General features: G+C 37.0%; 2 protein-coding genes across 6 annotated transcripts; both read right to left on the minus strand.

The window, feature by feature from the left end:
- Positions 1 to 1,686: 1,686 nt before the first annotated feature.
- Positions 1,687 to 39,562, minus strand: LOC146542323 (uncharacterized). The gene is made up of 12 exons (XM_085213855.1): positions 39,505 to 39,562; positions 35,997 to 38,465; positions 33,216 to 33,398; positions 29,057 to 29,224; positions 27,325 to 27,426; positions 25,215 to 25,325; positions 23,569 to 23,747; positions 9,479 to 9,636; positions 8,163 to 8,205; positions 4,737 to 4,923; positions 2,510 to 2,645; positions 1,687 to 1,786 (listed from the first exon to the last, which is right to left on the minus strand). The coding sequence occupies exons 1-12, from the start codon at positions 39,560 to 39,562 to the stop codon at positions 1,687 to 1,689; spliced, it is 3,894 nt and encodes a 1,297-aa protein (XP_085069981.1).
- An 8,536-nt stretch (positions 39,563 to 48,098) lies between these two features.
- On the minus strand, positions 48,099 to 60,187 carry NUDT12 (nudix hydrolase 12). 5 transcript variants are annotated; one of them, XM_085213355.1, is made up of 7 exons: positions 60,084 to 60,187; positions 59,074 to 59,287; positions 55,570 to 56,165; positions 54,481 to 54,648; positions 52,926 to 53,039; positions 50,785 to 50,984; positions 48,099 to 49,482 (listed from the first exon to the last, which is right to left on the minus strand). In XM_085213355.1, exons 2-7 carry the CDS (start codon positions 59,277 to 59,279, stop codon positions 49,372 to 49,374), a joined length of 1,395 nt encoding a protein of 464 aa, XP_085069481.1. In that variant the 5' UTR covers positions 59,280 to 59,287; positions 60,084 to 60,187; the 3' UTR covers positions 48,099 to 49,371. The 5 variants fall into 5 exon arrangements, with proteins under 5 accessions (XP_085069481.1, XP_085069479.1, XP_085069478.1 ...); XM_085213353.1 differs by having other exon boundaries at positions 59,074 to 59,316; positions 60,084 to 60,157; XM_085213352.1 differs by having other exon boundaries at positions 59,892 to 60,134.
- Positions 60,188 to 72,089: the final 11,902 nt, after the last annotated feature.

A 72,089-nucleotide genomic window follows, 5' to 3' on the forward strand; every position in this document is an offset into this window, starting at 1 on the left:
TTCTACTTGAAATGTTGTAAATTTAAAGATAATAATATTTTATTGACTTTACTGGAATAATTTGAAGACTGGAAAAAGTAGCGCTTGACTAAATATTCTTTAAAACTATGAATGTGGTTCTTTTGTCCCATGGGAAGACAAAAAAAGACCTGCATGTCTCAGGATAGAAGTAGGGTTTTTCCTACACTCACACATATATTTTCCCTATGAAGATAAAAGTAAAGCCGTCAGCAGTTGCTTAAACAATACCAAATGGTTTTGCATTAGAGAAAATGAGAAATTATCATGCAGCCTTTTCTCCTGGCTTATAAAATGTGACAGTTTAGCATTTATTCCTTAAGTAAGGTTGGCAACAGGCACCTAAGGGTAAAAATAGCTAAGCTGCCTCTGCTTTTTTTTTCCAGCTTTCACTGCAACTGGAAGCAGAATGCTTCATTAGTAAGCTGAAGTTGTAAATTGAAATAGTAATTTCAATTGCAATATCTGTGAAGGTGTGTATTTAGATACATTTTTTATAGCAAGATAAACAATGATTCTTAATCATAGAATCAGAGATTGGCTTGCATTTGAAAGGACCTTAAAGATCATTTAGTTCCAACCCACTGCCATAGGCAGGCTTGCCACCCACCAGATCAGGCTCCCAGGGCTCCATCCAACCTGGCCTTGAGGGCCTCCAGGGATGGGACACCACAGCTTCTCTGGGGAACTTGTTCAAAGTTGCCTCATTATGGGGTCACTTATCAAACTTGTCCAGGTCCGTTTGGATGGCATCCCTTCCTTCTTTTGTATCAACTGCACCAATCAGCTTGGTGTCGTCAGGAAAGTTGCTGAGGGTGCATTTGATGCCACTGTCCATGTCATTTATAAAGATGCACTGGATTCCTGAGGGACACAACTAGTCACAAGCCTCTGGGTGGACATAGATCTGTCAACTGTAACACTTCGACCAGATTTATTGATGGGAAGAATGACTTCAATGTTAGAGAATAATGTAGAACATTATTTATATGACCAGCTGGCAAAGACCATAGATGTCTGTGCACTTATAGTGCTGGTTTTTTTTACTAATTTTGGAGAAAATCATGTCTTTGAATATTGGTTTCTCTCAGTAAACACGCTGTGTTGTAATGGCAAATAGTCATATTAAGACCACTTTTAAATTAAAATTTATGTTGACATGGAATGTACAAGAAACAAAGGTATTTATCTATATCATTAAAAAAAATTATTCCATTCCTCTAGGCATACTTTGGTAGTATGCATGTGTTAGTGTCTCAGTTAACACTGAGCCTCACACTGCCTTGAAACTTAGAGGCAAATCCATATAAGAGGCTTTGGGATGGAAAGAGCAGGAGTATTTGCAAAAGATGCTTTTTCAAATAAAATGTGACGCAGATATAAGACATCAGGTACTACCAAACAATTAAAATATGGTGTTCTCTCTTTTGGTAGCATTAGATAAATATTTTTTATTATCTGTTCAGTACTTCATTGCCAAAGTAACTTCACACATGGCCTATGGACCCTGAAATTGAGCAGACACATAAAATAAAGATAGACACAAAGAAGACAAAATTGCTTTAATTTTATTTGTTAATGATTGAATACTAATACTAAAATTTGCCTACTGCTAGAACATTTTCTAGATGAACCGAATGACACAGCATGAAACAAAATTCTTTCTTCTCACATCCTTGTCTCCTCCAGTGGCCTGTTCATGAAATCTTGGATTGCCTGGTGTAGGGGTAACCATTTATTAATTGAAGCCTTCAGAGCTGTAATCCATCTAAAAGAAAGACCAACAACTATATATACTTGGGTGTTATGAATGCACTTCAACACCCTTTAGAATATTCTATGAACGGTGTTTGTTCAAATGTGTTACTGCGTATACTGCTTGGAGAAGAGTAGAATGGGAAGGAGTTGACTGCAATAGCTATATATCTTAAATCCAGTTTCCATCATACCCAATAGCTTTGTCCTCTGTTCATTAAATTAGAATCCAAATCCTGATTAGAAGGTTTATACAATCAGAACTCCCACAGACAGCCATGGAATTTGATGAATTGCTATGACAGGATTCACCTTTGGAACACGATTTCATAGGTTAATTTTCATTTTTACTACTAATGATCATTGTTGGAAGTTAACTACCTCGGGAATGCTGAGAATGAGGAGGATATGCATTCTGCTAGTTTGGGCTCCTCTAATGAGAAAGTACCATAGGTTTTCTGTTCAGTGTAATAACCCACTGTGAAAGGCACCTTATCCAGATTCCCTTCTGAAACTCTGCAGTCCATAATTGCTGCAGTTCCAGCACTGAGAGTAACAGATGACTCACATGGTCCAACATGTTGTGCTACAGTGTGACTAAAGCTAGAACTGAAAGGAAGTCTAGAGAAACAAGTGAAAACAAAATGAAAAGCTGTCACCAGATCTTCCTCAAGCCATATTGTTTCCAATTTTCTTAACTCTGGCAAATAAAATAGAAGCAAGAATCTTGGTTTACCTTTTGTTTTCATTTACATTTTCAGCACATAGGTAGAAAGTTTTAAATTCTTCAGATGGAGGCTTGAGTTCAATTACTGATCTCTTGGATCCCAGAGACTGTTCACTCACAGTATATCCTTGAAGGTAGAGGCCACCTTGATGGAAAAAAATTAGTATGCATCATGTATATTGAAGATACTATTTAGGAAATGACTTCTTGCTAGCTGCATAGTGATTTTTTTTTTAAAAAAAAAAAAAAAACAATTTCCATATGACTTGTGTTGAGCTTTTGCACAATTATGCAGAAATTACATATAGAATATGAAAAATACAGAATATCAGTTTTCTTCTGAAAATTAATATGAACAGAGCTCCTTACTTGCTCTTTCTACAAGATTTCAGATTTCTTCGTCCTTTTCCTCTCAGTTACTTAGTGCAGAACTCAGTGGGAATTTTACCATGTCAGCTTTCATCGCTGCCTCTTCACTGCATCAGAAAAGAACTACACTTCTTTGGATGAAAAGCAGTGTACAGGAGGTAAACATTTCTATTGTTAGAGATTGAATTTTCCCTCAATTAATGCTCATGCTCCCACATGTTTTGGCATAAATGTGTCTGTCCAGGTACTGGACCTTTCTATTCTATTGCATTATGAAAGCTCACTCTAACTTGACAGATAAAGGGAATACAAAGGCAGAATAAGCTGTGAATAGTAAGTGTGAATATGATCACACAAAATGTGAGATTAGTTCAGTGATAAAGTAACCTAATAAGATGAATAAACATACTCAAAACTGTACTAAAATTAAACCATATTAAAAGTTAGAACTGAAAAGAAGTATGGATTTGAAATTGGAGAATAGATTTTTTTTTTGTGCTGTGGTTAGTTTCTTGTAATAAACTCTTGTCTTGAAAACTATATGAACAACCAAGATTCAGGAGTTTGTTTTCAGTCAATTAAGGCTGCTTCAAGTTAAACTTGCAAATTTTGTTTTACCTGTCTAGTGTGGGTTTTTTTGTTTGTTTGTTTGTTTTTGTTCTTTTTTTTTTTCTTTTAAAAAATAATGGGATATGAATTTCAGAATTAAAAAAAAAAAATGCTGGAACCAGCATTTGTTCTTCTTACTTGACATACTGCCATCAGTAATTGGAGCTCCGTTGCAAGCCACACTAGTTAGCTCTAAAGAAAGGAATTACACAGCATTTGATCTTCATAATATTTTTGTTTTATTTGCTCTTTTGTTTTTAAACTGTCACTAGAATGCCATAAAAACAAAATGCTGCTTTTTTTTTTTCTTTACTCCTAATTCACTGCTTAACTTTGGGCAAGTCTTAGATTCAGTTTACTGTGGAACTCGCCATTTCACACATGCATATGGCCTTTTACAGGTGAAAAAAAGTTTTCTCTCTCAATCTGAAAGCTGGTTAGCTAGCAAAAGTACAACATTTCCTTTCTGATTCTTCTGGCTGCCAGTTTCCTTAGGATAAGGAATCAACCCTTCCTCCTTGAGCTCCTTTTTTTTTTTTTTTTTTTTTTTTAAATACAAAGTCCCAGGAAGTTGTTCTGAGTGCTTGAAATTTACCTCCCCTACCACAAAGTCCGCTGTAATGGATGCGTGGTAACCTCACCTTCCAGCCTTCATGAAGTAGCCAGACATCCTCCTACTTTGTTACAAGGAGAACTGCTACACAGCACCATGGATTTTTTAGCCTAGATGAAAGCACCTGGCCAGACCCTGCTGCACCCACCTCTGCTGCAGAAAGGGAGTGTGGCCTGCTGCTGTTCTGCCTTTGCCAAGACTGTATGGAAGCCTAGTAATGGTGGAGAAACCAACCAGAGCTTATGATGTTCCTCCCTCTAAGGCTATTTATCACAGAGTAGTCTGACAGCTTTCAAAAGACTTTCAGCCACCAATGGCAAAGAATCAAGTCTCTAGGAAGTGCTTTAGGAAGGTGATGCCTCTTGCTGATGTGATCTTCTGAACATCTTTATCAGCTGTGTTCCAGAAACAAAAATTCAGACCACTGGACATTTAAATAATAATAATAGTAATAATATGGGGAGAATGAGGAGTATACTTTATGAAAAGAAATTGAGTTTATTCTTCTCACGGAACACCTTATTCTTCTCACAGAACACTTAGAATTTGCCAATAAGAGAATTTCATTAGTGGTCAAAGTTCTATTTGGAAACTGCAATGAAATGTTTCATTAATAACTGTTTGCAATCCCCCAGCCAGCTCTACCTTGGGCAGGTGTGGAGCGGAGAGTGGCATAGAAGTACAAGCAACCATCCTTCAGAATGCAGTAGTGCTGAATCCAGGCATCTTTGCTTCTGTCCAGCTGGTGGAGGAGCCCCAGGCATTCTGGGTTTTTGATGGCTAAGGGTGGCAATGCGGTGTTATGCAGTGTGACATCTACCCACACGTGGTTCTGTAAAGTAAGCATGAAACGAACAGTTATGTTAAGAAATTAAAGATGGCCTGCTAGTACGAAATGACACTGTCTCTAGTCATGTGCAGGCTTTGGTTGTGAAAACAGTTCGTGAGGTCAATCTGGAAACACAATTGAAAAACTTGTATTTGATGTAAAAAAAATGGCCAACTTCTACTTCCTTCTTACAATAACAACTTGCATTTTCTGCAACTCTTTTGTTTTCCAAAATTGTTTTTTGTCAGTAGGAACAGGTTGTGTGGTCTAAGCTGACAGCTCAGGACCATACCATCGTTCATTCACTCCTTTCCCTCCCAGTGGGACGGGGGACAGAATTAGTGGGTTGAGAAAAAACTATTTACTAAGACCGAAAAGAAAGTGGAAAAAAGGATAGTAGTATTAGTAGGTAGTAGATATAGAAAGTTATTTTTATTTATAAGTATATACAAAACAAGTGATGCACAAGCAATTACTCACCACTCACCAACCAATGCCCAGACAGTTCCCAAGCAGCAGCTGTCCACCTGGCCAACTTCTGACTGTTTTTCAAGCTTTCCCTTTAAACAGTGTGGGTCAGCTGTCCTGATTCTGTCCCTTCCCAACTCCTTGTGCCCCTACAGTTCCCCTCACTGGCAGAACGGTATGAGAAGCTGAGAAACTGAAATGTCCTTGGGTCTGTATGGAACTGCTCAACAACTGTGTTGACAATCACTGTGTTGTCAGCATTGCTTTTCCCCAAAAGCCAGAACATAGCATCATATAAGACACTATGAAGGAAAAATCAACTCTGTCCCAGCTGAAACCAGGACAGATGAAGATTTCAAAACCAAAAGGAAAACATTTTTTTCTACTGGTGCAATTCCTGTACTTCGTCAGTCTTTATTTCACATAGTAAGGCAAGATAAAATTCACCTCCTAACCTTTGTGTTACAGAGGAAGTGTGGTGATGTCTAAGATAAGAATACAACATTCAAACATGGATGAAGTATTATACTCTACATGGTTATGAATGGTTTTCCAGCGCCTTCTGGGAAAGCAGTCTTTTCCATTACTCTAATGATCCCATTGCTATTTCTGGGTCAAAATTCTTCTTTTTCCTCTCCTCTCCTCTCCTCTCCTCTCCTCTCCTCTCCTCTCCTCTCCTCTCCTCTCCTCTCCTCTCCTCTCCTCTCCTCTCCTCTCCTCTCCTCTCCTCTCCTCTCCTCTCCTCTCCTCTCCTCTCCTCTCCTCTCCTCTCCTCTCCTCTCCTCTCCTCTCCTCTCCTCTCCTCTCTCTGTCCTCCTTGGCAAGTAAATGAAGGAAATAAACACTTAACAAAAAATAGATAACTGTGTTTTGTTATGAGCAGGAAATCTGCTGGGGCTTACACTGTAGAATATGGCTTCAGAAATACTAAGTGTATTCATAAAATAGTTACACCTTTAGATTCATTAGGAGGATTTTATATAATTGGTGTTATGATTCTTATTATAATGCAATGGATGTTCTAAAAGTAATAAATAGTATAGCAAAAAAAAAACAAAAACAAAAAACAAAAACAAAAAAAAACCCAAAGCTTAAAAAAACCTCTATTTAACTGAATGAAAAGTCTATTTTGAGAGAAGGAACTAGTTGGATATATAACATTCACTGAAGTAGAAATTAGGCAATGAAAGCAACATAGTAAATCAAACATTTATTTCAGAAAGGGATATTGTTTCCTCAAAGACAAAACTGAAAAAGATGTACTGATCAAAAATAAGACACAGTAGCACAGAAAGGAGCCAACTGATTGTGTTATTAGTGGGTGAATACATGAAATATTTTTATGTATATCAAGTTTGATCTCTTTTTCTGACAAATTATTTTTACATGTTACACTAAAGAATGACTTCTGTTGCATTTTCTTTAGTATATACATACTGTTCTCCTCACTCCTCACATAGTGAAGCCATGTATTGTTTCCTTTGGGTTGGGTACATTGTGTTGTGAATATTTAAATAGCATGATTTATTTCTGCTGTTTAAATTCTTTAGATCCTTTGCATTCTTCTAAGAAAAACTACAAGGTAGAATATACTTAGACACAAATTTGTATCTCATCTAGAAATGAAGTCAAAAGAAATGCATCTCTGATTGGTTTTATTTTAGAGACACAAGGATTAAAGATAAAGGCTTTCTTTCACTGACTGGAAACCAATCACTATAACATACTGCTGAAGAGTCACGCCTATGCCTTAGGTTAAGAGGAAAAATGAAATAAGTATTTTAAAATACTTTTATTTCTGCACCGTGTTAAGGCAGTTTAGGATTTGTAACATCACTTAATTGTGTTGAAGACTTTATTTCATTTGCAAAAGAAAGAGGTATTTATCCTAGGTTTCAGCCTCAGTTTCTTTTTGCTAAAAAACCAAATTGGTTCAGTAACTACATCCATTTAAAAGTGATTTTACAGATCAACAGCACATTTTTATAAAAAGAGTGGAATCAGGGAGCAAGGAAAGGCGAGGCTTTAACTCCTATGCTTCTAACCCTGGAATTACCAGAACTGGCTTTGCAGCTCCCGATTTGGGACCAGTCAGGGATTATTTGTACTAAATTATATCGGACAGCACAAGATCTCCCTTTTGCAGCTCAAGATCACTTATAGCTATGTTTCTCCCAGCCACAGAAGCCAGCATTGAGCAGAGCTAAAGAGATGGAGAGATAAATTCAAATCCATCAGCTACCTCATCTCTCTTCATCTCTTAAAATACAGAAAAGTCAAAAATACCCCCAACAACTCTCTTTCTAATAGTCTGTCTGAACTGACACTAGATAGCCTCAAAAAACTAGCAATCAAGGCAGGCTTATGGGGAATATCTAAGAAGATAAAGCCCTTCTCTCCTTTTATTCTAAATAGTATTACATTGTGCAGCACATGTCATAGTGAGAGTCTTCTCAACTGTGCTCATTCTTTTTCCTACCTTCCCACTAGTCTCATTTTAGGTTACATTTCTGTATGAGCTTAAAGCTGCTGATATCTGGAGAGGGAACATTTTGATTCATACCACCATATGGCAGCAAAACATATTTGCTGAAACAAAATAATGTGTGTATATGGCTTTCAGACTGGAGCTGATTCACAACTCAGCTGCCTTGAACAAATGTTTGCAGCTTCCATGTTGTTATCTGCACTGGGCCATGCACAAAAATATCTATGGTCTCTCAGTCTTCTGCACAGTATACTATACTGTACTTCTCACATAAATAAAGCATTACCTGATGGACAGGATGCACTGCTTTCTCCATAGCCTCCAGCCACCTATAAAATGATCAATAATGAGAATATCTTAGTTTTATAAGGCAGAATAAGTGTGCAACACCACCTCTTTTAATTCTTACTGATATAGGCAGCTTTCAAAGGGATGTGCAATTTTCAGGACACATTCAGGGCTTCAGTATAGAAAACTAGTGGATTAAGTCTGAATAAATACTTCTAACTTGCAGAAAGGTAACTTTCAGCTTGCTGTACAGTACTGTAATAAATTAGAGCAATACTGACTATAGGATGAAGCTGAACATTTTGTACATAATTCACCATGTCAATCTAAATGATCGTTCTTCTGTCGTTTTATAATGTAGATAATGAACTTGCAGAAAATGTAAAGCATCCTGAAACTGGAGATTTACCAAATAAAGCATGAAGTTTGTTGGCAATGTTATTCTTTTTGTGCCATGAATGGTATAAAGTAGAAAGTGAAAAATACAATATGATAGCAGTGGATATCTAAAATACTAAGATACTATAAAAACATGGGTAGAGAAGTCAACCTTACAAAATGCCATCCTACTTCATAGCTTTAGGTTTCAAATAATGCACACTAAAACAAAAAAGGAAAAAAGATTAGGTTTCACTACATTTTCAAACTAAGGCCTCAAAGTAGACTGTTTAGACTTTTGAATGATTTTAGTCAGTTTGTCTCCTATAGTATTTGGGAAATGAAGAAATAACATTTTTTGGAGTCTGAAAAAAGCCCAAACTCATTATCTCTTGTCTCATCCAACATGTTTTCATGGCATATTTAGAATTTAAAATGAAAACATAATGATGTGACAGAATGACAGAAAGGAAAATGGAAGAGGGGATTGTGTTTGTGACTTGCACTGTCCTTATTGGGCAGAGGAGAGATGAGTGGTGAGAAATGAACAATAAGAAAGTTTACATCCACAAGAAGATTTAAGTTTCCATTTGTAATGGTGGAGAATGTATGAGAATATGTGTAACTTTTTTTTCCTGGAGATAACTCAATCATGGGAATTCAGGAAGATCTTGAGGAGAGCATGAATGTTAAAAACTTGTAGAAAAAACTACTTTCTCAGACTAACAAAAAGGTAAATTCTGAAAATGAAAAATATTCTTGAAAATTCTGCAGATGAAAACCAGAAAAACAGAAACACCAATCTTCCTATAAATATCTTTCTTTTCTTTTTCCTATTGATTAAGAAAAGTCTTGTAAACATTCTCCAAAAATCCAGTTGTCCTCTCTCCAAATCAGAATAACAAAACTGACTCTGTAAAATGAAAGATCACTTACCTCTTCATTTCTTGGTTAGAAGTTGCACAGAAGTAGAAAATCCTGTTTCCACTTTGAGGTATGCATTTAAAAACAAAGGGTTTACCCAGACTCGTGTCAACACCAATTTCCGCTCCTTCCAACTTTGTTACTTCCAAGGGTCTGCACTTCCCTTCATCCTGTAATCAAAGAGAAGAAAATACTGTGCCAAAGTTCAAAGCAGAGATGGAATCAACTCAGGGAACATTCAAAGGTGTAGAAGTTTGTGACAGGCTTTTTTGCCTTACAAACTATCCTAATAATCATTTGCTTTAATGACCAGTAGCCTCTGTTTGTTTATTTATTTATTTATGCTTTATCAGTTGTCATATCTGTGTGCAGAATCCTCATTAGCTGTAAATATTCCAACTTTTGAGCATGGATTTTTCAAATATTCTGAGCCTCTTAGGAACATCGTCGAGTCATTATAGAATCCTAGAATGCCTTGGATTAGAAGTGACCTCACAGATCATCAGTTTCCAGTCACCCTCCACAGGCAGGATTGACAGCCTCTACATCAAGTATTAGATCACATTGATCCAAGCTGGCCTTAAACACCTCGAAAGACAGGGAACCATGACCTCTCTAGGCAACCTGTTTCAGCACATCACTCTCTCAGTAAAAAACTTTCCCCAACATCCAATCTAAATCTCCTGTCCTTTAGTTTAGGACATTCCTCCTTGTACTACCACTACCTACTTGTGTAAAAAGTTGATTTCCCTCATGTTCATATACTCCCTTTAAAAATTGGAAGACACAATGATGTCTCCCCACAGCCTTCTCTTCTTCTGGTGGACCAAGCCCAGTTCCTTCAGCCTCCTTCACAGGAGAGGTATTCCAGCCGTTAGATCATCTTCATGGCTCTCCTCCAGACCCTCTCCAAAAGCTCCACCTCTTTCCTGTGCTGGGGGCCCCAGACATGGATGCAGTACTTCAGAGAGGGCCTTGTGAAGGCAGAATAGAGGGGGACAATCAATCACTCCTCTCACCCTCTTGGCTACCATGATGCCATGGCTACCAGGATGCCACTGGCCTGGACTATTGGAAAACCTGGAAAACATGAGGCTATTCACAAAAAAGTGCTACTTGCAGTTTGGGTTTATACTGAAAACCTTGCTTATATATACAGCCAAGGAGAACAAAGGCTTATATTCAGAAAATGATGTCTGTATTTTAAAAGTCTGGATTTCAGTTCCTTTGTAAATTTGGCCTAAATATAGAACTATAGAATCATAGAATCACCAAGGTTGGAAAAGACCTCCAAGATCATCCAGTCCAGTTGTCCACCTATGACCATTATTTCCCACTAAACCATGTCCCTCAGTACAACATCTAAAGTTTCTTGAACACCCTCAGGGACAGTGACTCCACCACCTCCCCAGGCAGCCAGTTCCAGCATTTGAACTCTCTCTTGGAGAAGAAGTATTTCCTAATGTCCAATCTGAATTTCACCTGGCACAATTTGAGGCCATTCCTTCTAGTCCTATTGACAACTACATGGGAAAGAGGGTGAACCTCATATCAACAAAACTTCACTTAGATAGTTGTAGAGAGCTATAAGATCTCCCTTGAGCCTCCTCTTCTCCAGACTGAACAATCCCAGCCTCTCCTCACAAGACTTGTGCTTCAGAGCCCTCACCAGCTTCACTGCCCTTCTCTGGACATGCTCCAAGGCCTCAATGTCTTTCTTGTAGTGAAGGACCCAAAACTGAGCACAGTACTTGAGACGAGGCCTCAACTGTGCTGACTGCATAGGAATGGCCACTTCCCTGCTCCTGGTGGCAACACTATTTCTGATACAATCCACAATGCCATTGGCCTTCTTGGCCACCTGGGCTGTGGTGGCCAACAGTGCTGGTTCATGTTCAGCCGAACGTCGACCAACATCCCCTCTGTTTGTCTGTTTCCTCTTTACAGTCTTCCAGCCACTCTACCCCAAGTCTGCAGTGTTGCCTGGGGTTGCCATGGACAAGGTGCAGGACCAAGTACTTGGTCTTGCTGAACTTCATCCCACTGGCCTCAGCCTATTAATCCAACCTGTCCAGATTGCTCTGAAGGGCCTTCCTACCGCAGTCAGATCCACACTTTCTCCCATCTTGCTGTCTACAAACTCACAGAGGGTGCACTCAATGCCCTAATCCAGGTGATCAATAAAGGTATTGAACAGGACAGCCTTCAATACCATACCTTGGGGAACACCACTCATGACCAATCAGCAGCTGGATTTTACTCCACTCACCACCACTCTCTGATGGCCTGGCCATACAGCCAGTTCTTTATTCACCGAAGAGTAAATTTGTCCAAGACACGAGCTGCCACCTTGTCCAGGAAACTGCTGGAAACAGTGTTGAAAGCTTTGCTGAAGTCTAGGCAGACTATATCAACAGCTTTTCCCTCATCCACCAAGTGGTCACTTGATCATAGAAGGAGATCAGGTTGGTCAAGCACTACCTGCCTTTCATGAATACATACTAGCTGGGCCTGCTCCCCTGGTTGTCCTGCCCATGCCATGTGATCTGCCTCAAGATGATCTGCTCCATAACCTTACCTGGCACCAAAGAAAGTTTATATCAGTATATTCGTAACCATTCATAACCATTTCAGACAGCTTTCATTAGAAAATTTTTCAAAATATTTTGTACAGTATCGTTGTGGATTGATTTGGAGCTCTTAGAGACTGACGACTATTGCTAGTCCTTCCATGGTTAGTTCCAAGCGCTTTAGCTTGGAACTTAGCCCTTTAGCTCCTTAATGTAAGTGGGTAGGTGAAACAGTTTGTTCTCCCAGTCTCCCACCACAACTCTCATCAAGTACATCATAACTAAAGGCAGAGTTGCATATATTTGGACAATGAATTCTGGCTGTGTTTTAAAGAGTGTTCTTAGCCTGCTTGATTTCCACAGCTATGACTACTGCTCTTACAGTCACATTTAGTTACTAGTGTTAGAGCATACGAAGACTAGTAGAGCTTTATCCCGAATATGCAGATGGATTCTAGACCTATACAAATCAATTGATTATTTGGAATAAATTTAATGCTGTCCATAGGAGATGAATAACTAATGCCCCATGTAATCTTTTTTATTAGCTTCAAAATAAGCATACATATATTTCCACAAAAAACACACAAGCCACCCACCTATTACATTTTCACATGCTTATTTGTATTTTCATTGGTAAATGTAATTATTCCTTTGTTCTTAAAATATTCTGTAGGAACAAAATAACCCCTAGTACTGAAAAACAGTGCAAATAAACTTTCATGAACATATTTCTTAGATTCTTCTGCTTTCTTCCTTTTTTTCATTTTTAAAATGAAAAGCTAAAGTCAATACAATAGATGAAGACAATCCAGAAAGTCATCTGTGCTATGTGACCTACTTTACTTACAATATCTTCAGACACAAAATCACATTGCAAATATAGCATAAGCAAAAAACATATTTAGACTCCAAATCTCACTTATAGTGCAGGGAATAATACATGCTAGGACAATGAAGCATTACCCATCAGGATCCTTTCCATCTTCTCTTTTCTGCTGACTGTCCTAGCTTGTGGCCAGAAGGCAAAGGTATTGTAGATGCTAAAAAGACTGTGTGACTGCTGTAATTACATATCCCCATAAACTACTTTTCTAAATACTTTCTATGCTGTCTAGAATTAATACAACTAGAGTTCTGTCATATCAAGAATGATTAATGCCCACTATTTTCCCAATTAACATATCAGGGAAAAAAATAAGAAGGATCTGAAGCATTCATTGCAAAGAGGACAAAATGTTCTTCATTGACTGAAAAGCAAACTCTCACCTCTAATTCTGAAATGCCAGAGGTAAAGGGCATTTCTTTTTACTAATGTGTCTTTCAAGAACTATATCTTGTGAGCATTCCTATGTCAACACTCCCGTTCTTACAAAAAGTGCCAAAGCTATACAGCTGAAAAAACATCATAAAAGTTATTTAGTATTACTGTGACTGTAGTGTAACCCACTGATGATACTACCTCTTGGGAACTTAATATAAGTACAAGATTTCAGAATTGATGGTATGTGCTGTGAAGATTTGAAATGAACTAGCTCAAATTGTAGCTACTACAACACTGTTCTGACTTAAGAAAACAGATTTTTTGTTCTCTCAAGGTTGGTATGAGCTATTTCATAGATACTTGGCAATTCAAAAGATCTAACATGGATGGAGTCCTTTGGGTAGAGGGCAGAAAGCAAATGCTATGTTGATAAATGCTATTCTAAGAATAATAGAAACACCTGAAGTAACTCTTCCCTTGCAGCTAGTATTTCTTCAGGTGGTCTGAGTTTTAGGGGATATCTTTCCTGAAAAAAAAAAAAAGATTAATATACATGAGGCTGAACTAAAGGAGACATAATATGGAAATAGACATCTCCTTACTTTAATGTATGAAAAGCTCATAAAGGTAGAGTATGTAGAGTGAGGTGTGTGGGAGTGTGGTCACAGATTTAGTTAAATATTTCCAGAAAATAAATGACATTCATAGCATTTGCCAGATAATTCACTGCAATCGAAGGATTTTGTTTGAGCAGTGTCGTATTTACTATTCTAGTTAAGCTGCTTTGTCCAATAGAAAGGGAAAACTGAAAAGATATATGAAGATTTCCTGCTATTTGCAGTGAAATAAATAAAAATCAACAGGAATAACTCAGAAAAAAGATTAAAATTAAGCTTAACGGTACTGCAAGTACTAGTAAAATGGAATAGAAATAATTGTACAGAAAACAATCCTAAAAAAATAATATAAAAAATGTAAAATATAAACTTAAAGTGAACGCTGTCAGAAAGCAGAAATGGAAGATTGGCTAGCCCAAGAGATTGTCAGTGGAATATGCAAGGCAGTCACTCTCAGCAAACTGGCTCAAACTGGTCGGTAATTATTTGAGAATTGTTTTAATGTCTGGAAATCCTTTTCTGACTTGTAAAATGTTTTTTGGATGCACCCTACTTTTCTTAAAGATGACATATCTGCAATGAGATGGGAAAATGACCTATTCTTCTTTCGCTTATTTCCCATTTGCCCAACTTTCTTCATGAAAGCTGACATGGTTAAAACTCTCCCTGGCACTCAGGCTTACAGTCTGAGGTGACTATCTATTACTCTCTGTTTTTCTCTGCCCAACCTCTTCTTTACTCACAGTGTTACTTTCTCAGTAGTTTCTCTAAAATCTTGCCCTCCCTATCTCTTTTTTCTAATCAGTATTCTTTAAGATAGGCTTATTTTTCCAGATATTGGTTAAATTACTGCTAGAGTCTGTCTGCATTTCTTCTTTGAGCTGAGCACATGGGATAAACTAAAGTAGAGGAGTAGGCCAGCACACATCAGGGAACAGAGATCTCTGGACTACAGATCTGCATGTATGGCTTTTTTTTTTTTTTGTTAAATAGAGCTATATCATGTTTTTAATTTTGTTTTGCTTTAAGCCTTTCATATCCACATTAGAGAGAATAGCAGCATACTGAGAAGCAAGACAATAGAGGAAAAAATATGCAAATGTTCCTCTGATTTGAAGGACTTAATTATTGTACACCTAACTACACTGTCAGATGGCGGTCAATGTGGTGGGCTTGTTATGTGATTAATCTTCAAATCTCTTTTGCTGAGTTCTAGTCATTTACTGCAATTCATTGCACAATAGGTAATTAAGAGTTTTCAGGACCAAGTAATAGGAAGAACATAGGAAGACTGGGTTATAGTTTTGAATAATTTGAATCAAGTCAAATAATACATCTGATTATGACTCTTTGTCTGGGGTACAGTATGCAATCTGCTGGTAGTCCAAAATTAACTTATATCATCATATCAGCCAGAAGTATTTAAAATTTATCAATAGAAAGAATACTGCAGAAGTAGTGGAAACATTGGAGTCAGCATCTAAATTGAAAAATATATCCTGGAGTCATGGAAATTGTAGAGAAGAAATCAGTTTGCATACCAGCTCTAAATAACGTGGCAGCTCCCAGACTGTGATGATAAAGCTCCAAGCAAGACCAAAGAACAAACAGAAGTGGTATCTTTACGAGCAATGGCTCAGGCCTAAATCTATTTATAGCTAAGCCTTTTATATAAAGTGATTAGGCTTAGCGATGAGCCTGTACAGCAGAACTAAGGTCTGAATGTTTATCTAAGATTGAAACCGTGAAGGGTCCACACGTGGCAGGCATGGATTTCTTTCTTGTTATAATAATCAGACCCTGTATCTCTCACAGAAAAAAAGACAATTTAAAAGCATCTTTTCTTCTTTCTATTCTATTCTGCTGGGGAAAGTAGAATAGAGCACCTACAAGAAACCAGCAGCATGTACTGTAGATTCTGTGTTTCGTTTTTTTTTTTTTGTAAGTACATTTTCTTTAAAGTGACCCCAGTCTGAGATATAGAAAAACAACTGTGGAAAGAAAAGGGAACATTTAAGTCTGTGTTTAAATTTTGTCTCTGTATCTAGGGAGGGCTTTCACTTGTTCTGTAAGGCAGGTCTAAAGTGATGTGTTTTTATGTAAATTAAGGCAAAACAGAGGAATGGCATCCAGTTGATTAAACATATTGTGTATAAGTTGAATATTACTTAGAATAAAACAGACTAGCAAACTGTAATACACCTTCCAGGTGTTCTGAATGAGAAAGAGGGTGAGAAGGGAACAATTTACAGCACAAACATAACCTTCTTGAGACAACTAAGGAGCACAATTTCTTTTATAGCATCTCTACTAGTTAAAGACTACTCAATGAGAAAAGCATTTTTCCAGTGAAAAAAGTTTGCACTCCTTTGAGTGAGAACAGCACTGTATAATTATCTGAGAAATATTTAATTGCCACTGTGCTGTCGTTAAATTGTGATAAACAGAAGAGGCTAAGTTCTGCTGAGATATTAATGGAACTAGGATTGCAACTTTCTAGCTGAACATCTAGATGATATTTAGTTGCTTATTAGGCTGGGATCTTTCTTTTTCTTTCTTTTTTTTTTTTTTTTTGTGAAGACATTTTAAGAAATGTTATAAAATTTTCATTCTTTCCATTCTTTCTTCAGCTTTTGCCTTGTTACTCACAGTATGACTGAGGGCTTCCTAGAAGCATTAAATTTTAAAGACTAAGAAATGCAAATTAAAGTTCGTTTTTAAACTGACAGACATTATTAGATATTATCACCACAAAGTCCAACAGATAGCACATCCTTCCACTTCACTGCTTCCACTGTGATCAAGGAGACTGCTTCTCACTGATTATGTGTTCTCACAAGAGTATATATTGCATTTTTCTTGCAGAAAGAAAAACCATGATGAACTGTAATGAAGGCCATTTATCTGGGGGTTAAACTAACTTAAGGATGAATTTGCTTCTTTTTTTTTCTCTCACAGTTCAGTTTGTTGCTACATCTGAAGCTCTAAAACAAGCACTTTCTTACTGACAGGACAGCAATTTTCACCTTAACTACTTTCAACTTAACTGCTCCTACTTGTCCTTATGATATTTCTTCTTTTTACTTCCCTACTTTTAGTTTGTTCAAAATGCTGGCAGCAAAACTATAGTCTCTATATATTTGTTTTTAATTACTTTTGTTCTATATTATTCTTAGCTGAGGAAATCAAAGAGTGAAATGGGATAGCTGACAAATGTAACATAAGCACCCAATAGACAACTGGTATGACTAGAATACATTAGTGCAGGATTTCTGGAAAATATCATATCTACAAGGGAGATACTTTAAAACCATACTCTCCTGTTTGGAACCAGTCATCTTTATAGCTTTTCTTAGACCATAACATCAGTAATATTTAACTCATATTTTCCTTTTCAGGTACTAGATTGGTCCTCAATCTTACTCTCCTGTTTCCCAGAGTTTATTTATAGCATAGGGAGAGGAAATATTTCCTAGGAACATACTAAGTCATAAAACAGAGAGGAGTTGGGACATTGTTGCAGACACGACCTTTTGGTGATTCTTCTAATTTTGTCAACTCTTTTTTTTTTTTTTAAATCCACAGTGCCACTTAATGATTTATTTTTTAATCAGACTGTTAATCAAATTTAATACAAGAAGTATTGAAACTAGGAAATTCTGTCTTTGGATGATAGTTTTAGTGGTTTTGTAAATCCCAGTACATAATTAACTTCTTCCATGATTGACATTTACATTGAAAAATTTGGGAAATATGTTATTGGCTATGATGCTTTCTTTGTCCTTGTGCTTCCCTATTAAAGGTAAAACACTGTTATCTCTGTTATCTGCAGGAGCATCTTCATGATAGAGAAATGTGTGTTCCATAACTTTCAAATCCCTTATTGACCCATTTGCTCCTAGGTCCCAAGAATTCTCTTCTTTATTTTTAACAAGTTTGATGTCTGAAACTTTTTATCCTGAAGTCTGTAGCATGTTGCTAATTTTTCAAGTTATCTGTCAGGTTCTAAAAGATTCTTGATGAGGCAGCTCAGAGCTCTGTGTGAAACCTATTTAACTTGTTGAGCTGATGCTATGCTGCTGTGGCTAGATTGCGTTTGATATCTTTCTGGTCTAATGTAAAGTTGATTAATGTTTCTTCATCCTATACAGCAATATTCACTAAATCACAGTACAGAATCACAGAATCAAGTAATGGTTCAGTTTGGAAGGGAACTTTTGGAGATCAGCTAGTCCAACTTTTCTACTCAAGCATGTTTTTCACGATTATGTCCAAATGGCTTCTGAGTATCTTCTGGAAAGGAAACTCTGCAAAATTTCTGGGCAAGCTGTACTGGTGCCCAATAGTATTCAGCACAGACATTTTCTGGTGACTTTGCAGTTACTTTATTGTACTGTGCATGAAATGCTAGGGTTAGAGCAGGAGACATCGCTATCTTTAAAGAAAGCATTAACGTGGCTGTACTGGTGTGATTCCTGTCCTTGAAGAAATGCATAAGCTTAAACTGAAGATAATGGCTTATCTTAGCCTCAGAGTAGGACCAGAGTATACCTTATTTTCTCTCTTCTCACCGTGTTCAGATATCTTTCCTTTAGGTGAAAACTTTGGCACAAAGAGAGAAATTTCATGCTTGAGAAGAAATACACTATGAAATGTATAGTGGACCTCCACTGCTGCTCAGTGTAGGCAAAACTGCTATAAATTGTCACAGCTTCACTGATCACAGTAATTTACAAAAATAAGTGTCTAATCCTAATGTGATCACGTTCCTGCTTTAGGGTGGTAAACAGAGCTGCATCTAGTGTGGTGACATAGCTATGTTTTACTTGTTTAAATAAGTACTTCAAGAATCAAGGCCAGTGACAGCATCTACTTGAGGGAAAACAAAATGACCTTGTAGGAAAAGTGACTGAATCTAATGCAATAGCTATCACTTCACCAGTGTGTGATTGAATAGAGATGAAGCTGAAATAGCAGAAATTACATAGGTGAATCAATATGTAAAGTGTTCCAGAAACATCAATCACTTTTTTTAATGTATGTGGGAAAAGAAAAGTTCAGGCTGGATAATTTCTACCTGTAAATAGCAATGATGAGGAAATATAGCTCTTTGTGTTTGTTGGTATGAAATAAAACAGAAGATGGAACATCCTGTCCCTTCTCAATAATATAGAAGTATATACAAATACTTAGTTCAGGCATAAATAAAAAGACTGGTTGTGGTCTTACATAGATGTGAATCAGGCATGATCTTCTTGGAATCCCTGAAATTACACCAGTGTAAGCTATTCTTGTCATTAGCATGAAGCCCTAGTTATACCTCAAAACAGAGGAAACTGGTTAGCTTGCTTGATACTGATCTACAGGTTATACTGAACTACTATTGCACTCTGAGTTATTCTTGCCCTCAATGCACTATTTTAAAGAACATCGTATATCCACTAAGTGGAAACATTTGATCTTCTAAGTGAGGTAAGGCCTAGAACATATTGTTTCTAATATAATTGCATAGCTGACGTTACATAAATGTGTTACACTAAGAACATTATTTGTAATTTTCTTAGAAAAGCCATGGAATGAGCAGCATCTGCACATGTTGCTCTTCTTATGTCCAGACAGAAATCACACCAAAAGAAAGGAAAAATGCTAAAGAATCCATTTGAGCTGCCTTAACTCATTCGAACATTGAATCTCTCAGTAGCGAAGAAATGAATTTATACATAAGCACCTTTCTTTCTCTTTTACTAAAGGCATTTTTGGAGTCCTTTGTGAGGAAAGAAAGTCCTCATGCTTTCAGGAGCTTATTTCAGTGTATTCTGTGGCATCTGGAGAGAGAGGAAGAGCAGCTGGCTAAAACAATAGCATGAAAGAATTCAAAAGGTCTTTGAATAGCAATAGTCTTTCGTAATGCAAGAAAATACGTGGTAATTATGATTAAATATATTATGTGGTGCTTTAAATTTATTTGTTCTTTTTAAGCAAAAAGCTTTTTAGTGTGCTTTCAGTGTTAAAAAGCCCACTATCAAAACATGACATTGTGATTATCTATCTATTTTTTCAATGTTATTTTTTCAAAGTTCAAGACAAGGATTGCTGGGTTAGAAAAAAAAAAAAGAAGAAAGAAAAGTAGGCTTAGAAAGAAATGTGTTAGTTGAAAGACATAAACTGACAATGTAATTAAATACAAATGAGTATAAGATTATGAGGTACCTTATAATTCTTAATCCAATTTATATTATGTTCACTGTCTTCAGAAGTAATTAATTGATTGAGAATGGAGAGTATTTAAAAGGCATAACTAGATTTTTTTTACATCTCAGGAATTCCCTCAAACAAGTGTTCCTAAATGTTTGTATCCTTTTCAGTGTATAATTTTGTTTGTTTGTTTGTTTGTTTGATACCAGAATAGTTAATATTGAAATAACAATGACTGAAAGCCAGACTATGTTGTAATATAGAGGAGTTCTGCTGCATAACCTGGGTTAGATAGCTACTACTCATATTATGGCATTTGCAGAAAAAAAAAAACCCTACCAGACTCTGTGCTGAAAATGTCAAGTGGATAAAGAACTGCAGAAGAAAAATCTCTTTCTGTAATTTTTAATTACTTTTCCCAAAATGACTTTTAGCCACAGAAGCGACTGATTTTGATCAAGAAGCTTAAACGTCTGAAAGCCTGTATAATTTCAGTTTGGTTATGAAGCTGCACAGGATCGTGTGAATCCTTGTCTTCATCTTAGTGGTACTGCCCATGAAAATCTATGCTTAGAATCACTAAGAGACCAGAATTCATTGGGGGAAAGAAGGAGGTGAGCAGAGATCCTGAATAAGAGAAGGATTTTTCTCATTAAGTCTTCAAAGCACAGGCTTTGGGAAGCATTGCATCAGCATCTTTCAGGTAAAAAAAAATTTTGTGCCTAGGTTTTTACTAAGAGGGAAAATATTTCCAGTTAGAATTTTATAGGATGGCTCTAGTAAGCATGTAAAAGGGACTAAAAAGACTCATATATACACAGATATATAAGCAGCAAAATGAAATACACAGGTGGCTTAGAGAAGGATGATGTAGGAGAAAAAATGTAATGTAACGGTAGATTTATGATCAGGAGTGAAGAATGTTGTATTATCTTCCCCTTTATTATCTACTCGGTGAAGTACCCTAAAACAGTCTTACTTCTAGAATATATTCATGTTTATTGTAAATTCGCATTGGTATTTCTACACATGTATATCTGTATGTGTAAGTCCTTCATACAGTGAATTGGCCAAGAGGTTCTGTGGTCACATGAAGAGCTCCAAGCTATTTTCAGGGCAAGAACTTTGTGCCCTTCTAAGGTTCTCATATGGCTTTTGATTAAGAGTGGACATTTCAGCACAGTGCAGATGTCAGCAAGGCATTTGATACTGTCTCCCACGACATCCTTATAACAAAGCTGAGGAAGTGTGGGATAGACGAGTGGACAGTGAGGTGGGTTGAGAACTGGATGACTGGCAGAGCGCAGAGGGTCGTCGTTGGTGGTGCAGAGTCTGGCTGGAGACCTGTAACCAGTGGTGTCCCCCAGGGGTCTGTGCTGGGTCCGGTCTTGTTCAACATCTTCATCAATGACCTTGATGAGGGGATAGTGGCCACCCTCAGCAAGTTTGCTGATGATACGAAGTTGGGAGGATTGGCTGACACGCCTGAAGGCTGTGCTGCCATTCAGCGAGACCTGGACGGGCTGGAGAGCTGGGCAGTAAGAAACCGGATGAGGTTCAACAAAAGCAAGTGTAAAGTCTTGCATCTAGGGAGGAATAATTGCATGCACCAGTACAGGTTGGGGGATGAGCTGCTGGAGAGGAGCTCTGCAGAGAGGGACCTGGGCGTCCTGGTGGACGACAGGTTGGCCATGAGCCAGCAGTGTGCCCTCGTGGCCAAAAAGGCCAATGGCATTCTGGGGTGCATTAAGAAGAGCGTGTCCAGCATGTCGAGGGAGGTGATCCTCTCCCTCTACTCTGCCCTGGTAAGGCCTCATCTGGAGTACTGTGTCCAGTTCTGGGCTCCCCAGTACAAAAAAGACAGGGATCTCTTGGAAAGAGGCCAGCGGAGGGCCACAAAGATGGTGAAGGGCCTGGAGCATCTCCCCTATGAAGAAAGGCTAAGTGAACTGGGTCTGTTTAGCCTTGAGAAAAGAAGACTGAGAGGGGACCTGATCCACATCTATAAATATCTAAGGTGTGGGGGACAGAGTGGCGAGGCCAGACTCTTTTCAGCAGTGTGTGGAGACAGGACGAGGGGAAATGGCCAGAAACTGGAGCATAGGAAGTTCTGCACAAATGTGCGCAAGAACTTCTTTACGGTGAGGGTGACGGAGCACTGGAACTGGCTGCCCAGGGAGGCTGTGGGGAGATATTGAAGACCGGCCTGGATGCCTACTTGTGTGACCTGGTGCTTTGGCAGGGGGGTTGGACTCAATGATCTCTGGAGGTCCCTTCCAACCCCTACAATTCTCTGATTCTGTGATTCTATCAGTGTGTTTTACAGATCTTTTCAAATCGTTGGAGACAATTGTGTTTCTACCTGTTTCTAATCAGGAGATGTCCTTACATTTCACTAGTAGATTTTCTGGATGTTACTTGGGCTTCATCTAGTAATAAATTCCTTACTAGAGCAGATTTTCTCAGCTTCACCAAATTTTCTCAAAACTAATTAAGAATTAATTCCCTATAATATAATAATCTTGAATCATTTTTGCAAGCTCTAAAGGGCCTTAACACATAAAGTCCTAAATAGAACACCGGCTTTGAAACCAATTTATTTAGTTGTATCGATGTAACTTTCTCGATGAGTAACTTCACCACAAAGCAGCACAAGGGAACGGATTAGCAACTGGAACTGTACCTACACGTGGGCCTGCTTAGCCCCTCAAGAACGGCAGTACGCAGTGCCGAGCAGCACCTGTGTGCGATCCGAGCCCCCCACCTGCTGGACGCCGGCTGCAAGCGATGGCTGCAGCCCTGGAGCTGTCCAGCCGCTGCTTGAAAACCTGGTGAAGCCCCTAGCGGTAAATACTCCTAAGGGAAACAGCTTCTTTTTCTGTTGTTTTGTTTTGTTCTGTGTTCTTTTGATTATTTCGTTTTGCTCCCCTCCCCTCCCCTCCCTCCCTCCCCTCCCCTCCCCTCCCCTCCCCTCCCCTCCCCTCCCCTCCCCTCCCCTCCCCTCCCCTCCCCTCCCCTCCCCTCCCCTCCCCTCCCCTCCCCTCCCCTCCCCTCCCCTCCCCTTCTTCCATCACTGATGAAAAACTATGTAGAATGTTGAAGTGTTTGTAGATAACAGAACAGGAGAAAGTGATTTAAGGCATTAAGACTCACTGTACCTCTGGAAGATAGCAAATTATGCCACAGCTCAATCGTAGATTTTGAGAATCACAGCCATGAGACTAAATATGAATCTACAAAATCCTAAGAGTTTGTATGTATGTCTCTAACTAGGGTGAAAGAAGACAGAACTGGTCAAACAACCTGCTCTATAAGCCATATACAAAAACATCACTAGTGCTGATGATACTTGGTAAATATGACAAGTCAAGATAACCAGCTGTAAATCTGAGTACAATGCTGATGTGCTTTATAGTTCAGAACACAGGTTCCTCTGTCACCAGCCCATCTCCTTACCTTCTTGTGTTTGTAATAGTGGAGATAGCCATTATGCTTCAGCACAAACCACCTCTTCCTCCATCCCTTCAATATTGCTGACTGTGTTCGTTTGTGCAAATATCCTCGGCAGGTAGGCCTGGGAGTGTTAGGGTAACGGCTGATATCTGATCCCACCACCATAGTTAGGATATCAGGGCCTAAAATATTACAAGAAAAATGTGAAAACACAGGTAACAGTCTGTTTGAATTCCCCTGTAGGATACAGAGCAGAAAGAAGTATTCTACCTCTTGCCTTTCTTCTCCTGGTGTAGCTTTTAGAAGCAGCAAAGAGCAAAGCAACCTATGAAGGAAACTAAATCATTCCAAAATTTCATTTTCCTTTTGTAGAAATCCAGGAATTTAACTCATTTTGTCTAGAGGAACTAGTAACAGAACCAGCTATTCAAAGACACTTCCAGAAATGGTTTTTGTGCTATACCTTTACAAGTCACAGCTTAGGCACTTGCTTATTTTATTAGTTCAGAGGAGTGGCTGGATTTCATTACCCAAATGTGGGGCATAATTTGAAGTTTATTAAAAAATTAATGATAATCTGAGAATTCTTGAATATTCTTACTCTGTAATGTCCTAGATTCCATTTCTGCTATCTGTGCGCTGCTGTAAGGAGGCTAGCTCTTGGAGATTAACTTGTGCTAATCTGTCCACTTATCAGCTGGAGAAGGTAAATGCTCAAGAGAGATGATAGGTCACCAAGTTGTCTGAAAATGTGGTACTGTTATCAGCAGTGAGGTACCATTTTATCATATTAGCTGATATTATCAACACAGCTATGGCTTTTACCCTAGAGAACGAAATTCTGACTGTATCAGATACTACTTCACAGCATGCTGCAATGCATTAAAAAGGTTTGAGAACTGTGACTATGACATATTTTCATTTGCCAAATATTTGCTGGACTTATATTTTGGGGACATTTGACTTAGGAAATGCTGCATGTGTGCCAAGATTCAGGCCAGGAGCTTTATCTTGAACGAGTTAAAAATACCATGTAATTAGAGATTTATCTACAGAAAGACTTGACAGGTTCTTCTTAAATGTAACAGCGTGAATGGCACTTCTAGAATTAAAGAACTTGGTATGTGTCAAGATAAATTTGTCCCTGTCTTGTAAAAGCATTTTAACGTATTGAATTTCCCAAGAGCCTTTGTCAACACCGTATCTGGGATAAATAAAAGAAGTACAGTGTACTTACTTTCAGCATTAAAACATGAGTATCTCTGGGCTTTGTCAACTCGGCTTGAAGAAGAATATGCAAGTTCAATATCACTGAAACTTTGTTTCTTTGATGTTCCAAAACAAAAAAAATGCCTCAATGAAATAACTCCTGACTGTCTATAGGTGTAAGTTACACTGAAATACCATTGAACCAAGCTGTGAGTTCTCTCCCTGAGGAGGCATAAGGCATAAATAGAGTATCGGTATCTCTGCAGTCACTTTCATGACTTTCTCAGTCACCTTCTCTAAGGCAGGAGAATTAAAAACATTACTGCCAAATGCACTCTGGGGAATATTTTGTCAGTATGCCCATTTTCTGTTGTATTTCTAGCAAGGTCTAGATAAAGAGGAGTCTTAGATAATGTTATTTACAATGATCTCAAACTTACCTTTCCTTGCCAGATTGGCAGCTTCTGAATGTGGCATGCTAGTGACATCGGTTCCGTTGACTGCTATCAGAATATCCCCAACCTGGAGCCCTGCTTCTTCAGCTGCACTGTCTGGAGTCAAAAGAAGTATTTTATTTAGACTTAATATATGAAGCAAGCAATCAGTCTTTTATAGCAAAACAGTATCTGTGAGATCAGTCAAGAATTATGCCTAGTGGCCTTCATGACTTAATTTGGAAGTAAGTTTTCCTGAGTAACATGCTAGTGGTCTGTAAATGAAATCTCAGGATTTAGGTATGGATTCAGAACTAAAAAATGACTAACAGAGGAGAGATGTCCTTTAAAAGTTCCATTAGGACACAGATGCTTTTAGAGGAAAAAATAATTCAAAAAATTGTACTGGAGTAAAATTATCTACTTGTTTCAGGATGAAACAGTCACTATTTAATCTCAATTTGTCTTTTGCATAGTATTCTGTAGGCAAAGATTTTTTTTTTACGTTTTTTGCAAGACTTCAACTGATAATGGAAACTAATAATTGCATTCATACAGATAAAAACAGAATGGTCTCTAAGATACGTTGGCAAAATCCTGTTTATTTTCATGTAGGTTGCAGTAAAAGATTAAGAGATTCCTATACAAAAAATAGACACAACCATAAAGAAAGTAAGAGAACCACTTCCTAAATTTCCTTTTCCCTTTTTTTATTTTTATTTTTTATTTTTTTTTAATTTAATTGATTTCTCCTTCATGAGTTCTCTTCTGGACTGAAGACTGAATTTTTAGTATTTAATAAGCAGAACAGTGCAAAAAATTGGAATGACTTTTAGAACTGAGCAGGAACGTCTTGCAGAATATATGGTTAAGGTATAAATATAAAAATGTTCAGATCTTAAGGGAGTGCATAGGTTTCTAATACATATCTTAAAAATTATTAAGTGTTAGTAACCTACTGACCTTTTCAGATGTCTTTTTTTTCTCTCTACATGTAGTTCCCTTGTTTAGACTTTTGACTTCTCTGATTTTCTCTACTGAAATTTAATAGTTCAGGATTAAGTTTTTGCATGTTAAGCTAATGTGTTCATAGGCCTCTGATGTTCTACCATCATTTATTACTACCTCATTTATTACCATCATGGCCAGGAAGCTGGACAGCATGTGAAGTAGCAGAGCTGTTAGTAGGTATCTGACTTGCTAGAGGGCATTTTTGGTTGTAGAAATTTTCAGAATCTCCTATGCTTTCTGATTCTTCTTCAATTCTACTTTATCCATCCTGATGTGCAGAGAGCAGCAGAGCAAACAGTACTCCAGAGTGAATCAAGGGTATAGCAGCAATACGAGGCCTCGTCTTTTATTCTCATTGCTGTTACAGATGGGAGCAACATTCAGTTTTCTTTCTAAACTGCCATTACATACGGAGCTGAAGATTTCAGAGATCTTGCAGTGGTGAGTTCCATGACCTCAATTTTGAGTGTAACTGCCAATGTTATGTTCTGCATCATTCCTATCTAGGGATATTTATCTTCGTTAAAACTCATTTGCCACTTTTTTGTGTTCATTCACACAGTTTTCTGAGCTCTTTCTAGAGTTCCTCACCATGACCTGACAACAGTACAGAGCTTTACATGCCACCTTGTCAAGGTTTGTAGATGGCTTATTAGAAACCCATCCAAGCATAACTGTCCCCAGCTAATGACACTTTTGAAAGTGTTAGGAGGGTTACTGTATTCTGTATTTCATTCTAAAGGGTTAGTTGTCATTAAAAGATGTCTGTCCCAAAATGCTGTAGATCGGGTCTTGAGAGAGGTTAGGTGCAGACACTTGTATGAGGTATAAACTGGCACTGAATGTCAACAAACAACATAGTCCTATTTGTCTGTAGACAAACTGGGTCTCTAAGATAGCATGTCATGTCTTCAAGTGTTCAAGTATGTTGCATTAAACACCTTACATCCACCAATTATGGAAATGATTTACATACATATATACAATGCACTATTATACAACAAATGCTTTCATTTATGTATACTGTAATACTATGAATATTATATCCTTAAATATCATAAATGTATTTTTGTAGCAGAATTTAACTGGTATAAGGACAACTTACTTGTGTCAACTTCAGTCACAAGAATAGGCTTTGAGAACTGGATCCGGAATCCCCATGGGTAGTTTCCAGTTCCTTTAGCAATCTTCACTGTTCTTTCACGAACTGCAGAAATTTGAAAAAGAGATCCCTTTTTCTCTGCAAATCAAGTTCAATTTAAATACCAGCAGTCTATTTTTAAATCTTGTAATCATGAGCACTAAAAGTTACCGATTCTGCAGATGACTCGGATGTCCTGGCATCACTCGTAGCTGTTTGGTACTGCTTCTCTGCCAGTATGTACATCCTCACACCATGACAAATAGAATACAATATAACTTAAGGCAAAGACAAACAGCACAGATAAAATCTGCTTTCATCTGAAGTTCAAGTTATGTGGCTGAACTTAGTACTTAAGATGCAGAGAAGCCGTCACATGTTCCACTCTACTGACCACAATTTGGGAGAAAAAAGTACTCTTGCTCTTTGTTAAATGAGTGTGTCAGACCTCTAAGCTGCAAACAGAAAATACACTATATATTCTCAAATCTATTTATTGTAGGATCACTCTTTTTTCCATTTAAGAAGGTCTGTATCTTTTGGTTATCAGTTGTTTACTTTTCTTTCACCCTCTCTTCTCTGTGCTCTACTCTCACTGCCCCTTAGTACTAATCTTAATCTTTCCATTCTACCATCAATGGCTGTATTATATTGTGTTATTTTGCATTCCGATATCATAGTTAGTAAAATAAGTTTTCCTCCATAGATCATTGCTGCTGTTTTTTTTTCCCTTCCTTGAGCCCAGCTCCCATCTCCCTATCCCTTTTCCCTTTCCCTTTCCATTTTGTGAAGCTGGGGGGTGGGGGGGGAGGGGAGGGGTAGGGCCCTACTGCCCCCCCGTCACAGGCATAGATTGATCTAGTTAACTCCGTGACAGATGTTTGTTTCATCTTCAACTTCTGTGATGTTTGTAAGATATAACTACTTTGAAGATTAATTTACTAGCTGGCCAGTTGATGTTATGTATCTGAAAGAGCACAGATACTTCACCATATAGTTTTAAGTATTGTTTTGAACTTCTGAGCTCTCCATTGGGACTAAAGGCAATCAAAATATTCTCCAGTATATTCTCAAACAGTCTATGGAAAATTTTTTCATATCTGGAGATTTATAGAAGGCATTTGTTTTCTCTCATGTTGAGAATGATTTATTATTTCCAACAAAGGTCTATCTCATGGAAAGACGAGTGTTTCACTTTGTTCTTAGTTGATCTTTGGACTACACTGCTTTTCAGTAATTCAGCATTTGAAAAGTGAAGGAAAATGTCCCAATGCCCCACAGAATTATTGACAATATCTGTTTGCATGATTGGGTTTAAATTGCAAATAGAACAAGTAGGGTCCTTCACATCCATAAAAAACTCGCTACATTTCTTTCTGGGCTGTTTGAAAATTTGATGGCAAACAGATTTTATGACCATCACATACTTTTATACTTATCTTGTGGCAAGAGATGATGTTTAGTTTTGCTTATCACCAGTATCAATTTTGTCAAGTAATCCTGAAATGTTGCGAGACAGTATCTAAATAAGAACTATTGTTTAGTTTTGTATACCCTTCTAGCTTCTTGTATTCCTCTAGTTTCCATCTTCCTTATAAGCATCCAGCATTCAGCTGTTATCCTTACATTAACCTCAGAGTGCACAAATCACATCAATTTTTACAATATTTATTACCTGTTGTTTTAGACAACTTACTTGCCACTGGTCTAGGTCTTTTGCTGAGACATCTAGGGCTATTATCTGGAGACACATCGTCTCCTCTGAAAACCCATGCAGCAGAATGAAAGTTTTCTGTATAGAAACCTCTGTCATCATTTTCAGAATGTAGTCCCAGATCTACTGACCGAGCATCCTCTGAATTCACTGTCATAAGTATAAGACAAATAAAGGTAATGTTAGTAGTCAAAATGCATAAAGAATAAAATATTTCAATCAAAAAACAATCAAGAAATATGATGAGGTTCTGTATTTCTAATGTTTTTGGTTAGTTATACAATTTCTCTACTGTTAAAGGAGCAGCAAGCAAAGATATCAGAATATAAAAGTATTGGATATTATTGTATATTGAACTTGATTACCAAGGGCAAATTATATAAACAGGAGCTGCAGCTGCATGAAGGGAATCTGCATTTAGCCCACCTCCTAGGCTTTCTTATTTGTTCCATTTGATTGTGAAACTAAACATGATTTTTTTCTGGAATTTAATATAAGTTCAATGCACATGGGAAGACAAGAAGCTAAGAAGTAGTTGATTAGGATAAGAATTACTTCGTTTGTTGTTTTCTTAACCTTAACTCTTCCAGATGTATTTAGCTTTATTAAAAAGGAGGTGGGGAAAGATTAGTCTTTTTTTGAACATAGATCTTCTGTTTAGTCCTAGGCTGTTGAACATTTATCTGAACTTATGCACATTGTCATGAGTATTTCAGTTTAATAATTTGGAGAAAAAGGTTGTACATTGATATAAGAATTTCCCAAGGAACTTGGAAATTTGAATTGGAAGACTAAAACCAGACAGTCTTTTCAGTACAAATACCTGGTATAATGATCTAGATTTAAATGCGGTCTATGTTTGCTTTGTTTATTCTGTGTTTTATATGACAATTAAGTGAGAGGACAAGGGAGAATGGTTTTAAACTAAAAGGGGAAATTTAGATTAGATTTTAGGAAGAAATTCTTTACTCAGAGGATGGTGAGGCATGGGAATGGAGAAGCTGTGGATTCCCCACACCACGAGGTCTTCAAGGCTAAGGTGGATGTTGCTCTGGGAAACCTAATCTAGTGGATGGCTAGGCTTTAGGGAGTTGTACTATGATCATTAAGATGCCTTCCAAACCAAGATATTCTATAACTTTAAGATTCTATGACTAACTTATGTGTATCCAGTTTCTCCTAGTGTTCTTTGACATGATCATCTTCCACCAAAGTTGCATCTTCATTGCTCCAACCTTTTCCCCTGTCCACTGGGACCTGCAGCTTCTGAAGGCCAGCCTTGCTTGAAAATACTGAGTCAGCCCCCACCTCAGCCTTTTCCATGTTCCATGTAACCACGTCACTCATTTTGTTCAGCACTGGACCCTTAATTTCCTTGGTCTTTGTATGTCACCTATGTAGTTACTGAAGCCCTTTTTGTTGTCTTTAATGTCTCTGGCTATCTTAAATTCTGTTTGGGCTTTGGCTTTCCTAACTTCATCCCTGGATGCTCTGTATTCCTCTCAGATCATTTGTTGTTACTTTTATCCTCTGATTTTGTGTTTGAGTTTGGCAGAGAAGATCCTTGTTTATCCACACAGGATTCCTGGCAATTTTGTCTGACTTCCATTGCAATGGTTATTTCCGGAGCTTGGAGGTGATTCTTGAAAATTAAAAAAGTTTTGTTGGGCTCCTTTTCACCCCTGGGAATTTATCCCTAAGAATTCTTCCAAGAAGTTCTCTGAAGAAGCCAAAGTCTGCTTTCCTGAAGTTCAGGGCTGTGATCTTTCTTTTCAACCTACTTCCTGCCCTCAGGATCCTGAACCACCACCTCAGTGTCACTGCAGAGAAGGCTGCCTCTGACCTTCACATTCCCAACAATCCCTTCATTGTGGGGGAGTATGAGGTTCAGCAGAGCACCTCTTCTCATTGTCTTTTCTATCACTTTGAGGAGTAAGATATCTGCAGTGCACTCCAAGAATCTCCTGGATTGCTTTTGTCCTGCTGTATTGCTCCTCCAACAGATATTGGAGTGGTTGAAGTTCCCCATGAGAACCAGGGTCTGCAAATGTTGGATTGCTTCTATCTATCTGTCAAGGGCCTCACCCATTTGTTCTACCTGTTGACGTAGCTTGTAGCAGACACTCAGAATTTGCCAGCTTTACTTGCAACCTCTTTAATCCTAACCCTTGAATGCTCAGCTTGGTCCTCATCAGTCTCAGGGCATGGCTCCATGCACACTAGCTGCTGTCTTAAACAAATGACAACTCATCCCCCTCATCTTCTGAGCATGTTGTCCTTAAAAAGCCCAAATCCTTCCATTGCATCACTTGGGAGCCAACACACCGCATCTCTATGACCCCCAGAAGATCACAGTCTTGCAGAGGCATACAGGTCCTATTTCATCTTATTTTACATAAGGCATTTAGGAGAGGCACTTCAGCATGCTGAATTCCCAGACAAAATTTGGGGGATTTCTTCATAGTAGTGCCTTGTGAAAACTTTCTGAATGGCCGTACTCAGTGGTCAGTGATCAGTGGAGCACTGTCTAGTTGGAGGTAACTAGTGATGGACCTCAGGGGTCAATTTTGGGTCCTCTGCTGTTCAACATCTTCACTAATGCTCTGGATGTTTGATCAGATGATACTAAACTGGGAGAAGTTGCTGATATATCAGAGACTCATGATGCCATTCATAGGGGCTTGGACAAGCTAGAGAAATGGGCTGATAGGAATTCCATGAAGTTCAACAAGGAGAATTTCAAATAAGCCTTTGCAGCAAAGAAGGCTATTGTTATCCTGGCCTGCCATGGGCCAAGTCTTGCCTGCAGGTCAGTCCTCTCTGTTCAGCACATGAGATCACATCTGGAGTACTGTGTCTAGTTCTGGACTCTTCAGAACAAAAGAGACTAGACATACCGCAGAGAGTTCAGAAAAGGACCACAAAAATGGTTAAGGGATTGGAGCATCTCTTCTGTGTAGGGAGGCCGAGAGAACCAGAACTGCTTTAGCCTAGTGAAGTGAAGGCTTAGGGGGATCTCATCAATGTCTATGAATACCTGAAGAGAAGATACAGTGCAAAGGGAACAGAGTGAGGCTTTCTTCAGTGGTACCCACTGGCAGGAAAAAAAAACAATGAGCACAAACTGAAACACAGAAAGTTCCCTCTCAACATTAGGAAACGCTTTTTTAATGTGACAGGAACAGCACTGTCACAGGTTGCTCATAGAATTTGTGGAGTTTCATCCTTGGAGATCTTCAAAACCTGCGTGGACCTGATCCTGGACAACTTGCTCTCAGTGAACCTGTTTGAATGGGGATCTTGACCAAATGTCTCCAGGAGTCCCTGCCAACCTCAGTTGTTCTGTGATTTCCTTATTAAAAGTAAACTTTCTATCATTAAGAATTTCTAGTGGAAACTGTATTTTTCTCCATCTGCAAAAAGTACTTCTTATGTTAGCTAAAAAAGCAAAAGAGGAGGTAAACACAATGTTATGAATCAGAACAAGTTTTCTTAGAATGTGCTACACTTTCTTGGGGACTCCATCCTCATGAAAATAAATTCATTAAGCAGTTTATCTTCAAAATTCCTTACCATATCATTTAAAATGCTGAATTTGGTATAAGTTCAAGCATAAAGTGTATTGACATTTTTCTTAACGAAACAGTTGTGGGACTGTTAGTGTCCCAGTTGGTCAGTACTAACAGTACCCAGGTTTGATATAAAGGGACAATCTAGGAAGCAAATCTGAAGATGAAAGTTGGAGTGGGTGGGTATCATAGAAAGAAGGACTCCCAGCTCACCATGGCTTTAACATACGCAAATTAGGCAACAGGATTTTGACTTTTGTTGCACTCCATAAGCAATTACTTTTTCAAGTCTAGAGCTTGTCCAATGGTTTATTGCATATAGACAAGCGATCTACTTTTTTTTTTTCTTTTTTTCTGCCCTCCCCCCCAGCCAGGTTGCCTATGAAATGAAAAGCTACTAACTCCCATGGTGAGAAACACTTCAGCTGGATAAAACATACTTGCTTATGAAAATAACTAAGATAGAAACTCAAGTTGAATTAATGGAAGATAGATTTTCTTGGCTGAAAGCCCTGACACAGCATCAATCACATAAAGGAAAAAGAATACAACTGTAAGACTAATATACTTACTTGAACCTTCAGTGATAGTGCTGTTTATGGAGCTTCCTCCAGTTGAACTGCATTTTTTGCTGTCTTTGAACTGTTTCCGTCTCCTGGCCCACTGATCTATTGCTTCTTCCTGGGAGCTATCGCTGGCTCTGGTGTCTTTCAGTACAGGTAGCTTTTTGTTTTTATTCATTTCTGATTTCAAATCTGAATTATAAGCAGACATTGTTCATTTTGAATGTATTTGACAACATTCAGAATATACTTAAGCAACTATATTGAAAAATTTTGTATTATAGGTATAAGAATAGCTTCTTTGCTAACACAGAAATTAAAATAGCAAACAATACTCAAAATACTGCTAACCTGTATTTTTCAAACTCACTGAGCTACTCATGCAGAGAAAAAGTGCATGTGATTACCACATGGTCATTGCACTTGCAGTTAAGTGCCTGCACAACAACTTGTGTGGCATTTTTATGGAAAAGGAAGTCAATTGTTCATGGATTTTAATTAAAAGTTCTTGATATTTTTGAAGATATTTGCAAGACAAATGTATATTAAAGGAGAACCTGTATTTTTATTTCAGGTATCTTTCTAAGTAAGGCACTAGAAGTCTTACTCTATTATTAATTCAACTATAATAATAATACTTATTATTTGAACTAAAATAATTATTATTTCAACTAAAATAACAATTGAAAAGCATCTTTGTATGGGATTTCCTTCTGAAAATGCACTTGTGTCCACTGATGTAGATAGGGTGGCACTGGAAAAAGAGGAAATTAACTATTATGCCTAAAAAGGCTTCCTTGGAAATCAATGTGTGAGTTCTCCCCTTGGTTTTGTAATATTCTTCTCTTTTTTGTCTCTCTTTGGCCACAGTAAGATCCATCACAGATCTGCTTTTCCTAGACAGTTGACCACTGGTGACAGTCAGGAAACAGATTTCTTGTAATGCACTTAGCATGAATCTTTGTTCCTTTGATATTAAGTTTCTACATCACGAACACACATCTAGATTGCTGAACTCCACTCTTCCATCTGGTAACAACTTTTTCATTTGTTTCATATCTCTATTCTAAATGTCACACATGAAATCTGCATTTCCTTTCCAGTGTCATTGAATTACTTGTCAAAGAAGTCCCACATTGCCCTGCATGTGAGGGCTGAGCAGGTTTGTATTCCTGAATTACAAGTGGCCTCTGATTCACATTCACCAGTTTTAAATCTTTACAGGATTATACTTCTTGCTGGATATATATTTACTGTGTTCACTATTGGGCCCCTCACTACAAGAAAGACATTGAGGACCTGGAAAGTATTCAGAGAAGGGTATCAAAACTGGTGAGGGGTCTGGAGCACAAATCCTATGAGGAGTGGCTGAAGGAGCTGGGATTGTTTAGGCTAGAGAAGAGGAGGCTCAGGGGAGACCTCATTGCACTCTACAACTTCCTGAAGGGAGGTGATGAGGAGGGGTTTGGCCTCTTCTCCCAGGCAACAAACAGAACCCAAGGAAATGGCCACAAGTTGTACCAGAGAAGGTTTATATTAGACACAAGGTAGAACTTTTTTTCTCAGAGAGTGGTCAGGCACTGGGATGGCCTGCCCAGGGAGGTGGTGGAGTCACCATCCCTGGCAGTGTTCAAGAGGTGTCTGGATGAGGAGCTGCGAGATACTGTTTAGTAGGTTGTGGTAGCAGTGGTAGTGGGTGGACGGTTGGACTAGATGATCTTCCAGGTAATTTCCAATCTTGTGACTATGATTCTATGATTCTATAATATATTTATTCATTTAAGGTAGCAATTCCATATCAATGCTAAGAATAACATTGATGGAAAGTCAAAATTTGACCAGACCAAAAAGGGGATGAAATTACAGGTTCTAGGTGGTACAGAACAGATAAGGTGATAGCTAACAGAGAGCAAACACTTAGATAGTTCTTAGCAAGGGGCAAAAGAAAAGATAAAAGAACAAAATAAAAACGCAGCAAATAACTAAACCTTGAGGCAAAATGTTTCACCATTGAGGTCGTTTGAGCAGTCAAGCTTTTTCAGCATCTTTCTATACCTTGTACTAAAGAGATTTCCTTTTACTAAATTCTATTTATTTTACTTATTTTCCCCCTTTTTTTTTTTTTAATTCTTGAAACAAGATTTTTCTCATGATAAGGAAGTACATATTTTCCAACTGTTAAAAACTCCTAATCTGATGGAAACAATCCCTTCTATAGAGGATTATGCACATTGTATTTGCATATAACTTGATTAAAATTAAAAAGAGAAAGAAAGATTAATGGATTAGAATGATAGTTCAAATACACACAGACAAAACTGTGTGTATATATATTCAAGGATAAAGATGTAATGTAGTGTGCAGTGTACCTAGATAGCTTTATATTTTTATTATTCATAATACTCCTTCTAAATGATCAGTTATAGATATAGGGGGGTGGATTAAAGAAGGAAAGATAAAAGATTTTGTAAAAGTTTAATATTTTTGAAAAAAAAATTATTTTATATGCAGTTTTCCTTGCTGTATATAGATAAGAAATGACCTACTATAGTCTTTCTATGTCACATAAAGGCTCAGTCAGAATTAGGACTAAGATCTACTTAAAATTCAATATTTGCTTCAGTGTGATAACTACATATTATAACCAAATAGTTAGGAATATCAGTATTATCTTTTTCGTAAAGTAGCAATATAATTTCATTTTCCCAAAACAGACATCACCAAAGCACTAAGATAACTACGCAGAGGGTGTGTAAAGGACATTAGCTATAAAAGTCTTAAAGCACATACCTTTCTGACTAATCTGTTTTACTGATGATGGGGGAAAATCTGTATTCTGGTGAACTTCTTTCATTTCAATCTTTTTCTCAACTTCATCAGAGCTGGATTTGACTAACTGAGGTAGATGATGTGCTTCAGTGTCTGTTTTTATGCTATCATCAGGTGACTCTTTGCTGCAAATGTCCTCTGTTCTTTCCTTGATGTATGAGTGTTCTGTGAAATTTTCTTTATTTTCTATATATGCTGAAGAGGTAGATAACATGGCAGTCTGGGCTGAATCATTATGGCAACTGGCTTCAGTGAGGGTATCCCCAGGCATGTCTTGTATTTCAGAAAAGCTTTCTAATTCATTATCTATGTTATGCTCCTTGAGATCCAATATCAAGTGTGAAAGCATAGATTTTTCTTGTACACTACAGGAAAGATTAGGCTCTTTTCTTACCGCAGAGCCAAAGGGATCAGGTACCAATTTACTGTCACCTTGGATTCGTCGTTCTAGTTCTCCAGTTATTACAGTCATTACTGATCCTCTTCTTTTCTTTATCCCTTCAATCTCTGCAGAGACTGGCTGAACATTCTGCTGTATGTCTGATAGTCGGTTTGGGATGCACTCTGTAGAAGCATAATTAGACCTTTCCTTGTCACTAAAAAATTCTCCAGAAGGAGTTCTAGAAGGTGGAAAGACCTGTATGAGCTGAGCTTTATTCTGCAAATCTACATTCTTTTCTGGATGGTGCTCTGGTGTTTCTTCATCTAAAGCATCTTCGGTAGACTCACTATCTTCCTCCCATATGGCTAGATTTCTCAGAGGCTTGGCATACTCAGTTTCTTTTTTCTCGCTTATGGTTTCAAGGGAATGAAGACTCTCCATTACTGTTTCTTCTATTTCCTCATCTTGCTCCACATAGTCTGCATAATCATTCAGTAAACAAGTGCCATCTAGACTTTCATCAGGTTCAGAAGGATAAATGGTAACATTATGATCAAATGAAGTGAAAGCATACTGATATGAAGACTTAAGAGCTTTCAAACTTCTTAGTGATGAGGTCAAGTCAGGGCATTTAGAAAGTTCTGTACAGCTGGTATGAACAAGTGAGTTCTTGAAACAGATATCTGCTTTGGTCTCCTTAGGCAGGACTTTTAAGGATAAGGATGGCAATGAATAAAAGCCAGAATCCCTCCTAGGATGAACTGGTGACGCTACATCAAGGGTAGTATCTGGGAAAGACTTTCTTCTTGCTGGTTTTTGACCTGTGTCATTGCACTTGTTAATGTTATTTCTTTCTTGACCTGCTGCACTGTTCCTGATGGTGCATTCCTTCCCAACATTTGAATTATTCAAGGTATTACTAGCTACAAGACAGTTTGCATTATTCATTTTTGAGAAAAGTATTTTATCTTTTGAGAAATCTTCCTTTTCATTGTTGTGGCCTTCATACTTGTTTTTGTTATGTTTACTGAAATAATTTTCTCCCTCCCAAATTCTCAAGGCTGTGGAGAAGCTGTCAGATTCTTTTCTGTCATTAACAGGGTATGAAGACACACCCTCTGTGATAGTATCTAAATGCATTTTGTCACAATCAGCAAATTCTTTAGGTGGAGGGAGAAGTATATATCCATCCTGGAATGCAGTGTCTTCCTTTTCGTAAAAGTGAAAACATGACTCACAATCTGTATTATGAGGTGCCTTTTTTACAGAATAATCTGTTTCACTACAGTATGTATCTTCACATTCCCTGTTGCAGGTTTTCCTTTGTGCCTGTTCGCCAGGTTTGATGTTAACTTTTAGATTTTTCTTTCTGTTAGTATACTCCATTTTAATATTCTTTCCTTCAATGTCCATTTTCAGGAAGGAATTCTTGTTGACAATAGTTTGAATTTTGTGTGCAGAAGATTCCCCAATGTCTACTACTAGGTGGTCAGCTGGTGGACTCTGGTACTTTGGACAACTTGAACACTGGCTTTTCTGGTATTGTCTTTCATGACAACGTTTACTGTTCTTCGAGCATTTCTTTTTCTCAGTCACAAGGTTTGTTCCAGAATCAAACAAAGAAACATTCTTAATTTCTACTTTCAAGTTAAGGGAGCCATATCTTACTTCTGCATTAATTCTTCCAGTAACCACACTAGCAGACTCTGCAGAGTCTGGTTTGCCCCACACTGTAATTTTTCCCATCAATGTACCCTCTGATTCGCCAAAAGTTACTGTAGCTAGGATTTCATTTTGCTGAGGAGAGAACACCTGAGGAGTGCAGTTCTTTTCCTTCTTTTCTTCTTTTTCGGTGTCTGAGGTGTTGTCAAGTTCTCTGTCTTCAGATGCATCTGGGCCACTCCGATTCTTGATTTCACGATCTTTCCCATTTTCTTCAGAACCGTTTACTTCCAGTGGTTCAGGAAAGTGAGCCAGAGACTCATCTGCTTTATTTTCAAGGTTTTCCACATTTTGTTGGCATTTACAAGTGACTGACAACTGTTCGTCTAATTTAAGATGAAAATAAGAAAAAACATTTTCCCGTGATTTGATAAACAGTATCACAAATGTATGAGTTAGTTTTCATAGAAAATGCTTCCCTTGTCCTTAAAGTGTAGTGTATTTTCCTCAACAGCATTTTTTCAATCACTATTTGTTTCTTTTATCTTAGCTATCTGATCATTAATATGAAGTAAAATAAACATGATAGGCCATTTTAACTGGCTCTAATTTGAACAAATTAATGTATGAATGCTCATTTTTTTCTTTCTCAGAAAGTTTCACACTTGTTAGGTGGTAGGCATTCTATTTGCATTTAGAAAAATCTACCCTTTTGTATCCCTTATTTCTTTGAGTATTTACTTCATTCCCATGGACGTGGTGGGACAATCAATATCTCATTGCATGCTTGCAGTTTGGGGTAAATTACATGGAACTTGACTTTTATAATCCTTTTACAGATGAGCAAACAAAGGGATTAATGAATCCTGTTACGGTCACATAGCACATCAGTAGTACCCTCCCAGGAGGTCTGAGTCACAGTACCCTGTCTGAAGGAGAAAACACTGTTTCCTGGCAGGAGGTGTATCAGGCAAGATTTCATAGCATTCATACAGTTACATGCTTTTTTTTTTAGTTTCTTTTTTTTTTTTTTTTTTTTTTTTTTTTTTTAAGAATAGGTCATGCTCGTTATGATGTGTATTAGAGGAAATAGTTTATGGTGACATCTGTTTAAGAGGGATTAAATCGAGTAATTAAATTTGGACACACTGAGAAATGTACAGCAAGATTAATGAAAATTTTAGGCATTTTAACTTCAGCATCTTTGGAAAGACTATCAGAAATACATAGGGTTCCAGTTCTACCAAAATAAAGCACGTAGCCTCATCAAGACATTACCTATATGTACCCATGCTTGAATGTAAGTATTCCCAATTTGAGAATCCTTGGGTGCAAAAATGGATTTCTGCCTTGATGAGTGGCTGGAGAATAACCACCTACAATTCTGAAGTTTTTACTTCAAATCAAACATTTCTGTAAACTTACATTCTCTGGAATCAGAGCTCTTTCTGCCCTTGTAGCTTTTTCTTCTTTTTCTACTCATTTCTAAGACCTGAGGGCATCTGGGTTCCACTCTTCTGTGCGGGAGGGAAAACAATGTACTGTGAGAAAGTTTCTCCAAAATAATTTTGCTTTCTAACTCTCAGGCTCTCTGACTTGGCTATTCTCCTGCATAAAAAATAAAGAAATGCTAGAACAGGTACCAGCGCAGCTATTTTTTACTCTTCCTTTGGACCAAATTTTCAAAGATTTCTAAGTAATATCTTAAAATGGTTGATAGGCATCTTTGTTGAAAAGATACCTAAGGCACTATATCCCTCAATTAAAATGTTTAAAATTGTTTGCAGATGAAGAGCACTGCTGCCTATCTTACACTAGTCTCTTTCTACAGTAGTTAATTGTACAGCTGTATGCACTACATAGATTATTATTCTTTTTCTTTAGAAAAAAAAAGAACATATGAATTTTAAAGAATGCTGAATGCATTCTTACAGGGCAGAGTAATGTGTAGTAATGTCCTACAAGTATTGAAGGAATTTATTTTTGAGAAGAATAAAATGCATGACAGTACCCAGCTGGGAGAAGATTTCAACTATAGTGGCTTTGAGGATCAGATTTATGGAGAAACCAAGACACTGAATAACACTGAAAAGAAATAAGGAAACACTGCCTAAAAGATGCTGGCATATTAAGAAGTTATACAGTGTTGTGGGCCAATTAAAGTGAAATTGCCTTTCTTGTCATAGTGGCAATGTATATTTTGCACATTGTTGTAATGACAGAAAAACACACAACTTTGCAGAGTATATCCTGGTTTGAGATGGTCACTGGTTCTGTTACTTTTCAAAAAGCTTTAAGTGGCACGGAACAATTTGAAGGTCTTGAAGGTAAATAGTGCTGGTTCTCTGCATGTCAGAACTGTGGCAAATTATTTGGTAACTTCTGAAACTTAACAACTTGCCCATGCCTCACGGAAATCATGCATCAGAAACGATCAGCTGTAGGCCAAGGTTTCTTCTACTGATAGGAGTGCAGCTTATGCTGAGAGGCCAAAGATGTAAGATCAAAGCAAACAAGGTGACTGTGCTGTGTTTTTATTTTTGTTTTAGTGCTTGCTATTAAGTAGGTGAAAATTCTTATTTAAAGTGATTTTTGGCATTGTTCATAATGAAAACTATTATGTTTTCAGTTGTTAACTTCTGTATTTATATATCACTAGGTGGCACGTGGAGTGTGTTACATTGTTGGCATCTTAATATATTTTTCAAGTAAACATTAGAAAGAACATTTAGGATGCAAATAATATTATTGGCTCTAACACATTTCCAAAAGGTTTCTTGTGTAAGGTCTAATGCTTCAGAAAAGGGTGAGACACCAGCATTTTTTCCCACTCATGTCTTTTATCAATGTTTCTATTGCACTGTCCTTGTCTATTCCTGCTTTTTTCATCCTACAGCTGAGATATGTTAATAGAATTAGGAAAGCACTCTCAATCCTACTAGTCCCATTGACCTGAGAAATGGTAAGTTAAATTCAGCAGGACCACAGGGCAAGACTCTGCATAAGGGACTAAATGATAAGAGGTGTTCAGAAGTTCACTGGATGGAAGCCAATGTTCCCTGAAATAATGTTCTACGTGACAGGTTATTCTTATCACACGCAGCGCAGCTTGGGTTAGATTAGAATGTTAAACCTCTGCACTTAATGTTGAATGAAAGATCACTAGCCACTATCACAGCAGGTAAACCCCTGTCTAGAATTTCACTATGAACAGTGTTGCTAATAGTATTTCTTTCAGGATAATGAAAGTGATGACGTGTTCTGTGGTAATAAAAGCAACCAAATATTTTTAACATATCTCTTTCATATCATGTGAGTCAGGAAAAACTGTCTTTAGAATGTTACTTCAAATTGGAAAATATAAGGATTATTTTCTTTTTATATTTTTATTATGGTGATTTTATGTGAAAACATCTGTTTTCTTAAGTTTTCTAAAGAATCACATTCAGTGAACCTCTATGATAATGGTGATGCACTGGCAGAGAAGACAACCTGAAAAAGGAAAAAATGAAGGAAATAATTACGTTGAATAAGAGTGGTATGGTGACACAATATATTGCAGAATGTTTTGTGTACTTCCAGGACAGTATTAATTGCCCTTTTGGGGTGATAAATATTTTTCCTGTAATTTCAGTGTCTCTTGTTGTTGATGACATGACTATAAATGCATTTAGCAGTAGCTCACTGTATTAGCTCCAGAATAATCCTATACCTCAAGTATTTCACCTTTTGCAGCCTGTACAAGAATGATGCCACAAAATATTCAAACAAGCACTTCCGAAACAAGAACTTCCACTGCCTTTTCATTCTGTATTTCAAACACATTAAAACTCTGACTACTCTCTTTCCTTTGGATACAGAATTCCATTTTTTCATCTTCATTATCCTGGATATCCTTACCTAATACAGAATCCTGTACTCACTCACTTCCATTTGTCTCTCGCTTCTTGTATTTCTCAATATTCTTTTGCTCCACACTAATCTTCGCTTTCATTCTTTCGCCTTTGCTCCTCTGTCATGTTAGCAGCTATATTTGTCCTAGATTTTCAGTGCTATAAAATTGTTCTCAAAGTTTTTTTTTTGTGTGTGCGTGTGTGTGTCTGTGTGTGTGCAAGTGTAAATTCTTCCTTTCAATAGGCATAGAAAAGACAAAAAGTACTCATCCATTTACCACTTATTTATGTCATTCAAGTACCTTTTATTCAAGTACTTTCAATCTTTGCCTTGTCTTTTCCTCTATAAAGATGTTCCAAATCAAGCTACCATAATTGTGTTATTTGAATGATTTCTCAACATCCATTTCTGGAATACTTTTGCCAAAGAATGTATTTTATGCCAGACACATGCATGAGAAGTATAACAAGAAATACCTTAGGGTTGCTTCTTTTTCAGCTGCTATGAATCTTTTTTCATCTGTTAATCATTTTTTGTATTTATTTTCCAAAAACAGATTGGTCTTTAACACTCCCTTTGCAAAATGTTTAGAGCAAAGGAAATGTTTGTATATATGAGGCTGTAATAGGACTCTAAAGCATTTCAGAAAATTAATTTTTTAACAAATGAATTCCAAGCTGCAAAGTGTGGGAATACAAGAAAAACTGTTCAGAGCAGAAGCTGCGGAGCAAGATAAACAGCATAAGAACCAAGGACACCTCTAGAAGAAGAAAGAACATCTCATGGTTTTGATTGGATAAACGCTTGTGTGAACGGTTGAAGAGTGTTTTGTAGAATGCTCCGTGGATATCTAAAGGTGGATGGGAAAGTTGTAGGGGTGGATGGGAAAGCTAGAAAAAGAAAACTTGTAAAGGTACATAAGTGATGTGAGAACTTGTAATAAACAATTTGGATCATTCGCATCTGAGTCTGTGCATCAGACGCTGCAGTAAAGAATTAGTTTCCATTCAAATAAAACCCAGTAGTTATCTGACAGTATCCAATTAGCTATGAGACTAGCACATTCAAATGAAACGCTTAGAAAAGCCTGAGTAAGCACAATTATTCTGCAACTGTTATGGGACAAGGACCCAGTGATAAAACATTTTCTTCATGAAATGTGCTGTGAGACTTTTAACAAGCACAACTAATCAAAACTTTGCATTTTCAGACAATCAAAAAATAGCAAACATTAGTCAGTAATACATCTGTAGTTCTGATTCTCAAGAAAAATTACTACCAAAACATACACTTGTAAGAACATCCCTTATGCACAAAGGAGCATGTTCAGGAAATACGTCATATAATGAAGATTTAGCGTTATTTTGGACTCACATAAGCGATAAATGACATCACAAGAGTGTTAAATAAGGTGGTTTTTTTACCACATTTTTTAAAAGCATAGTGAGTATACTATTCTGGCTTTTATGTTGGAAGTGATGTTCCAGCAGGCAAGGAACTCTTTGCCTTAGTTTTCAAAAAGGCTGATAAAGTAACAGTCATTATTTTCCAAGATTATTTTACCTTAGAACTGAGAACACAATTCAACATGGATTCATGAAAGCCAGTGAATCCATATTCAGAACTTATAAGTTAGCGTTCATGAGCTTGTACACACACAAGTGTTTCTGCCTCCATGGGTCCAGTTTTCCACTCCCGAATTCAGCAAAACGTGTAAAATTCATTTTCTTATGAAGCTAAATAAAAACTTCTATTTAATTGACTAATCTTGCTTTCTCCTGATTTGCCATTACAAGAATAACGTATTCATTAGGATAGGCATTTATTTAATGTTTTTGAAGGCGTTCCTTTTCTCAATTAATATTGCTTGCATCTATTCTTAGTTTTCCATTGCGACAAAATAGAAGACCAGTAGGTGACCTCTATATTGTAAATAGTCCCCACAGAGATCAGTTGAGACTTTAAGTACTCTATCACGAACGCTTCAGCTTACTAATCAAGTTTTCTAGCAGTAACTGTCGGTTTAGTACAATGGATGCTCACATATTTGTTATGCATTGAGTGCATAATGTTCTTTTGTCTCTATTATAACGGGTGAAGTTATTTAGTCTTCAGCAAAATTTCTGAAAATGTATTAAAATAAATACCAAAATTTTCCATTTCTGTTTTCTTTGCTGGATCTCTGATACTCCTGTCCTGAGACCAAAGGAAAATCTGCCAGTTCGAACACCAGCTGGATCAGCCCTTTTCCTGTCAGTGCATCTCTTACACCCACATTTGGTATGCTGCCTTGCATGTGGTAACTTTCGGGTTTTTTTTTTGTTCTGGCACAAAATTAATGCTTTCTCAGCATGAGTAATGAGAGCAGGTAAGTGAAATACCTTTCAGATGTGATGTGGCAAATGGTTATGAAATTCATAGAAATCTCACTATGACACTACCATTTCTACTACCAGGAAATATAATTTCTATAGTAAAAGTCAATATTATAAACAAAGTACTAGAATTCTTTGTCAAATTATCATATTTTTTACAATTGAGAATTGTTCATCCATCACAATAGAAATACAGAAATTCAAAATCTTCAATTCCACTTAAAATTCAGCTCACCAGATGAAGCCTATGATAGTTACACATTATCACAACTTATCTTCTGAAAATGTACTACCTTGTTGTTTTTAGATTGACTGCAATTACAAAATAGAGATCATCATTATGTGAGAAAAATAATTAATTGTAAAATCCATTAAGGGGAAAAAATATATATAGCCTGGCTTCTAGGATTCAAACTCCATTGTCTACAATATAAAAATTTAGATACTGTATTTTCTGACTATGCTGTTTGCAAGGTCACCTTGTCCAGAAGATGAATTTAAATTGCATAATTAGAAGTAATTTAGCTGCAGAGTGCAACAAACAAACAAAACAAAAACCCACTAGAAGTTTAATATTTCATAGGCTTGGTTTTAATTTCAGTAGGTTTTTTGAGAAAATATCTACATATTTCACCAAGCTGTGAGAACTCCAGTGTTCCCTCCAACGGTTCTCCTAAAAGAGGTCGAAGAAAGTACCAAAGGTAATTTAGTATGCAGGATGAGGAAATGATAGAAAAAAACTGCTACCAAATCATATGTAAGTGCTGCAAACTGAGTTTGTAAGTGTTTCTACTCAGTAGTATATAGCATTCCTTCTTGATGAATATCCCTCTAGTATTACTGTAGCATTCATCAATCTCCATATCTGAAATACTATTTACTCAAAACCAGACACACACACATATACAAAAAAAAAAAAAAAAAAAGAAAAACCAAAAAAAGTGAATATTCAGGTAGGCTTTCAGTTTTTGAAATTTAAGCTACTGTATGCTAAAATGACCCTTTTATTTAAGAAACCATCACTCTTATGTATTCACAAAATTAAACTATCTACTCAAGTATAATTGAAATTCTTTAAACTGCATCCACTGTGTAAAAACAATTTCAGAAATCTCACACTTTATAAAAACTATGATGAGTTTCAGCAAATAACTATCTACAGAATACTATCTGAGAGGGCTGTTATTTAAAATAAAAAAGGTATTTATACTTACTGTCACTATAAGCCAGGATTCATTTTCCTCAGATGTTTGCTAATATGAGCTCTCGGTGAATAGTTTGCTTTTCTAAGCTCATGAAGGATGTGTGGGTTGTCTTACTAAGTCTTAATAGGATAACAAGTTCAATATATTTTTCCTTTGGACTTATCTTCTCTTGGACTTATTATTGGGTTGACTTATTCTGTACCGTCAACCCCAGTTGGCAACGATATGCTATATATACTTACTTTTCCGATCACGGAGGCAAAAAAAGGACTGCTGGTTATTTAACAACTAAAGCAAATAAAAGCAAATAGTAACTCAGCTCGTTAGAGCTCTACATTTTTCACCTTTGTCTGGAAAGTCTTAGTCAACAAAATTACCTATACTAAAATTAAAGATAAAAGAGGGAACAACGCTGTTCTTGCTCCACTTCTTTTTCTATTTCTGTCCCTTAAGCTCAGAATCTGATTAGTATATTTAATTCCATGAAGCATCATGACCCGTCTACCTTTAATCAGCCTACTGACATCCAGCCCTTGTCCCTTCACATGTAGAACTCAAGATAATCATTTACCTGTTTGGTAGCGTTATGATACAAGATACAACATATTCTCTTCATTCACAACGCTGGAAAGATTTTTTATGTTTACATGTCCATTATTGAAAAAAAAAAAGATGAATATGCTTAGGGGGATTAAAGCAGGTTTATTAAAACTCTCACATTGTTATTTGAGCTTACAGCATTGCTAGTAGCATAAATTTTCTGTTTAGACTTCTCTATTTTTTGTCCACTTTATTTACTTTTTATTATAACTTTAAAGACAAATATTTACAAACTATATACCGAATTAAGTTAATTCTCATTAATGCTCTAGCAATTTGGAAGAGAGAACATTTTCAGATTTTCTTCCTAATGAACCTGCTTGTACTAAAAGCACTCTTTTTGCTTTGGGATCACAGCAGAAGCAAGAGAGAAGAAACTGAGGGATCATTATCACACATCACAAACAAATTACGTCTATTTTTAGTGGCTTAAGGCATTATATTTTCTTATTATACTGCTTTATTATAGTGACAAGCACAGACACAGTTTGGATAAGGCAAGCAACTCAAATGTTATGAAGGTACTACCCTGATCCAGTGAGGAATGCTACACTTTGGTCCTTTCCTAAATTGTTCCATTGCTAATAATTACAGCATTTGGTCCCTCAATTAGACACTTCGTATGTAATCTGCAAATCACCATGTCTTCAGAATATTTCAATTCATAGGTGTTTCCAAAGTAAACCTCAAGCTTATTATTTACAAACAAGTCAAATCATGCTCATGAATAGTTAGGAAAGCTTTCACTTAAAATTAAGACATTGAAATGATCAAATTAGCTTCCTCGAATAAATGATGTTTATCAACTTTTCTGTGAATAGTTCTTATGTTGAAGATAGAAAAGAAAAAAAAAAGACTTCTGGTTTAGGAGGAAGTTTTTCACCCAGAGGGTGGTGACACACTGGAACAGGTTGCCCAAGGAGGTTGTGGATGCCCCATCCCTGGAGGCATTCAAGGTCAGGCTGAATGTGGCTCTGGGCAGCCTGGTCTGATGGTTGGCAACCCTGCATGTAGCAGCGGGTTTGAAACTAGATGATCATTGTGGTCCTTTTCAACCCAGGACATTCTATGATTCTATGATTTAGCTTTCAAGCATGTATATATGTTAAAATTTTAATCTCTTACTTGTAATAGCTGGTAATTATTAATCTTATTCACAATCTCAGATAAAAACATTTTCTTCTTAAACCGATTTTTTTCTGCTCCTTTCATTCTGTAAAGTATCATTTTTAAAGTTATTTATGAGCATTTTTAATAACAGATTTTATTATATTTTATTTTATTACAAAAACTGAATCTCAACATTGGCTATGGGCGCCTTCTACAGAGTTTCAGTTACAAACTCATTGCTATAGCAACCCACCCATACATATAATTTCCTACATGAAAAGCTAATATTAGGATGGAACCTTTACATATATTTTTAGTTATCTTAGTGTGATAAATGGTTTATCTTTATATAATCTATATTTGCTCTTTGCATTATTCTGCTTCTTCCACCTGCTCCTCATTCCCTTCTTGTTCATCTTTCTTAACATTTTTCTCCACTACTGTCTCATGCACTTCACTCTTCTCTATCTGTAGGAAGAAGCTGCAACTAGACTTCCTTCTGTTTGACACTGATTTTTCAAAGGATTAATTCCACTGACCATATGCAGTCCTGCTAGTATAGATAGTCCATGAAAACTTCTCATATTACCTTTCCTCTGTAAAAGAGATCTTACAGCAAAGCAGTGCATTGTTTCCTTCTTAATTTCACATGGCTCAAGTGATACCCTTATTTTCTTAATTTGTAGGTATGGGTGAAACAAGGAAGAGAATGAAGCAATGTATGATTCATCACCCTTTCTAATTGTCAGAAGAGTTTCTTTCTTAAAAGCTTGATGCGTGTTGCCATAAAAAAATTGTTGCTATAATAGGAATGTTGAATAGAAACAAGTAAGTATTAGGATCTGTAGAACATTTTTAATGATTCCGGACTCACAAAGAATTTTGAAACAAATTTTACATTGATTAAAAAAATATTCATATTATTCTGAATAAACAAAGCACGATTTAATAGTAAGCTAATTCTTATGATCCCACTGCCTCCTGGCCATTTGTATTTCTTTTTATATTGCTGCATCATTACAGAGTACTGATTCATAACATAATGACATTAATAACGGTATACTTTTATAATCTTCCATTTTCATTTCATATAAGCTTATATTCCTTCAATAGCAATAAGTTAAGGCACAAATCTAAACTACAGCATTAAAAACACTTAAATAAATAATTAGTATATTGCCTTCTCAATCATACAGCTGGAGTTGATTATAATCCTATCAACTGTAAATTCTTAATAGCAGTAACAACCTACTGTCCCAATTTCTATAGAACAGCTTTGTATATATTTTCATGTCTTTTAAATAATCTACTTTTCTCCTCCATTACTCTGCCATTCCATTTCTATCAGAGAATGAAATAACTCACTGTCACTAAGTACATTACCTTATATAAAGACACTTCGGATTTTTGGAAAGATTTTCCAATGCATTTTTCATAAACAGAGTGCTGTGTTAGAAATTTAAATTCAAGTTCACACAACTGATTAAATGCCAGCCAAATTAGTCTGGGGGATCTGCAGGAACAAATGTTCTGCTTAGAATGTTCTTCATGTAAGAGACAAAAGGTACTGCATATTTACCACTTAATGATGCTATTAGCTCAAAAATAACTGTTACTGACAGGAGTTTCAACAATGAACACTGGTGTTTTCCGTGCAATGTAGAATTTAAAAAATGGAGATAGGAAAAAATGAGAATACTAGTATGAGAAAACTGAAGGATATAAATGCAGAGTTCAGACTAGAGGATAGGTTAGGCCTTCCTGTAATGTAGTAACTCCTTCCAGAGAAGGGATAGAAAAACTCAAATCAACATCAAGAGCATAATAATGACAGACATAGTAATTTGATCAAAAATCACACATGCAAAAAAAAGTAGCTGGGCACAATAAAATATTCATTTTGTCTATGTGTTGTCTGCTTCCTTGGGATATTCACTGAGTCTCCCCCAGTTTTCACTCAGATCTGAAAAAATCTGTAAAGATTTGCTTAGTATACCTCAGAAACCTAAGGAAAGACTCAAAAATCCACATGGTTGGAGAAACAATAGATAAGTAGTTCTTTTAAATTCATTCTTAATTTTAGAATTCATTAGAAGAAAGAATTTAATTCAAAGATTAGCATTCATTCCAATCCAATGTTTTATCAACTGGTGTGCAATAGCTTGACTCGGTGGTACAAAGAACAAACGCTGATTTCCTTTAATGAGAACATCCACGACCTGCAATAAAAATACATATTTTTTTCCTTAGAAGAAATATTATAAGCCATATGAAATCTAATGTTGAATTAACATAGGGATAATGACGCAATGATTATCAGTCTATTGTTACTGTAGCCATTAAAGGGTTACTACCAGAGTCTCCGAGATGCAGAAAAACACACCTGGAAGAGATGTTGGATTCTGACATTTTTGAGCACAAATGTGCCCGAAGGGATACTTTCGTATTCATACAACTGTGGAGATAGACTGTTAATGCAGTATTTAAGGTTTTTGTGAAGTCTCTGCACGGTGAAACCACCAGATGGTGCTATATACTGCTCATGAAATATTTTCTTTTTCATTTTAACGTATGGTGTAGGATAAAGTATGTTTTGTTCATTTTCTGAAACAAGTGTGAGCAGCATGGGTGTATGCTTTTAGATTAGCACATTTCTGAAGTGCACTTATGCCCAATTCTAGACCAATCTGCATGACTAGCTGCATTAGGACTGATATTCATTTAAAATAATGTTTTTAGCATTGTTAGAAATACACTGAGACTGTAGGTGGCTAATTTTGCTTTCAAGTTGACTTGCAGAGTCACAACACTTGCAACTGCTAAGCAGTTGTATAGCATTATTAGAAGTTTAGCTTTTAAGTAGTTTGTGGCAAAATCCAGGAAGACTATGCTGTATAAGCAATTCTTCACATTTTCTACTCATGAACTCTTTCTGCCAAAGTTCTTTGTTGTTGTTGTTGTTTTTTTTTTCTGTTTCACTTGATCATACGTTAAATAATCAGGAAATCTACATATAGAATTTTACATTAATGCAAAGTAAATTACACTCAGTACCAGATTATTAAGAAACTCTGTAATGAAAAAAAGATTTAAAATAATTACTTCAAAGAATTTTTTATCTAAATTTCACCTCCAGCCCCACCAAACTTGGTAGCATACTTGTTTGCAGTAATTCAGGTGAAGAATACTACTGCCAAAATGCAACACTTTTTCTTTATGAAGAAAATTAGGCTACAATAACTCTAATTTGGATGTGTCCCAAAAGAAAAAGGTGAACAGCTAAGAGACAGTAATGACATAAAATGGACTTGCCTGTGACCCAGTAATTACTGAGCTCCTTATGAGTACCTGCCTTTTACTGTTCATGTATTCTACAAATACAATATAATGCAACTACAGTATAATAAAATGGAGAGATTACTATCTCATTCAACTTGCTGAAAAAAGCAAGTATCTATTCTGCCAGAAGTGATACGACCACAGACTAATCAATACGAGAAGGAAATTAAATTGAACTTTACTTGTTCTCTAGTGAACCAGCGGGCATCCTCTATTTCATTCTTGTCAACTCTAATTTCTGTAGACACTGCAACAGCTAAGCAGCCAATCATTAGGGAGGAGGGCATTGGCCATGGCTGACAAGAGACATACTGAACATGGCCAACTTTGACTCCAGTTTCCTCTTCTACTTCTCTTCGAACAGCATCTTCTATTGTTTCTCCTATCAAAAAGGGCAAAGAACAAAGAGCAGATGAAAATACTGCAAGCAAGGATTACATTCTGTGCTTTGAACTGACTCAAAGGATTTTAAACGGCAATAGACAACTATGCATCATCTAGTTCATGGATCAAGGTACAGATCTTAAGCTCAGGGCACAGAAGACTAATAAGGCTATCCACCACAGCAAAATGGAACTCTGAAAATGAAAAATCGTAATTTTTCCACTGTAACAACTATTTCCTGAATTGATAATTTATTATACATGCAACCTACCATTACCTGACACTGTTCCTTAAATGAATTTTGAAATGCAGATCTGTTCATTTAAAAATAGCATTGTGTTAATTTTTAAGTTTTCAGTAAGAATGTAACAGCTGCTCGTTGAACTACTTAAAATGACAAAAATAGAGACTTAAGTAGAATTGTACAAAATTCTGTACTGTATTATTCACTTTCTCTGATTCATGCTTCATTATCTTGATACGTGTAGACAACTCTCCAAACTTAAACTGCAATGAAAAAAAAAAACTTTATGTCCACATTCACGGAAGATTTACAAGGCAAATCTTTACTGAGACAATGCTTAGGCAATGGAACAGACTCCCCAAGAAAACAGTCACAGTAACAAGCCTGCCAGAGTTCAAGAAGTACTTGATAGCACTCCCAGAAACACGGCTTCATTTCTGATTGGTGCTGTGCAGGGACAGCAGCTGGACTCAGTGATCCTTGCAAGTACCTTCTGATGTGAGATATTCTATAACTTCTGATGTGTATGTGGAGTGGAAGTGGTCATAAGCTTACATATATGCATATATAAGCATATACGTGCTTTGCAGTAACCACTGATTACAGATTCACTGAAGTGGACAATCCATGCATCAGTGTTTTATTTGAAGATAAGAAACTTTTTAGATAGCTCAAACCAGTTCTGCAAGAATCAATTTTTTTTACTACAGATCGCAATATGCACTGATGTTCTTACACATTCTGCTTTCTCCCATAAGATAACTAATCACTAGTAATGCAATCTTTTCAGTCTTTTAAGTCTTCTCATCCAACTACAGAATTAATTTCTGGATAAATTTCTGTGGTTATCTACTTCATTTTTTTTTTTACTAAGCAACAAACCAAGTATTCTTTCAACTAGCAAGTGAATTACTAAGAGATAAAAGTTCTAGAGGAATTAAGTTAAACTGATCAGAAACTGATAAGATCAGTGGTCTTAAATTTCAGTATATACATTTGAATCAGTATCAGAAAGTACTAAAATTGGGAGAATTAAGAAAGGAGTAAAGAAATAAACCTTTTTTCAAATAAAGCTTTTTTTCAAATGACATCAGCTTATTCATGCTCTTGCCATATTTCACTTGCATGCAGTTACTGAATACAGTTCAGCATACTGTTATTTACTATAAATTACACTATAGCTGGTGATTAAGATGTATTCACAATATAAGAATATTTTATAAATCATTCTTCAACTACCAATAATTTTAACTAATTCTAAATATTACTGCTGAACACAGCTAGCAAAATCTCTTTGCTTTTCCTTGAGTATTACAAGATCTGTGCTTATCTTCCATATAATCAATCGCTTAAACATAAAGCAGAACTTCTATTTCTCCTATATTAAAACCCCTTTGTAAAAATCACCAAAGAATCACCCTTACATGTATTTTAAAATGTCTTTTGTCACTTATTACATGATTTAGAAATGTATGATGAGAGACTGATTTGAAACCTTTATTTACTCTGTTGCTTTTTTTTTTTTTTTTTTAAAGCAGTTGTTGCAGAACACAGTACAGGTATGTTTATTATTACAACTTATCTAGCAGGAAACAAGAATATTTATTTGACATAACACAGAACAGATTTCTGAATTATTTACACTGTATAAAGCTGGTACATGGGAAAACCATCTGATAAGGGAAAATTACTCACCAGGTTCTACAAATCCAGCAAGACAAGTAAACATTCCAGGGGGAAACCTCTTTTGTCTACCTAAAAGGCAGTGATTCCCATCTGGGTGAATGACTTGCATTATCACAACAGGATCTGTAATGGACATTAAAGGAACATATTTCATATTTCAATTTTCGGAGGACTTAAAAGCAGCAAGAAAATTCAGCCTATATTGAAGTATATACATAAATGTGTACACAAAGAGCAAGCAGTTATTTTATTTTGCTTTGATTGGTTGTTTTTTGTTTAGCAGCACAAATACTTTGTGTAAGCAGTTTACTAGCCACGGCTATGGCATAAATTATCTGCTACCCCAGCACATAGTCTGTTAGGAGTCCAGAGGTACTAACTTAGCTATACATCCAGCAGATAGAAACAATTTCAGTAACAAATGCAATTTACTATCACCTCCTCTAAAAGCACAGGCCTGTAGGGTACAGTTTCCACTTAAATACACAATGCAGAGCCAGGCACTCTGAATGCAATACTGACTAACCTTTCCACTTTCACTTGTTTGCTATCAATTCCTTATCTGATGTTGCATCTTTTCACTCTCGATAATTTTATGCACCTTTTTCTTTTTTGCTAAATATTTTCTATTGATATCATTTTTGTCATATGTTTCTGCATACTGTTAATCTACTTTCTTCCCTTTTTATTCTCAATTATTCCAATGTTTTGTTTTAAAATGTTTCTGCCTCAGCGTTAACATTTTCCTCTTGCTATTATTTTTCAGGCTTTCTCTTTTTTATTGTCCAAAATGCCAGTATTTTCTCTCTAGGTTTACTTCAGTAATTATCATAATCAATGATCTCAAAGTCTGTTGTCCTACTCACAGGTATCTGCCACATGGCACAAAGAAGAATATGCAATACTGCTGTCTGTAAACCCTTTTTTGAGAGAAAGGCATAAGTATCAACACTGATTTGGCAGTCTTTTCTATATTCTCTCATTCCTTCTTTAAGTCTGTTGTACCAGAACTACAAATGCAAAAGAGAAGAATAGGTAGTGGAAGGAAAGGTGATACCATATCATGCAGGAAAAAAAGAGCCATTTTCATTCCTTGTTATCTTCGCATCAATACCATACCAATTATAATAATCTCCTTTGCAACATGTAAATAAAACGAGCTGGAGAATAAGCTTATTTTCTGAATAAAAATAAACCTGGCAGTTTGCAACTGACAATAAAAAGTCAAACAGAGCAGATGGTTAATGCTGTCACTAAGAGAAAAATGTAAAATTAAACCTTCTGGATTGTTAATATCATTATATCATTTATATTGTTGGAATTTCTAACTACATTGCATTGCAGTAAATGCTCTTATTGTCACTGTCATTTTTTTGTCATGGTATTAAGCAAAAGAGAGAAATCTGAATTTTGTAATCCTACATACAGCTGAAACACGCACAATCTGGGAAGAGACAAATATGTAAGAACAGAACAGAAATTGAAATAATTAAAAAAAAAAAAAACACCTGAGTAAACATGCACTTCGTAACATTTGAACAAGCTTATCTTACAATATCCTCACCAACTCTTGGATATGACGTGTTATGAACACCTTGGAGACTGGGACAATCTTCTTTCACACAAGTTTTCTTGTAGCCACCATCTTCAATCTTGGTTGCACTCCCACAAGTTGGGCAGAAACGGTAGCGGCTGTGCCATGCTAAAATAGATCTAGCCTGGGCTACTACTCCTATTAAAAAATAGATTAAGAATGCATAAAATCGCATACTAATTCATTTAAGCTCTTCAAATTAGAGAAAAAAAGAAGTATTAAAGCCTAACGTAAAAATCAAAGTAGACTATGGCTTAAACTGTTATCAACTGCATCAGAAGCCACATGATGCAAGTTTTTTTTATTTGCAGTACAGCATATGAAATACAATGCATGTATGATGTAGATACAGATCAATTTATTTAAGATATTCGTCCAGATCAACATAACCTCTTCTTCACTGAAATTTCTTTGCCTGCAGGAAGTGCCAGAACTGCATACCACACTTTATCTAAGGTGAAAAAGGCATTTACTACAGATATCTTGACATAACAAGGTAATGACTGTCTCACTTAAATTTGAGGTGCAAGTTGAGTTTGCCCTTTATCCTTCTCTAGAAGTGACATTATTGCAACAGAGCTGTTGTAACATGCCTGTGGCAGTCATTCAAACTGGGATCCCAACCTTGCAACACTTGCTCTCAGTTTTCTCCTCTGGTTAAGTATTCAACACACCCTTACAAAGGACTTGTAAAGTTTCTTGTAATGAAGATGAGTAACAACAGATTTTTTCTTTTTTTTTTTTTCTTCTTCTTCTTTTTACAACATTAATGCACATGCATTAATATTAAAACAGTGTTATTTGTAAAACCATGATAATTAATACATTTAACAGTTTACTACTCACAGTTGCAAATATTAGCACTTTGCAACTATACATTTTTACACATAGAATTCTTCACAAAACCACTAACAAAACTGTGAAAATTTCATTTTTTCTATTGTGATTGAAAATACTTGATTACCTTGCAACGATTTGTCCTTCCAGCATACCTCAACAAATACCAAACCATATCTTTCTGACTACGTATTTGATCACTGTTGATTTTATGCATCTTACCAGCTTCGTTTTCAGGCAGCTGCAGTAGTGCTGGCATTGGTGGATGAAGAAAGTAACAATCCTCGTGCTTCTGTTTAAGTCTCTCAGCAGAAGTAGGATTTATGCTAAGAGCAAACCAAGCGACGAGCCCATCATCATCACCTTCTTGTAGAACCTCCCCATTGTGAGCAGTCAAAAGATTCATGTGCAACTTCAGATCAACTCCAAGAAAAATCAAGGTGACTTCTTCAGTCTGGCTTATGTACTGTTCCACATCCTTGTGGTGCAGTCTGCAAAGCCTAACTTCTGGCTGCTGCAACTTCTCTGCTCCCCCTCTCAGAGTAACCAATGGACTTAGGTCTGAGAAGAGTATGTATACTGTAGCTGGATGGCTTTGTTTTTTGCTTAGCCACTTGGAATCTATTCTTTTATCACTTCTTCGGTCCAGAAGCGTTGTGCCAAAATAATTTGAATATCCTTTCACTTCAGTTGGCAGAAAACCAGGCTTCTGTCCACCTTTTGCATTAGCCAACAAATTAGCAATGTGCTTGTACCCCCAAAATTTAGCTATGTCCAGAGCTGTCTGCCTTGACTTATTAATGATGGATCTATCACACCTACAGAAACAGAAAAGAACAACAGTTAACAGAGTGAATTTTTTCAGGAAGAGTTCCAATGTTGTACTATTGTTACAGCACATAGATTTGATACTATTGAGCTGCATCAACTTTTCAAAACTCAGAATCAAGGGCGTTCTTCAGGCTATATACTGATGGTATTAAAAAATGATTGTAGTTTTTATTTTGCTATGGTCAAATCTCTCATTTTTGGTGCATTTTTGACATCACTTAGCATGCTTCATGTAGTACAAGAGTAACCAATTAATTAAAATCCCAAACACTGCAACATGCTGTCCTGCCCTGCTAGAAGAAACAAAAAAACCCCCATTGGCTCAAGACTCTTTACAGGGGAATTTTGAAAGGCAAGAAAGAGCACTCTTCTGCCTTACCAGCAACACAAAATTAAGTAGTTTAGTTAGCACAGCTTTCCAGAAGCTACCAAAAGAGTCTTCAAAACACTTAAAAAACAAGTTTACCAGTAAGTAAGAATGAAGAATATGGCCTGTGCTTAGAGAGAAAAGCAGCACTCAGGTAAGTCTGGGACGTAAGTTGGCCTATGCAGATCTCTTTGTTCCCAAAACAAAGCAGAATGAAACATCTGGTAAAGCAGTGACTCATTGTAAATATTTCAATAAATTAAAAAAGTATATCTGAAATACATGGAAGTGAACTGGTGAGCCAATCAAAAAAGAGTAAACTACTATTTTTATTTTTATTGTCAATTTTAAACCAGGAGGCTAAGTAAAACAAAAATACTGTAAAAAACTGTAAACTAAAAATTGTAATGTAAAAGAAAATATTACTGTAAAAACTGTAAACTTCAAATTATACAGTAGATGCTGTGTCAGACTTATTAGTTTTTAAATCCAGAAGACACCAGTGTATTCACGTTGCTGATACACAGGTAACTTTATCACAGGCAGGAGTGCTTTTACATGAGATTTCAATTAAACTAAATCGTGTCTGAGAGAGTTCGAGTATATTGTGGGGAAGTAATCAAAGACTAACATAAAGGCTCTTGGTGCTGAAGGAACTGATATTGCTCATTTATTCTCATTTTTTTTTCTTCTTAGGTTAAAATCTTGCCTTGTTTTCTACTTATTTTCTTATCACTTAGACACTGAATTTCATTCCGATTTTGTCTTCCATTTTCTGCCTGCTCGGGACCATGCAGACTGTGATGAAACTGCTATCCAGTATCTTCGGCAGTGGCCCAAACTTTTCAGATCACCAAGATACTTCTTCCAGTCTATAAATGTCTCTCATAGCTTTTCTCAAGCATGGATGAATTGAAAAAAATCACTCAGGCTTAGTTTGCAGAATGTTATACTAACATTACCTTGCTAGTTGTACTTGATGTTCATGTTTACACATCCAGCAATTGCGTTTTTCCACATGACTACTATGACTAAACATTACTGATATGAAACCAATGAGGCTGTAGTAACACATCAGTAAATAGGGCCTAAGAGAACGGCCATGAAAAGGGCATTTACAAGCAGAAAATTCCTTCTTTCCTTCTTTTTTTTTTATATATAATAAGCAGAACTCTGTCAAACTGGCAACTTCTCCAAAATCTCAGAGGGCTCCTCAAAAACACACAGGACTTCAATCTACAATATGTGGCACAGCAAGGCTGCTCTACTTGCTAGAATACACTAATTACGGTACAAAAGAGCACTCACTTGAGACTCCATGGTGAGCCCCAGCAGAAGAAGGTACATTACCTTAGTAGGTCTTAAAAATAAGGGTGAGAAGATCTGGGAGGATGTTGAACAGCAGGCTTGATAATTACTTATAACCACAGAATGAACTAGTCTAGTTTGGCAGTGTAATTAGGGATACAGAAAGGAACTGACTGGTCTTCATAGAATCACTGAGACGTTTGGGTTGGAAAGGACCTTAAAGATCAAATAATTCCAAGCCTTCCTGCCTTGGGCAGAGATAACTCCCAGTAGATCAGGCTGCCCAGAGCCCCATACAACTTAGTCTTAAATGCCACCAAGGACTGTGCCACTCAGATTGCCATCATCTATGAACTTGCTGATGGTGCATTCAATCTACTATATCTGTCATTGATAAAGACATTAAAGAACACTGAGGTCAATACTAACACGAGGGAGACACCATAGAGGTCAGCTGAGCTCTTGCTCTCACTTTGGAATGTTACTCATTAGAAACATGTCAATCCTAGCTTTATATGGGCTTTAGAGAACCCTGAGGTTTGAGGACCTCTGAAGCATTTTCTGCTTTATTCAGTCTCGTGCAAAACCAGAACTACAGGATTTGACTTGAGGACAGATAACAAAAATTAAAATAAGTCCTTGACAAGCAAAAAACATGTCTGGTTTCATATTGACCAAAGGGGAGGAAAAAAAAAAAAAAAAAAAAAGAAAAGCTTAAGAAGGAAGAAGTGTCTGAAAAACAATAAATGAATGAAATTCAGCAATCATTGACTTTGGTAAAGGCATGTCTATCATGTCCAAGATAATGGTCAATATGCTTGCAGATATTCTGCAATATCACTGGTTCAAATGTATTACAATTAAACCTGAGACAAAAAGTCTAAGTGGAACAATTAAATTTATCAAATTTATACTCAGAATAGTACTTGTAATGGGATTGTATCACTGTATTTTATTGTACTGTATTGGTTTTTGGGAGGAGTAACCCTGTCTTTGAAGATCAAAGCAATAACTTTAGAAATCCTCACATAGTTGAAACTGTTAGCAAGTATGGAAATCATGATGCAGTAGCACAATCCAGTTATAAACTGACATAAATTTCTGAGTTTTAAGCCTGAAAATTCTTCTGCTATCTACCAAGTAAATGTACGTCTCTGATGCCGCATTTAAATGGGAAGAAAGGGATCGAGCTCCTCAGCGGGACCTACTGAACAGCTTACCCTCCTTCAAGAAGAATCCGCACAACATCAAAGTGTCCATTTCTCGCAGCGTACATCAGGGCTGTCCAGCCATTACCTGCAGTCGCATTGAGCAGTGACGGAGAACGGCTGAGCAATGCTTTCAGCCCGGCTGCATCTCCAACCGCAGCAAAATTATGCAGCTGGGAAACCATTTCCTGATGGAAGTTCTTTTCAAAGTTGGTCATTGTCTCAACTGAGTTAGAAAGAAGGAACACCTAAAAACTGTTAGCAAAATATTTCAAGTAAATGAAGTAAATTGTTAACACTACACAGATAACCCTAAATCCTGTCACTAAATTATGGTAACGGTCCAATTTGTGTAATTAGAACATATTTGTTGCCCTCGAACAAATTTTTTGCCTCCCCTGTCCACAAACATGGTAAAATTTTACCTAAACAAATCAAAGTTACTTTCAAGGAGGCTTAAGGAGAGAAGAACTTTGCTGCAAAAGTGAAATTTCTTTGAATGTGAATACTCTGGTTTCTGAGCAACCATACTGCAAATCCAGATTTCTGAAAAGCACCAAACCCAAGAAACAAATCCAGGTGCCCGGGGAACAATAGAAGATACACATAAGACGGGTCTCTTTCCAGAAGACCAAACCACCCTTCTCTGGGGCGATCTTTCCTAAGCAGATCTCCGCTGTGCAGCGTCGTCCATTTGTCTGCACCTACGGCCCCACAGCCGCTGGGTGGCCCACACGGTCAGTCCGCCCACTCCCAGCACAGCACAGCACAGCACAGCCCAGCCCAGCTCCGCGCGCACGCGCAGCCCGCGCTTAGGGCTGCGGACGCACCCGCGACGCTCTCCGCAGCGTCACCAGGGCGCTTCGGGAGCCGCCAGGGTGGCAGCAGTTGCGACTCCAAAGGTCGTGCCGGCGTAGGCTGCGGACCAGCCGCAGGCGGGGGAGGGTCGTGCTTGCTTGAGCAGCTGTTTATCTCCCGGGCCCGCACCCGCTGCAGGGCCGAGCCACCGGCCGCCACGTTACCGTCAGTCGGGCTCCGTGCGCACTTCCGCCGCGGAAGGGGCGCGTCCCAGGCCGCCCCGCCCCGCCCCGCTCCGCCACCCGGGGTCGAAAGGGCGTCCAGGGGGGAGGTTGCTGGGTACCGAGTGCTGCTGGCAGCGGTTCCCCCAGTCCGGCAGTACTGTCTGGTTACTCTTTGCCAGACAAGTTATTTAGCTAAAAAAAGCAGATTTTTTTTTTTTTTTTTTAAGGCTGTCTTTTGCAAGGTAATAAACCACGATAATGATAGAATGTGCAGTAATTGCAAGAATTGTGGAACAAACGAGGTACAGCAGGGGACAGCAGTTGAAAGGGAAGCCGGAATGCTGGCTGTCCCCCCTCTGCCCTGCCCTCCTGGGGCCCCACCTGGAATACTGCGTCCTGGGGCCCCCAGCGTGGGAAGGACTGCAGCTCTTGGAGGGGGTCCAGAAGCAGCCCGGGAGTTGGACTGCACCTCTCCTAAGAAGGAAGGTTAAGGGAGCTGCGCTTCTTCAGCTTGGAGAAAGCTCCAGGGAGATCTAGTTGCCGCTTTCTTTCAAGAGTACTTGAGGGGAGCTGATGAACAGGAAGAGAACTGACTTTATAGTCGTATAGCGATAAGATATAGTGTTTTTTTTTTTTTTTTTCTTTCTTTCTTTTTTTTTTTTCTGAGTATGGCCCTGGAACAGGTTGCCCAAGAAGGATGCCCCATGTGGATGCCCCATCCCTGGAGGCATTTGAGGCTAGGCTAGATGTGGCTCTGGGCAGTCTGGTGTAGTAGTTGGTGATCCTGCACATAGCAGGGGGGTTGAAACTAGGTGATCATTGTGGTCCTTTTCAACCCAGGCTATTCTATGATTCTGTGATGTTGAGGCCCTGGCATAGGTTGCCCAGGGAGGCTGTGGGTGCCCCATGCGTGGAGATGTTTAAGACCCGCTTGGGTGGAGCCCTGGGCAGCTTTATTAGCAGGGTGGCTGCGCTGCCCACAGCACATGGTTGGAACTGGATGATCATTAAGGTTCCTTCCAACCTAAGTTGTTTTATGATAAAAGCCGGAAGATAGTTTCAAAAGTGTGTACTGTTAATGTATGAAAAGCTTGGGGAAATTGTGACTATGCCAGTCCTAAGAAAATGCATGTATTTAACAAGCATTGCTTCCTAGCAGCATCGAAACATGAAAATTATTACTAAGAGCGAAGAGTGCATGCAGCCTGTGATTAGTGAGAGAAAGGGCACTTAGAACTGCTGAACATGAGCTGACTGTAAGCATCTTTGTTGCCTAACATCTGCAAAAGGAAACATCTGGGGGAACAGAGACTTATGGTAAATACTTAAATACTTGTACAAAAACTCTGAAGTAAATTGGGTTTTTGGGAACTCAAGAAGGATGTGCTTGTTCTTTTTAGTCAGTTTTAACCCACGTGAATGAAGCAAAAATAACACTATACATTGCAAACCATATATCAGGGGCTGGGCCAGACTCACCAGCTGTTACACAAGCTGTTTTGTTGCTGACACACTGGTAATACTGATGGGACTACTGCAGTTTGTCTGCCTGTAGTGAGTGGTTACCAAGCTTTGTACTTGGCTTAAAAAAATTGTGGATAAATGCTAGTCCAACACCAGGTATTTTGAAGTCCTGATGCCAGTCTTAAGCTTTCAGAGAATAAAGGAAAAAATATTTACTTAAATCTGTTTGTTCAAAGATATTTTGGTTTCTTTTTACATGCCTTTGGAATTATTGAGTCTGGTGGATTCATATTTTCAGGTTTTTTGAGTATATCAAAACTTTAAACTCATAAGGACCAGACTGCTTTTGCTTGTGGTGCTTTAAGGAAACATGAGACGTATTCTCAACAGTGCATATTTGTAGCACTGAGTGAAGAGAATGAGAGAAATTGTGAGTGGGTTCTGTCAATCCCAGCAGTGGCACAACTGCTTGCTGGGTCTTATATGGTATTGCATAGAAAAAATACAGCTTGGCCTCAATTTTTAAAGCTGATAATAATTTAGGTTATTAATTTTTGCAGTATGTGCAGTTCTGTAATTAGTCACTGCTAAATGATCAGCTGAAAGTACTAAATTGTTTGGAGTTCACATATCTATTATATGTTTTTTATACTTGACAAGTGAGCTTGAAAGTCTATGCTGTGTGTTGTTTTGTACTCTTGTAAAAGCTATACTCAGCAGAGGGTCAGCTCTGTGAGATTATGTGTAGAAATAATGATGGCACAAAGCAGTGAATGCACATAAGGAATTGATAAGAGCTTTCTTCCAGATAGGAACAAATGAAAAGGTAAGGAATGCGATTTTAATTTTATTTAATCAGCTGGAAACTGTCTAGCCATACCCGATACGGTGTGGGTCATGTACCCATAAATAATTGTTTCCACCTGGTGAAGAGCTGCCACCAGCTCCTCAATAGCTGAGTCCCAGAGGCCTTCTTTCTTCCTGTGATGATTAATGACTGAAGAAGGAAATAGCTTTTCGCATTGTAATAGGCATTCAAAGGCACAAATTACTTCTTAGTAGTGTCTTAAATCTGCCATTTACGAAATTATAACAATGCAGTCTTATATCGTGATCTGTATAATAAAGTCACTGATCTCTTAGGTGGGCTGAAGCATTCTTTGTTCAGGCAACTGAAGCTTTTCTTGGAGCACAGCATAGAAATTTATTTATTTGAAAATAAAGTCTTACCCTGTTAAAGACTTAGAAATTTGCTTTGCTTGTTTGTACAAGGAAACAACTCAAGAATGAGAAAGTATCCTAAATCCAAGACAGAAGATGAGACAGGAGACTGAGATTGGGTGTGTTGGGATTGTGAAAGAAGTGTATTGCTCAAAGCTCTATGAGATGAAATATATGCAGTCTCTTTAATGTTCACATTCACGTTAATCTGTATATTTAAGTTGATTATGTATAATCTGTGTACACTCACATACTTACACGTGGAAATCTTACTGTAACATGTACAAACTACGTAGTGAAGCAAATGCTATAGACAGAAATATCAGATACCCTTCAAGCAGACTTCCATTATCTTCAGTACTACCTCTTGCAGTCCTTTTATCTATGGCAGGTCCAATATGAAACAGTTTCAGAGGACCATTTGACTAGACTGTTTTCAGACTTCAGTTTTCAATGAATTTATTAGGCTCTTTTTTCTTTTTCAGTGTTCTTGTTTTTCAGAAATTAAAAAAAAAAATGTTGTACAGTTCTGCGTTGCCAGAACTTTTTTTTCTACCTTACAATTCTTTTTATGTATACTTGGGTGTCTCTTTTAACATGAAGTAGCTAGATACACGGAAGATTCTTTCCTTTAGGCTCCTAAATAAAAATATATCGACCAAGTATTGTATCCGTGAGGCAGATTTTTTTAGTGATACCTGAATGCTTCTCGTTCCACTTTTTCCTTCTCCATTCAAGAATTTTCCTGTGGAAATTTTGACCATAGCAGCCATGCGCATGTTAGATCCTACAAAAACTAGCTTTGCCTCCATGAAGAAAGAATCACTTTGAAGGAGTTCTCCTGGGAATTTCCTTCAAAGTTTCTTCCCCCAAAATTCTACAGACATGAAAGTCTTATATCAGTTTTAATATCATTGAAGGCTTTCTCAGTTTGCAAAATGGGAAGCATGGTTTTATTCTTGAACAATAAATTATTTAGACACAAGTTCTTGTTCCAAGAATCTTGTTCCTGTTCCTGAAGTACAGTGCAGTGCAGTTCTTCATATTCCACTTTGAATGAAAAAGCTTGAAATATGGGAAAGGGTCTTGTTCTTCATAACAGAATTTATGAGTGAGTTGCACAGGTTGTTTTTTGCTTCTTCATCGTGCTGTTTTTCCTATGTAGAAAAAATAATTGTTGAGGGGTCAGAATACAATGCTGATGATAGCACTACATAAAACTGCTAACCTGATTCTTGTTACTCCAGCTAAGGCATGCAGATTAGACTATATACAGTTCTTCCACATGTGTTCCATTTCCAGATTCCTCACTTCATATATTAAACAAGAATAGTGAGTTTATATGGATCTGTATTTTTACTGTTTTATTTAAATTGTTTTAAATAATGTGTTGTTTTTTTTTTTTTTAACATCTGGATCTCAGATAGAAGATTTAATATGCCCATTCATCAAATTTTCATTCTATAAACATAACTTTAATGAGAGATGTATATTGCTTTTAATGCTAGTTAGAACTGTAGGTAGAATGGCCCTCTTTTCTCCATCCGTGATTGAAATCATATGGAAGCAATTTGTGATTCTGATGTTCTTGAGCTATAAATCCTCAGAACCAAACCATGTCTTACCCAGTTCTCTGTGTACTGATGTTTTTTTTTTTACTGTGTTACTATTTCCTAGGAAATAGTTTTTCAGTATTAAATGTATGTAATATAGTCATTTAAAATTTGATTTGCTTATAATTTCTATATAGTTTACTCATCTTAAAATCCACTGTATTGTTTCCCACCAGAGCAACATCAAAGAAGTTCTATATGATGTATTATGTACATCAAAGAAGTACTATATGACGTAATATGGGCAGACTCCTCCTGGACGCCCCCCAAAAGTGTATGTTGTGCAGAACACATACTTCAGGCCCTGGGAGCTAAGAATTCTGTTTGTTTTGTGTACTTTCTGCCCCCCAACAGCCACCATATGCCTTTTCCAAATTTGTATACTTTATACTTTGTATTTAATGTATCAGGGATTGTGCTGTGTTGTTCCTGTGCTGTTTGTATGTACTAACCGATCTCTTGTAGGCAGTGGTGTTTTTGAATCAAGAGGATTATTGCAGAAACTTGGGAATATGTGGTTAGAAGTAAAGAGTTTCATTTTTCTTGTTGATGGAAGGGTACAGTCTAGGTGTCTTAACATGCTGTCAGTATTACCCAACCCCTCATGACTGTAAGTAACTCAAGAGAAACTTGGGGCATCTCTGAAGGTATGATTATAAGAGTAATGTAATGCCTTTTTTTTTTCAGTATCAGTGACTATTATAAAAATCTGAATGGGAATTTAGCATGATAAAAACATGCTAACACAGGAGTTTCTATACATTTTAGTTCTGCTAAGAGATTCAGTTATCATACTGGATAAAATATTATGACTTCTTATGATTATGTGGAACTTTAATCACTGAGCTGAGTTTTCTAAAAACAATCTAATGATTCTTTGGAAAAATATGCAGAGGTAACTGTCACTTTAAAAAGTTGATTCCTTTGATAGTTTTAGCATTTAAGTAGAGCTAAATTGACTGAGGGTGTCAAAGTGATGCTAACCTTTGGTGTGATTCTTGGGCTTTAGAAAAAAAAATGTTTTTTGTATATTACACAATATATAAGTATATATACTTATATATACATATATAAGTGTGTGTGTGTGTGTGTGTGTGTGTGTGTGTATATGCATCCTAGCATAGACTTTGACTTGACTGAGGTGTTGGATCTTTATTAGTAGGGAGTGCTGTTGTAAAGGTGCATTTGTAAGGCTTATGGAGTTTGAATGAGTTTGTCATTGTGAGAATAGATATAGATGCTGTGTCACTAACTTTCCCTGATCCTGAAAGAGACTGTTGTGCCTCTTTATTGATAGTGACTAATGATAGTCTTCGAAATGTATGCTGATGACTGTAGACAATAAATAGGGAATAATGTCTGAATGCCCTGATGTGCTATTCATTTTGTGCTGCAACTTGTGGAGGAAAAAAAGAAAAAAAAGAGTCCATGCTATAAAGAATGTAACAAAGTGGCACTGGGAGCACTGCAGTGCTTGGGCAAAATAGAATTGAAGGGTCTGCAAGAAGCGAGACCACACTGCTCCTGTTAGCCTAAAAGATGGCAAAGTGATAGTATGAATGGGAGAGAAAGCCTCTGAAGGGAACTACTGGTTCTCAGTTGCTTCATAACCGTATCTGCAAAGGCTTAGCAATATACATTTATTAGAGAAACAAGCTCTGACCGTTACTATGGAGAAAATGCAGAAGAGGCTCCTCTGTACCAGAAACTTGTCTAAGTTTAGATTGTACCAGAGCATGTAATTGGTCAGTAATTCCCCATCCTCAATGTCTAAAATAAACCCTAAAATGGGGGAATTTGAAGAATGCTTTGAAATTCTTCTGTCTGAAGTGCATGGGGTACATTTAAGAAAAATAACATCAATGAGGGTATATATAACTTGTGACCTTCCCTAACTGCTTCTGTTTTGAGAGCTGTGATGGGAGAAAGAGTATGGGTAAAATTATTTCATTTGTGTCTGAAACTGTGGATTATTTAGCTCTCACCAAATTATTCTTTTGTCTTTAGTTTTTTCAGTAATCTGATTTCGTTTTGGAACTGGTATTTAACAGATTGTGTATGTGGAAGTTAAGTTTCCTGAGTATTAGACAGAGCATTTTAATTTCTGGAGAAACTCCAGAAATTAAGCCAGGTAGTGGCTAAGTTGGTATTTCTTTTTTGTTTGTTTATGTTTTGTATTACTTTTTTTTTTTAATGATGAGATATGAGATAATGATGTTTAAAATGAGTAGTTCTAATTGTTTGTGTCTGGCTTAAAGATGCTTTCTCAGTGTTAATGAGTCATTTTTGCAGCAATCTTGAATGACGAGAACTCCTTATTTTCTCCATTCTGTAGACTGGTAGCTGAGGCCCAGGGATAGAAACATCTTTCTCTCTCTCTTTTCTTTAATGAATTAACTGATACCTGCTGGTTTTTATTTATTCATTTATTCATGATAGTTACTGCCATAGAGCTTGTTTGGATGTCTGCCCCTAAGTTAATGGGGAGTTTGAACGACAAAACTAGTTTGAGTAATTTTTGTGGGAACAATAGATTTTCCAGGAAGTGGTGGAAATAAAACAAGGATAAATATTGAGCTTCCTAAAGCAGCCTTCATTGATCTTCTCTTGCTCTGCTTTAATTTTCTGCCTTGATTTTCTACACTTTCTATTTCCAAAATATGAGAGGAAGTATGTAATATTTTTTTCAAAAAAGCCTCTCATTTAATTCCCAGAACAAGGAAAATATGTAACAAAGATTCCACCAAAACAGCAACACCTGACTGTGTAGTAGGTGCTCTATTGTCACTGAATATGATGAATTAAAGTGGCATGAAGTATGGCATTTTCTAATCTGAATGTTTTAATCTACAGTATTCATAACTTATTAGAGGTTTCTTGTGTCTTTTGTTTAAGGTTCTTGTATGTGAAACTCAACAGGTTCAGCTTATTCTTTCTTTAGGGTAGTATATAATTAAAATCTCTTTGTATTTTCAGATAGAGTTGGAATGTTAAGATCTATCATAGAGATTTCTGCTGGTGCAACTAATGGCACAGGTGGAGATAATCATCATATGGACCAACATCTGAAAAAACACAAAAAAAGTTTTGTCACTGTGTGCTCCCTGTAAAAAAATGAAATATTTTAACTCAGTTTTCAGAAAGCAGTTTGGTGTAGCCATGAGGTAACTTCATTTTCTATCTGCCTCCTTGACAAATTTCCCCATCTGCTTATGGGGGAATGAATCTGCTTGTTTTCAGTCTTGATTTCACCTACATGTTTCATGTTTGTTATACTCCTTTTCACTTTCTCTCTATTTTTCAACTTACTCCAGCTTCTTTGCACAGTTCTCACAGTTCTTAGAGACAGATAACAGCACTGAAGAGTTAAGTGTGCTTTTGCAAATTGCTACTCCCTGCTAGCTGATCTTGTTACAATTGCTTGTTCTCAGTACCCTTCCCAGATAGTTTGGCTGTTTTGTTTCAGACTGGTACATGCACAGTTTGTCTAGTCTAAGATGTCTGTCACTTCTTCGGCAGTGGTTAATAGCGTACTTCATGATGTAAAAGAATGTAAGAACCCAGACCTGCTTCCAGTCCTTTGCAGCATATCTTTTTTGTGGATTTGATATTCAATAATATTTGATTAATTTTTCAAAAAGAGTCGTGTAATTTTTATTATTCATTCTAGCTCCCTCATTATTCTCCAGCAAGAAAATCTGCAGCTTACCTCCATGTTGTGGAGAATTTATTCTGTTCTATTTTTGCTTTGGACACACCACCTACTACTATCTTTAGATTTTTTCTTTAGATTGGAAGAAAAATAACAATCATTTCTCATTTATGTTTTTCATGTGATGCACAGCACAACTGTCATTTTTTCTGTTTTTTACATAAGAAATATCTGAACTTCACTGTCACCATGCTATTTATGCTCTCTTAAACGTCATTTATGTTTCTGTACTGTCTTAGCAGTGCCAGTTTCCTTGTTCTATCAGTCTGGTCCCTTTTGCTGTCTTTCTACAATTCTTGGTCTGTGTAGGGAATGTAATAGGGAACTGGGAGAGAATATACCTAAAGTACAGTTTATGGTTACCTTTACAGTAACCATAATGACTATAAGAAAGAAGTGAGGGAAAAAAAAAAAAAAAAAGAAACATATTTTCAATATGATTCCTCATGTCTACCCAAGAATATTGTCTCTTTTGTCCTGGAGTCCATCAAAAAGATTTAAAAAAAAAAAAAAAAAAAATTCATTTTAGCAATATTAGTAATGAACTCACTACAATTAGAATTCAGCCTTAAAACAGGCACTGGAAAACAAAGATTTCTCCTCCCAGCCAAATATCCTGAATGGCAATATAGGCCATCCGAGGGATGGAGTAGCTCAGCTACTACCTACTAAAATTTAGTAATCTGAAATTTAGAGTCTGGTCACCCATCCCCTTACAAGCAGGAAGTGGCACTTTAGGACCACATTATTTGTTTAAATATGTTTTTACATATGTGATAGGCTAAATGTGTAAAAAAAAAAATAATTGTAAAAATAAACTCCTCTGTTGTGTTTGCCAGAAAATATGCAATGCAAACTTCAAAACAAAAATCATCAGTGTATGTGAGTGAATTGTAAGGTGAAACTCACTTGTTCAAATTAAGGGTTAAAAAATTGCACTGTTTATAAAAGTGGATTTAAAACTACTAGAAGCACATGGTTGCAGAATAATAATATGTGGAAAATAATTATAGTATTCTTTCATGAATGTTCTGAGTGCTTGCTTGTTCCTCATAAACAGTCGAAATTGTCTTATTACTGCTTTTAGTGTTTTTTAGTGCGCCTTTCCTGGAAAAAAAAAAAAAAATTGATTTCTTACTCCTTTCTGTACTTACTTTGAAAAGAAAGCTATTTGCTGGCCTTTTGTTCCTGATCGTTAGCTTATTTGATTTCATGCTGTGGCATGATTGTCTGAAGTGTTCCTTTGCTACTGGTATTCAAATGCTACCATTCTCCACAAGTTCCTGAAATTGCTGTATGAGTAATGCTTTTAGGATGTCTTGACCTTTGGGAAGAGCATGACTGCTGTTATTGCATTCTAGTGTCTTAGCTGGTTTGACTCTAACCCCATTGCAAGGATATTTCCTGTGAGGATTCTAAGAGGTGAGTTGTGTAAGGGAGCAGCTTCTACCCCTGGATAACACAGCTAATGATAGAATTGAAGATCCTGCTCAGTAAATTTTCCTCTGGGCTCATCAGTGAGAAGCTTTAGAGTTAGCACAATAAATTGAGTTGGGAGTGTTGCTGTTCAATTTTACTATAAAACTGTCAAAAAATACAGGTCTTGTATAGTAAAAGTTATTTGAAAAGCCCCTAGACTGTACATAGGGAAATTTCTTTTTAAAATGGATCTGATGGATCTGCTGTAATTTATGTATTTTAAATTGTACTTAGGATAGTATCCTTTTAGATTTTTAAGGGAAGAAGTAAGAACTCTTTTTTAACATTCGCTTTATTTCATGATCAGAGCTGTGTAGTCTGAAGAATTCGTAGACATTATTATGTTATTATTTATTATGAGCAGACAATACTTATATAAAGCTGAGGAATGTATGTGTGACAAGTTTAAATTTCAGAAGTAAAATTGTTCTTTGATTGCTTGCATTTTTGTTGATACAGGGAATTTGAATAGTTCCAAAGACTATTAAGAGGGAAACTTCTTTTTGCTGGATAATGGTCCTACCAGATGAAATTCTCAGCAGTCTACTGATACTATAAAGCTGAAGGCCTAGGTTAAAAAAAATCAAATAACATAGCACATTTAGTAGTTCTCCTTTCTGCAGAATAGTAACTCTCTGGGTTTCTGTGCTGTTTCTGGATTTAAAAAATAATTACTCAACACTCTATTTCTTTAATTTGCTTTACACTTTAATTTTTATTGTTAAAATCTATTAAGAAATGCATAAAAGTTCATAAGGCACCCCCTACTAAGTAGACAGAATCTTCTCCGTGATTATTCTGTACACTTAAAAAAATCATGAGAAGGTAAATTATGCATCTGCTGCCAACAGAAGTAGTAACAAGGAGTGGTGTTTAAAATGTTCTAAAAAAACCAGTGTTGATGATGTATCTTTCTTACAGACTAAGTGAAATAAGCTGAACAAAGTTGGTGTTTTAAAACTACTGAGCAGGAAACAAATCAGGCTCATCAGCAGATGGCAGTGCTAGCAAGATCAGGATTTTTGATGTGTGTGATCATCCAGTGTTTGTACAGTCAGCTCTTCTGAAAAAAGTTAAATGTCACAGTATAAGCAGTCTTGTGACTTTTTTTTTTTTAATAATAAAGAGATTTTGGTCACAGTATTGTTTCAAGTGGTTTCTTCTACTGAAAATGTGGAATAGGCTTTAAGACTTTATTTTCCTACATAAAGTTGTATTTTGTTATATAGGATAGCAAACTCATTTTTTGCTTGCTTTGAAATAGAATTGTGAATGATTATACATGGTTTATGGAATAACAGATAGGAGAAAGTGAATGAAATTAGAAGAAAAAAGTGTGCAATAAATATGGTTTTAAAATGTCAGAAACTCAAACAACAACAGCTCATTGTAATTTTGATGCCATTACTTCAGATTTATCATATCTCTGCTAATGCAATGGTTATTGTCAAAGCCCAAGAAGCAATTGACATTTTAATAAGTATTTAAAAACATAACTGAAACAGTTTGTCTTAAAGAAAATGTTTTGACTTTTCCTCATTCTGTTGTGTTAAATTACGTTTATACATTTAATTACAGGACTAATTGCTAAGCTCGTTTATTCGTTTTTGACTTTAATTGTCCTCTGCTGCAATTTACAGCTATTTATGGCCGCTTTAATTTCTACCAACTGTTAGTATCTCTGAAGGAGCTGCAGAGCTTTAGATGATAGTGCTGAGGTTCTGTGTTAAGTTTCGTGTTGTAGTGGCTCATCTAAAAAGCATTCCACCAGTAAAGAATGGCATCCTATGTACAGACGACATCAGACTCTCTTCTTGATGTCCTAGTTTTATCTGGGATAGAGTTAATTTTCTGTCTACAATGGTGTGTTTTATAGTTGGGCTGAAAACAATGTTAATAACACACCAACGCTTTAGTGGTTACTGAGCAGTGTCTGGATAGAGCCGAAGACTTCTTTGTTTCTCATACTACCTTGCCAGTTTGGCGCTGGGGATGCACAAGAAGCTAAGGTGGCACAACAAGGGCAGCTGACTCAAACTGACCGAAAGGATGTGGTGTAGTGGTCAGCAATAAAACTAGGAAAAAGAAGGATGAATTGAGGTATGCTCAGAGTCATTATGTTTGTTTTCCCAGGAGACTGTTATGCATGATGAGCTCTGCTTTCCTGGAAATGGCTGAATGCCATTCAGAGATTTGGGAAGTGGACCGATGCAAACCCTGTGAGATTCTACCAGGCCAATTGCGAGATGTTGTGCTTGGGTCAGGATAATCGCAGGTACAGAGTGGGAGAAGAACTTTGCTAAGGATTACTTGGGGGTTCTGGGAGAAGAACTTTGCTAAGGATTACTTGGGGGTTCTGGTGGACCAAAGGCTGGACATAAGCCATCAGAGTGTGCTTGCAGCTCAGAAGGCCAACTGTATTCTGGACTGCATGAGGAGTGATGAGCAGGCAGAAGAAAGGGATTGTTCCTCTCAACTCTGCCCTTGTGAGACCCACCTTCAATACTGTGTCTAGAA

Source organism: Meleagris gallopavo, chromosome Z (genome assembly GCF_905368555.1).
Source record: "Meleagris gallopavo chromosome Z, MGAL_WU_HG_1.1, whole genome shotgun sequence".
Taxonomy (NCBI): Eukaryota; Metazoa; Chordata; class Aves; order Galliformes; family Phasianidae; genus Meleagris; species Meleagris gallopavo.

Bases quoted from the DNA above. Each gene is read 5' to 3' on its own strand.
- LOC146542323 (XM_085213855.1), bottom strand. From the start codon at position 39,562: ATGAGTAGAAAAAGAAGAAAAAGCTACAAGGGCAGAAAGAGCTCTGAT. The intron at 27,427-29,056 runs GTAAGTTGTCTA...AAATTTCTGCAG, and splicing joins AAGACCTAGACCAGTGGCAA to TTCGTGAAAGAACAGTGAAG. The intron at 2,646-4,736 runs GTAGAGCTGGCT...TTTTCCATCAAG, and splicing joins CCGCTCCACACCTGCCCAAG to GTGGCCTCTACCTTCAAGGA.
- NUDT12 (XM_085213355.1), bottom strand. From the start codon at position 59,279: ATGACCAACTTTGAAAAGAACTTCCATCAGGAAATGGTTTCCCAGCTG. The intron at 53,040-54,480 runs GTGAGGATATTG...TGTCCATTACAG, and splicing joins CACGTCATATCCAAGAGTTG to ATCCTGTTGTGATAATGCAA. The intron at 49,483-50,784 runs GTAAAGTTCAAT...TTTTTATTGCAG, and splicing joins GCTGGTTCACTAGAGAACAA to GTCGTGGATGTTCTCATTAA.